At 39.3% G+C, this 72,089-nt stretch overlaps 1 pseudogene; it reads right to left on the minus strand.

The window, feature by feature from the left end:
- Positions 1-20,975: 20,975 nt before the first annotated feature.
- Positions 20,976-21,242, minus strand: LOC148028218 (uncharacterized; annotated as a pseudogene).
- Positions 21,243-72,089: the final 50,847 nt, after the last annotated feature.

Here is a 72,089-nt window from a genome sequence, read left to right on the forward strand (position 1 = left end):
TTTGGTGAAATGCAGGTTTCAGGAGGCCAGGAAACTTTAGAGGCAAGAGGAGCTCTAGAGAAAGAGGTGGATGGCAGAATAGAGGCTTTGGAAATTCTTCTATTGTTTGCCATTATTGTGGCAAAATAGGACATATTTCAGCCCATTGTTATGCTAAGAAGGATGATATTCACAATGGTAAATTGCAGCAAGGAAACTATGCATCATCTTGACGACAGAATGAAGACAAAAATGAGATTCTGTTAGTTATGATGCTGATGTATGGTATGTCAATTCAGGTCCATCTAGTCATATGGCTAGTCATTTTGAATGGTTTGGAGAGATGCAAGACTTACAAAACCCAGGTTATGTGCAGACGGGTGATGATTCTGAAATTCCTACAATGGATGCTGCTATGTATGCTAAAGGAAAAGGAGTAGTTGTAGATATTGAAATATGGCATAAACGTATTGGATATGCAAATGTGCAAAGGTTGAAATTAATGCAATCTAGAGGATTGGTTACACGGTTACCTTCATTTAGAGTTGTAGAATTGCATAAAGTCTCTGAAGCATGCCAGTTTGGTAAGTAGGCAAGACAACCCTTTTCACATGACAAAGAAGTGAGTAGAAAATAACTTGATGTAGTCCATAGAGATGTTTGGGGGCCTACACAGAATGTATCACTTGGTGGCAGCAAATACTTTGTCACATTTATTGATGACTGTTCAAGGAAGTTATGGGTATACTTCATGAAGAAAAAGAGTGATGTTTCTGAGCACTTCAAATCTTTAAGGTAATTGTTGAAACAAAAATATGCTTAAAAGTGAAGTGCTTGAGATTTGATGGAGGGGGAGAGTACCTCTCTAATGAGTTTAGGGGCTTCTTGAGGACTCATGGGATAAAGAGGCAATTTACTTGCAGGTATACCCCACAGCAAAATGGTGTGCAGAAAGAAAAAACATGCATATTGTAGAAGTTGCACGGGCATTAATGGCTGAGAAGAATATGCCCAAACATTTTTAGTTTGAGGCTATCCATACTATTGTCTACATTATGAACAGAACTCCCACAGCTGCAATTCATGGGATGACTCCTGAAGAATGCTTTACTGGTAAGAAGCCTGATGTATCACACTTGAAGGTATTTGGTTGTGTTGCATATGTTCATGTGCCAGATGAGCTATGGAAGAAGCTTGATCCAAAGGTAGAAAAATGTGTTTTTATTGGATACTCTTTAGAGCAGAAAGGGTATCGCTATTATAACCCTGTCACAGGGATGTTATCTTTGATGAGATGGGAAGTTGGTATACACTTGTTGATGATGTTTTGGATGACGATAATGATCAGGACAGCTATGTGTAGAAAGATAAACAAGAATCACGGATTCTTAATGGACCAATAACATCATCTGGTACTACACCTATAGTGAGCCCTTGGTCTGGGAGACTAAGGAGTAGCCCCACATCTTCAGGTGGATCTATAAGTGTTGCAGGGAAGGACAAAGGAAAGAAGAAAGTGGTGGGTTGTAATAATGCATCTACCAATCATTTGGGATTTGACAAAGATTCTAGTGGTTCAGAGAGTTTGGATGATGAGCTTGGTATTCCTTCAGTCAGGACACCAGGTGTACAGAGAGCTCATAGTAATGTAAAGGCTCCATTGAGTGATCCGGTGGTATGCAGATCTAGCACGGTCAGATACCCTGTTTAAAGATTTGGTTTTGAAGGTTATGTAGCTTACCATTATGCTTATATGGTGAAACTAGTTGAGGATGTTGAGCCCACTTGTTTTGAGGATGCTGTTGGTCATGTTCATTGGGATGCAACAATGGATGAGGAGATGGCTACATTAGAAGCCAATAAGACTTGGGATTTGGTACCCTTACCTAAGGGTAAGAAAGCTATTGGTTGTAAGTGGGTTTACAAAGTCAAGCATAATGTAGATGGTTTAGTTGGCATGTATAAGACTAGGCTAGTTGCAAAAGGCTATGCTCAAACATATGGCATAGATTATGAAGAGACATTCAGTCCAGTTGCTAGGATGGAAACTGTTAGGTGTATGATTGCCTTGGCAGTAGCCAAAGGTTGAAGTTTGCAAAAAATGGATGTTAAGAATGCCTTCTTGCATGGTGAATTGCAAGAAGAAGTGTATATGGAGTAGCCAGCAGGTTATGAGAATTTAGAGCATCCCACATATGTGTGCAGGTTAAAGAAGGTGCTCTATGGGCTAAAGCAAGCAGCTAGAGCATGGTCTGACAAGATTGGAGAGTATCTTGTAAATATTGGATTTTTTATTTCTGATGCTGATCACTCACTTTATGTGAGAAAGGGAGATGCAAGTTTGGTCATCATAGTCATCTATGTGGATGACTTGATTATTACAGGTGATAGTGACAATGGGATTGCTGAAGTTAAGGACTTCTTGAAGAAGAAGTTTGAGATGAAAGATTTGGGTGAGCTAAGATACTTTCTTGATATTGGGGTGATTAGATGTGATGATGGTATATGGCTATCCCAAAGGCAATATGTCTTGGATATGTTGTCCAAGTATGGTATGACAACATGTAAGTCTCTTTCAATTGTGAAGTTCAGTGCTGACATTGGGGATAAGATAGAAGACCCTACTATGTTCAGGAGGATAGTAGGGAGTTTGATTTACATGACTATCACAAGGCCAGACTTAAGCTATGTTATTGGCCTTGTCAGTCAGTTTATTGCAGATGCCTAGAAAGCCTCATTTAGATGCAGTTAGACATATATATAGGTATGTGAAGTCCACTTTACATTATGGACTTTTTTATGAGGCAGGTAAGGACATACGGGTCTTTGGATAGACAGATGCTGATTGGGCTGAGACAGAAGTTCTACTAGTGGATTCATGTTTTCCCTTGGTAGTGCAGTAGTTACATGGAGCAGCAAAAAGCAACCTACAGTTGCTTTATTGAGTACAGAGACTGAGTATAGATGTGCTGCTATGGCAGCATGTGAGGTGGTATGGCTGCAAAAGTTATTAGGTGATTTGGACGTGCAGTGAGATGGTCTAGTTGTCATTCATTGTGACAACATGAGCAGCATATAGCTAGCTAGAAATCCAGTGCTCCATGCTAGGACAAAGCACATTGAGGTGCACTACCACTTTGTGAGAGAGAATGTACTTGCAGGAGAGATTGACTTGGTATATGTACTTTGTGAGCTTCCTCTTGCATGTACAATGTGTGTTTGGCGCAGCAGCTCAAGCAAAGTCCCCCACCACGCGATTCTTGACATTTACTGGCAAGGAGCCCGATGTATCACACTTGAAGGTATTTGGATGTGTTGCATATGTTCATGTGCCAGATGAGCTATGGAAGAATCTTGATCCAAAGGCAGAAAAATGTATTTTTATTGGATACTCTTTAGAGCAGAAAGGGTATCACTGTTATAACCCTATTACAGGTGAGTTTAGAGTGAGCAAGGATGTTATCTTTGATGAGATGAGTAGTTGGTATACACCTAGTAGTGATGTATTAGATGATGATAATGATCAGGACCACTATGTGTAGAAAGAAAAACAAGAATCACAGAGTCTTAGTGGACCAAAAACATCATCTGGTACTATATGTATAGTGAGCCCTTGGTCTAGGAGACTAAGGAGTAGCCCCACATCTTCAGGTGGATCTATAAGTATTGCAAGGAAGGACAAAGGAAAGAAGAAAGTGCTGGATGGTAATGATGCATCTACCAGCCATTTGGGATTTGATGGAGATTCTAGTGGTTCAGAGAGTTTGGATGAGGAGCTTGGTATTCCTTCAGTCAGGACACTAGGTGTACAGAGAGCTCATAGTAATGTAAAGGCTCCATTGAGTGATCCGGTGGTATGCAAATCTAGCACGATCAGATATCCTGTTTAAAGATTTGGTTTTGAAGGTTATGCAGCTCACCATTATGCTTATATGGTGAAACTAGTTGAGGATGTTGAGCCCACTTGTTTTGAGGATGTTGTGGTCATGCTCATTGGGATGCAGCAATGGATGAGGAGATGGCTACATTAGAAGGCAATAAGACTTGGGATTTGGTACCCTTACCTAAGGATAAGAAAGCTATTGGCTATAAGTGGGTTTACAAAGTCAACCATAATGTAGATGGTTCAGTTAGTAGGTATAAAGCTAGGCTGGTTGTTGCAAAAGGCTATGCTCAAACATATGGTATAGATTATGAAGAGACATTCAATCCAATTGCTAGGATGGCAACTATTAGATGTGTAATTGCCTTGGCAGTAGCCAAAGGTTGGAGTTTGTAGCAAATGGAGGTTAAGAATGCCTTCTTGCATGGTGAATTGCAAGAAGAAGTGTATATGGAGCAGCCAGTAGGTTATGAGGATTTAGAGCATCCCGCATATGCGTGTAGGTTAAAGAAGTCGCTCTATGGGCTGAAGCAAGCACCTAGAGCATGGTCTGACAAGATGGGAGAGTATCTTGTCAATATTGGATTTTGTATTTCTGATGCTAATCACTCACTTTATGTGAGAAAGGGAGATGCAGGTTTGGTCATAATAGTCATCTATGTGGATGACTTGATTATTACAGGTGACAATGAGAATGGGATTGCTGAAGTTAAGGACTTCTTGAAGAAAAAGTTTGAGATGAAAGATTTGGGTGAGCTAAGATACTTTCTTGATATTGAGGTGATTAGATGTGATGATGGTATATGGCTATCCCAAAGGCAGTATGGCTTGGATATGTTATCCAAGTATGGTATGACATCATGTAAGCCTCTTTCAGTACCATTGGAGCAAAATGTGAAGTTGAGTGCCAACTTTGGGGATGATATAGAAGACCCTACTATGTTCAGGAGGATAGTAGGGAGTTTGATTTACATGACTATCACAAGGCCAGACTTGAGCTATGTTGTTGGCCTTGTTAGTCAATTTATGCAAATGCCTAGAAAGCCTCATTTGGATGCAACTAGACGTATATTGAGATATGTGAAGTCCACTTTACATTATGGACTTTTTTATGAGGCAGGTAAGGACGTACAGGTCTTTGGATACACAGATGTAGATTGGGCTGGTAGCATGTCAGACAGAAGTTCTACTAGTGAATACATGTTTTTCCTTGGATGTGCAGCAGTTACATGGAGCAACAAAAAGCAACCTACAATTGCTTTATCGAGTATAGAGGCTAAGTATAGAGGTGCTGCTTTGGTAGCATGTGAGGTGATATAGATGCAAAAGTTATTAGGTGATTTGAATGTACAGGGAGATGGTCCAGTTGTCATTCATTGTGACAACATGAGTAGCATACAGTTAGCTAGGAATCCAGTGTTCCATGTTAGGACAAAACACATTGAGGTGCTCTACCACTTTGTGAGAGAGAAGGTACTTGCAAGAGAGATTGACTTGGTATATGTCAACACACAGGATCAGATAGCTGACATTTTCACAAAGGCATTGGGTGCAGAGAAGCTTCGAAAGTTTCGATAATAAAATTTATTACCACCTCCATACCACCTCACATACAGAGAAGCTTCGCACTTCCTTAACCATTGTTGGGGGTGGCCAATCTTGTACATGGACCTTGGCAGGATCCACTAAAATGCCATCTGCCGATACTATGAATCCTAAATATTCAATGTACTTTTTGAAGAAGGCACATTTTTTCTTTTTAGCATACAATTTGTGGGCTCTCATTATTTCAAGAACTATTTGTAGATGTGGTCCGTGGTCTTCTTTTTAGCATACAGTTTGTGGGCTCTCATTGTTTCAAGAGCTATTTGTAGATGTGGTCCATGGTCTTCTTCATTCTTGGAATATGTTAAGATATCATCAAAGAAGACGAGGACAGAGTAATCAAGGTAGGGTCAAAAAATGTCTTTCATTAACCTATTGAAGGTGGCAGGAGCATTTATTAATCCAAATGACATCACAATAAACTTATAATGACTGTACATTGTGTTAAAAGTAGTTTTAGGATATCTTCCTCCCTAATTCTTATTTGATAATAACGATATTTGAAAAGTCGGTCAAGCCTCATCTATCTTGGGAATTAGGTATTTGTTGTCACCTAGTTTAATCCACGGTAATTGATACAAAGACGGAGTGTTCTATCTTTCTTTTTCTGAAATAGTATCGGGGCTCCCCATGGTGACATACTTGGCCGAATGTATCTGTGGTCTAATAGTTGTTTGAGTTGTTCTTTTAGCTCAATTTAGGAATTGACATTTGGTAGGGCCGTTCAATGAGGGTAGTGCCTGGAATGAGTTGAATTGCATGATCTGCTTCCCTTGTTGGTGGAAGCTCTGTTAGGTATTTTGGAAAAATATATGCATATTCTTTTCGCCAAGATGGTTGATCCTTGGATAAAGATCAAATGTTGAAAAAGGAACTTGCTTGACATTTTTTTTCTGTGTCAGTGATGACTAAGTTACGTGAAGGAACCCGTGTTTAATTGGTTAATTAAGGAAGCTATTTTTGCTTGTCAAACTAAATGTGGTAGGTAATTAGATAACTAAAGCAACCTGAGGAAAGTGCGATGGACATGACTCTGGGTCTGTCCTACGGAAGGGTGGTCCTAGTTGGCCGGGAACTTTTCTCAAAGGAATTGACAACGAGGTAACAATGACCTAGAATCTATAAAGTTAGAGTCTCGGTTTATGCTATTTTAGGGGAACGGAATGGGACTATGCCTTACGAGCAGAGAGGTCGAGCTTCACATCCCTCTCATTTCTCATTCTCCTTGAATCAAGTGAAATCCGCTTCGACCCTGATGTTTCTGCGCAAAGTAGTTTGTATGGGGCTTGACACTAGCTACCTCCTAGGAACTTGACCGTTAGGAAAACCTTGATTCAGGTCGGTCCTAAGTGGGAACGGCCAGAATGCTTCTGCTTCGTGGTAGACTCAGGAAGACCTAGATTGCAAACCCCGTGACATTCCTTGTGAGTGCGGGGCAGTGCTTTCTAGACTCTCTTCCCGATGGGCTGCCAAAATGTGTCCTACAAGTGGACAGGGGGGACACGTTACAGCTGCCAAAGAGCTAGTCTCCTGGGCCATGTCATCATGTAGGGGGGGAAAAGCTAGCAAGGGTAGAGACTCATCATTTGAGGGGGTGTATTGAGAATAACAAATGATGCTTGCCCATAGAGGCTAGATGTATGCTCTGAAGAGGTTAGAAGATAGACAAATGATGTATGCTCTAGGAAGAGATGTCCAAAATCCCATAAGCACGGTGAGGAACAGTGGTATTACCTAAACAATGCATGTACTTGGCTCTTATTTTAATGAATGGTACAATTAGTTTGAGTCACTCAAGATTGTATTTATGAGTTCGAGCTAATCTATCTTGGAACCTAATTCACTTAAGTTATAATTTCTCATTCTAATCATGTATCACGTGTTTGATTTGTATCCACCATAGCTCATCTAGTTCTAGGTCCATGATTCTCAACAGTATTCAAGGGCGGATTTAGCCCATTGCAAAATTTGGATACTTGCTATGAAGCATCCATCATAGGTGCATATTGTAGAAGTGTTACGAATTTGGAGTAGTAAGCTTCCAAGATTAGGCTTAACTGCTTTAGGTTAAAGAACTCTTCATCTTCTAGGCTTGATATGTGGGTGGAAGATATCTCCCATGCACAGTGTCCTTAATCTTGTCCCAAATGATAGTGGGTGTTACTGCATGGTCCTTGCCATGCTGGCTGAATGTTGGAGCGAGCACTGGTACCTCCTGTAGCCGACTCCAAGGACGTTCTTTGGTCCTTCACCACTGTTTCCACCAAAGACGGGCATCTTGTGTGAGTTTTAGTTTGGTGATCATGGCTTGATTTGACGGTGCAATCCCTGCAACAGTGAAATAGTCTTCCATAGATTCTATCCATGTTTCTGCTTCAGTTGGAATGTCCCTTCCTTTACCATCAAACTCCAGTGGCTTGTACTGCTTGAGAAGAAATTCCTTCTCTTGAGCTTCTACGATGTTGAGATTCGGGGTGACGTTCTTGGAAATTATGCAATTTTTATGATCAATTTTTTCTCCAACCATATTTTTAAAAAAATGATGTTTACTTGCTTATTCTACCTCATTAACTTAGGAAGGGAATTATGTACTACTTGGCCTTTTGATAATGATCACAGTTTACACTTCAAAAGAGAGTTTTAATTTTAATCAGAAAAAATTTTCAAACGAATAATATCTTCCCACTATTCCTGATTATCAAGGAGACAAATGATTGGAAAAAAATAATTCTTTAGATCAATAGGAAGGGAATACATTATTCGAGTGGTTGGGGAGCTCATATTATTCTTGGAAAAGGTTTTTCTACCACAATCTAGGCATGGCATTGAGATACATCCATCGCATAGTAATTAGAATTTTAGAAATAGATATCCAAAAATCTATATTTTAGGGGAAGATCAAGTAATCCATCTTTTTTGTAGTTGCGGCAACTGGAGCATCCTACAACCATGTCTCGATTAGCTTGTATAACCTTTGTAACCTCCTTATAGATGTACTAGTTTAATTTGACTTGTCGCCCTCTAGTGAACATGTTGGCCTCATAGAAGATATAAATATTGGCAACCTTAAGGGTTTCCATCCACCTTAGCCTCTTTAAATTATTTTGGAGGTAAGCAAGACGGTTTGTGTCAATGTAACAATACTCTCCTCCACTTAACATCCATCGTCTTTCGTAATAACTTGGAAAATCAAGAATCATTCCCAAGGTTTGTCTTTCTACCAGAAATCAAGAACATATATTAACAAGAGAAGATTTTCACTACTCAAGGGAGAGATATTTCATGCTGTAATTATAACCAATTTTATTTACTTGCATTGTGTCCTATATCAATGTGCTCTCTGATACCAATTGTAACATGCCCGTCAAGTGTTCCTTGGTGGTACATTCTTAGTAGCCCATGAAAACCTGTCCTAGAAAGTGCCGTTCAGGATTTTGATGAAAACCCTTAGAGTTTGTTAACTAGGCTCCTTGAGTGTACTCCGTAGTGGAAGTCTTTTTGGTCAAATAAACTACTAATGGTTGACTAGTGTTAGCGATTCAAGATTCCATCAATTATAATAGAAATTGCTGACTAAAATGGTCTCACATTGCGTTAGGTTCAAAGAAAATGGAAAATGAAGGGAACTATGGCCCTTTGATCCCTTCTGCCCATGGTTCTAAAGTGATGAAAGTCAGGCTTTCTAATCTCTAATGGTCCATTAAAAATGCAATTTTTATTCCTTCTTAGGAAAGCTCTCGGCTTATAGAGACCACCCAACCATAGGTTTGGATCTAGGGTCCATCCTCTCACTTCCCTCAAGAGAGTATTTTTAATCACCTACCACCTTAGGTTCAACATATAAAAATAGCTTCTTTGAATTATCTCTTGATACAAATTCGATACACGCCTTTAATTCATGACACAAAAACAAAGTAAAGAAATTTCTTCTTAATAGTTCCTTTAAGAAAAGTAACTTTTTACAACGTTTTCTATTCCAACTAGAATGATATCAACCTGAAGGTATTATTCTGTAGAAGTTCAATTCCTGAACTAGTATTGGAACTTCCAGGACACTATCTAGAAATTGAAGGATAGCGGGCAATTTGTAAGAGCCTAAGGACTTTATGACCAAAGTCCCCTGGTATCCTTACCTCCTCCTACCAACTAGAGTTCCCTATGACAAGACCTTTCATGTCATGTTTGGTCTATACTCAGTAATGTGAAACAAAAAAAGAAAACCCCTTGGAGTAGGTTTTATTCATGCTAGCCTTGGGGTGGTCTAGCACCATCAAGAACATTGCCTTAGTCGACGTTCTGTGCTCACTAGAATACTACCTTAGTTAGCGATCTATACTCAGTTATCCATCTTTTAGCCTAATGATTTTAGGAAATATTAGTACCTAACTTACAATCACAAACATCTTATTTTGAATGCATTATACATAAACTTTTAACAAATTTATTTCCAATACAAATTTTTTCTTTCTAAAAGTAATAATATCAAGGCAAAACATAGCATAAGTGGCAATACCTTCCAATAATATTCTCGGCATTCCTCTTTCTTGGGATCTAGTTCGGATTGAATCTAAACAAGAATTCTATTTTTGAGAACAACTCCCTTGATGGACTTTTCTCAATGGATTTTTGTGGATCCTTGCGCGTGATAAAAAAATATCTTAGTTAGTTTTATTACGAAAGGTATTCTTTTGACAATTTCATCTCAAGGTCTTTTATATACCAAGAATTAGAGTTCGTGTTTATCCATCAGAGGTTTTGTTATATCAATAAATAAAAAATATTAAGTCTCATAGTACCTTCCTTGCACTCGCTATGGTTCATCTTGTACAAACCCAAGTTACCCTTGGAATTTGCGGTTGGAAAATTCCTTTAAAAGATTATATGAAGGAAATGAATAAAATCCTATTTTTCGAATTTAGTTTTTGTTGCCAATTCATGGGATGATGGCCTACTAGTTCCCTCTATTATAAAAATATAGTACCTCGAGATCCGTGACGAGTGCTTGGTTGATGGTATTCATAGCTTCGTTTGTCATCCCCATACTCATCATTCTATTTGTAATGATTATATCCGCAACGTTATTGGTAGCTCCTGCCTTCCCAACCTTCATAACTTTCTTCTTCGGGGCCATGGTCTTTAATCACGAGATCGTAGAGGCAATTTTTGGGAAGAGAGCTTGGGGTTGTTGCAATTGGATTGATGGGAACTTGATTGATGGGGGTTTGGCGAACACTAGGAATTTAGGAAAATCGAGAAGAGTCTTGATTCCACAGGGAAGTAGGGTAGAAGGGATGGAGGATTCAATTTCAAGAGCTCGCGGAGTATCCTCATTGTCTCATGACAAGAATTCCCATCCTTGTACTTCTCTTGTCCCACTCCTTCTTGCTCTATAATCCTTAGAAGAGCCTCTCCTCTTTTGCTCAAGCTGCCCTCAAACGGCTCCTTATGTCTCGTATTTATAGCTAAATTGAAGAAAAAGGGTTGTGGCCAAGAAGAGGAGCTCTTTATGGAGGGTATCTTGGCAAATCAGCAATTTGGAAGCTTTCAAGATGCAATCTAACACTGGGGATTAGATTTTTGAGGTCCAGAGAGGCTACGAGAGATGCCATGACTGATTTGCATGGCTGCAGGATGATCTTGCTTCAATCCAAGTCTCTCATCGAACTGAGAAGAGGGGGAGATTGTCGAAGTTATCTATTGTAATATAGGAGGAGAATTCAGGCTTTTTCTTCAGCAATCTTGATCTCCAAATTTGGGAGCATGAGGAATCATTTTTTTTTTGGGATAAAAATAGGAGGGGGGGAGGCCGCGACGACTTGTTCATCATCATTTCCTTCTTTTTCTTCTTATTTCATTAAGCTTTAAAGCTTTAAACCTTGCCTTACTTTGCTAAGTTTTAAATGCATTTGATCAATTTTGACTTATGGCCCGTGACTCGCGTTTGCATGGTGACGTCCGAAAGGATGGCTACAATCCCAATCAACCCAAGAAAGTGTTGTGTTACGAACGTCGGACTATTTTGCTTGAGAATTTCTCTATTTGATGGTTTAGAATTCTTCAAGTCTAATTTGCGAGAAATCCGAAAAATTGAAAATAAAGTCAGAATATTACAACCACCTGCACCACAAAGATTTTTAAGTAGATGAGATATTTCATGAAAAATACTTTTTCAATAAAAGGTTGTAAGATTTACTAAAAGATAGAAAATTATTTTTGATTGAATATTCCAAAAGGTAGCTTCAATGGACTAGCTGGGTAAAGATGTTCTCAAACTTAAGGGACTTAATAGAGACATGAGTAGAAGCTAGGAACCATGTAATTTTTTATGATGAGTTAGTGGTTAAGGCATGTGAAAGGGGTCTGAATATTAATATCAATGTTGATTAATAGTTTGGCCATGATAGGCTCATGTCCATTGTATCTCACATTACAAAATGTGGGGAAATGAAGAATGATTGATTTGTTCTACCCAATGGAATGTGCAATTTGATGCTATATTATATATATATATATATATATATATACATACTTTGCTATTCACAATGTTTGGGATTCATTTGTTGTATGTGGCTTTCAATTGTTTGTTATGTCAAGTTATTGGTAAACAAGGCTAAAAAACTTGGTGATCATGCCATGATTTATTCCCATTCAATAGATGCAAGATGAAAATAAAGTGGATTTATTCTCTAAGAATGAAGAAATGTATTTGAATGTGCATTGTTATGCAATCATAAAGAGTCGGTTGCTATGGCAAGCAACACCGTGATTTGTCTCGCTCGGTGTAGGAAGCTGGGAGAAGACATGTTTTATTGAGAGAGTAAGCTCGAAAGACATGTTTAAGTGAGATAATTATTAAATATACCTTGTCACACTAACATAGGTATAAAAGGTATGAGACATGCAATTTTTTATATCTTTTTACCATAGTACAATTACTGTCTCTCATCTCACCTACTTGTAATCACTTTTCATGGCTTCTATTTCTTCTTTCCTATCTTTCTAGTCTTTCTCTCTCTTCTACTCTTCTTTCTCTAACATCTTAGCCCTTCCTTGACAAGTGGTATCAGATCATTGGTCTTTGATCCATTCCGTTCAATCTTTTCTTAGATTTATTCCACAAGCTTATTACTTCCTAGTTACTCAAGCATAGGGTGTTAGTTTGGGAAATGGATAAGTGCAATGACCAAGGAGACCAAGGACATCTGGTTATAGGTAACTAGAGTACTTGAAGAAAAAGTTGGAGGATCTTGGACAAAATGGAAAGTCATGCAGCCATACAAGCCATTTTAGAGGTAAAATGGTTAAAGATATGGAGAATAGAGTCAGTTTTGGTTAAAATTCTAGTTACTTTTCAAGGCACGCTTTGTCTTCATTCTCTCTTTTAAGCTTTTGGCTGAAGCTTTCATGGTGACTATCAATAAATCTCATCTCTTGCCTCTCAATGATCTTATCCTTTCTCTTAAGCTTGGCACATTGATTCCTTATCTTCTACTAATCATTATCATTACCAACGTTGAGGCATGACACCTAAGAAACAGTAGATCTAAGCCCAAAAATTGCACCACAAATTACATTGAATTCCTACTCTTCATCCCTAGCTCATCGCATCCATTGATCCCTTCTCCATTGCTTACTCACTTCTTGGACAAGTGTCCTATACCATTCTCAATAGAGGGATATACATATTTCAACCTTTAATCTTTCTTTTATTTATTGAAAACCCTAACACATAGTAGGGAAGAAATAGCCACATATCTAAAAGCTTTAATTTCTCCAATATTTGGATCTGCTCAACCTTCAAGACTTCTCTACTACCATTTGGGAGAAATATTGGCTTCAACATTGAAGACATTTCAAAGATTCCAGCACATTGAGCCTCTTGAAGCTCATAATGGAGTTATATTTTTTGGCTTTTGTTTAAAGGGATCAAATATTTGATATTCAAGTGTTCCAGTAGGCTCAGAGCATTGATTCTTCAAGTAGTTAATCTTGTTCAAGCATGTGTGGTATAAATTCTATGGATTATTGGAGCTTTATGATGGATTATGGAAATCTCTTCAACCATTGGACTGAAGCTTGATTCCAAGTGAATGAATCATCTCGTTCAACCTTGATCAAGGTATTTTATATGCTTAATCTCTAACATCTCTCAATATCCACTTGTTGAAAGCTTGTCCACTTATGGATGGGAGATTCTTGGTCAATTAATTCTTTGAAATTGATCAATAGATCAGAGATTAGTGTTTCTTCTCATTGATAAGAACTTTTTATTTGAAATTCAACATTCATTTCAATCCTATTTCATCATCATGAATGTCATTTACAATGTCTTGATGCATAACCTTGATCAGGGTTAAAATTAAGGGACCCATATGATTTTTAGTTTGTAGGTGGGTGGATGAATGTTTAGCTTATTACAATGGTAAAGAGTTTAGAAATTTGGGAAAATGTAACAAGAAAACCCTATTTTTAGCTACTTTTTGGTGATTTAAAAAAACTCTAAAAATAGCATTTGGACTAAAATGTGCCCCTAATTTTTACCTTGCCCCTAATTTGATTGTATGATTCTCTTTTCCCAAGAAAAAAAATTGTAAATGATAAGTACTTGTAATCAATGAATCACTAAATTGTGTTGGTAAGACCCTCAACTAGCCTCTATTTCTTAATTCCAATTTTCATAGATCAAATCTTGCATAACATTGAAGACTAAAAGAAAATTTTAGTTATGCATCTCATCCTTTTTTGCTTAATTAGAATTGTTCTACTATGTTGATATTCCTACCAAGGAAAAAGCTCAATGCCGAAGGAGATAGGGGGACAATAATGAGGTGAACCTCCCCCACTATTAAAGATCCTGAAGGGGTGTAACCAACCGACATAGGGGGAACTTTGCTCACCTCCCAATGATTCAAAGCTCATGTAGGGAGCCGATCATACCATTTTATCCCTCACCACATGTACTACCAGTGGAGTCATTGAGGATTTAAAGCTTTTAGCTAGATATCATTGATTGGGACTCCATTGATCAGTTACATGGATTATACAAGTTATCATAGGATTACTACAATAAAAATTTCAGCCATTATACTTCTTATAGTAGGGAAGAACTATATTCAGGTGTAGTAGGGTATTTAGACCTTCACTTTGGTTGGTTCTCAATCATCTACAAGTGTTACAAGTTATTCCAGATTGATTATAGGTCTTAGACAAAGCATTTCACTCAAACATTGAATTGGGACCACTTTTGAAATTTTTTTAACTTGGTTACAGGTATTGCAAAATAATTTAGAGAATTTTGAGGACTTGTATAGAATATTGTAGGTTGTATTCAACTTCTGTAGGTCATATACAATGTTTCATAGGGTTGGGAGACTTTATTTTTGACTTAAGAGAGGTGGATATACTAAAGCATTACTTTTACAAGGTACAATACTATTTTGTACAGTAATAAAATAATATTTTCAAAATGTTTTGCTTTTAAATTGCATTTGAGTGTTATAGATAATCCTTAATAGCTACTTATTGACTTTGTTTTCCATAAAAAAGTTATTGCTTCTTATATTGGAGTGAAAAGTTATAGCCATTTTTGTATCAAGGGGTCTACTCGAACTGCACTATACTAGTCAATAGAAATGGCTGGAAACAAGGGAGAGAACAAGCCTAATGATGATATTTAGTAACAAATTAAGGAAGAAGATGAGAAAATACCTGAGGCACATCATGATGATGAAGATTCTCAAGAATATGGTGCATATATTAGTCGTAATGCCACTGTTTGTAATATGAGACTAGGCATTCCATCAAAATTAGTTTCTAAATTGAATCAAGTGGTTGAACAGTTGATTTCAATCTAATATGAAAACCAATGGAGAAGTTTTTTCATTACACTAAATATTCATTGGACTAACTTAGTGCTCAAATCTCTTGTGTAGTACAAATGGCAAACAAAGAGAGTAGAGATAAATAGTCATTTCAGCCATCAAATAATAATCCTCAACGAGGTATCATTAGGAAGAATGGGATATCATACAACACGTATGAGATTGGATAGACTTCTTTTAAGGTTGATGAAACTATTTTAAGCATTCAATTGGTTGGCTCATAAGCCCTTTGCCTCTCTTGTCAACGGGGCTAGCAAGAGGTGTAGTAGTGGCCCCAATGGTAGCTTGAGTAGCCTGCACATTATCATGAGTACCTTGGGTGGCTTGTGTAGTATCCTTGTGAGCTTCAATGGCCTGAGCACTTCCTTCTGCACCCTCAATACTTGTACTTGCTTGCTTTTCTACAAAAATGGGCATGGCAAGTGAATCACAAGCACGAACCTCCTCCATGAACCCTACAAGCATGATTCAACCTTTAAACCCTCATGCATGAGCATAAAAAGTAATTCTACAAAAGCAACAAGGTGCTTTACATGGGTTAAAGTACTTATTCTTATGCAAATATTTCTCTTGCTTAGGGATAACTCCCATAAGGTAATCGAGCCACCAAGGACAAACATTTGCCTCCCATGCCGTCAAGTTCCTCTCACATAATGTTGGAGAATACATGGTATTCTCATCATGGATATCAATCCACTCTCTTGTAAATTCCAGAGCTACACCCAATGTCTTCTCTTCTACACATAGTAGTATCCATTTGCAACATTCTCGATCCAAATGACTCCATAATGATCAAAGCACTTACCATAAGAGAAGAAATGATTACTCCTCATGCAGAACAATCAAAATAAACCTATAAATCATGTGTTTGGATGAATACACAAGCTTTGGCATCTTCTTTGTAGTGTCTAAAGACTTCACTCCATCCATGAGACATACAAAAGCCTACAAACATTTTACAAAAAGTTAATATTGACACGTACATTAAGAAAATTTCAAAAAAGCAATATGGATGTATTGTGTTATGTCAACCTGCATGGCATGATTCTTCAAGGTAAGTTTGAAGAACTCCTCAAATGAGTCTGGCAGTTGTGGACCTTCTACTTGTATCCTTTGGATCTATAGCACGGCCTCCAAATGCAAATGATCCCAATATGTCTCTTTCTTTATGTAAACCCGAAAGAGCTTGTAATCACCAAAGTGAGGGTATTAGGGATCTTTAGACTTCATAAGACTCATAAGACTCATAAGATTCAGTAATATTTTTTTACTGCGTTGCACAACAACATGCATGAATAGAAAACATTGAAGAAAAAAGACAACACGCACGTGCTTTGTAAATACAAATTACCTTTCCGGAGAGATTTTTGAACTTGTAAGACAATACAACTTGTCTCTTGTGCTTTTGAGCATGTTCCCATCATCCCACCTTAGGCTAAATAACAACTTAAAGAAATCATCCCCATTTTGGGGATTGGCAATGCATAAGTACTTGTAACCCCTATCTTTGAGGTGCTCCTCTTCTGCTCTTATAGACTTATCTAATAGTTTCTTCCTCTCTGCCTCATCTATACCAAGAGCCTCAACCTTCGCAGTTTCTTTTGAGATAAATGCATGGAATTCATCTTGTCATGCAAAAACAAAAACAAAAATATAGCTAGAGATAGAAAAGCACATTCCATACAAGAGAGCTAGAGATAGAAAAGCACCTTCCATACAAGCTGATATATTAAATTGCAAGGAGAGTTATACCATGGAGCGGAACCATGATAATTCCTTCCCTCTATACTCATCTCAACCTCAGCCCACTTCCTCATGTCTGGACTCAATCTACCTAGAATGGATTCTTTGTTTGCAAGACCAAACTTTTGGAACATGTACACCTCATGAGCAATATTTAGAGTTACATGTGTCCTAGAAATACTATTGGAAACAAACATAATCAGAAATATGAGAATGTAATCATAAATATGACAATGAGAAGCATAGTTTAAGGAAGAATACTTATGCATTGGTGGTATCCAATGTGAGTAGTAGCTCTACTTCCTTCTCCATTAGCACCTCAATGAATTGACACCGTACACAAATATGAAATTGAGCATTGTCGGAGTACTCTATAATTGAAAATCAGATAATATAAGAATAGGATACATATATTCAGTGCCTACATGTATAATGGAAAAAGTATAAATGATTACTTTCTTTCTTTGATGCGTATCCACCATGGTTTTAGCCTATGGTTTCCATCCCAAACCAATAACTTCTTGCCACTAAGATCTTGCCATTCTCTCCCAAGAGCCATCTCAAACTCCTCATTTCTTTGATCCTAAATCGGACCCCAGTCATCTAGATTGTTGGCTATCATAGGTATGGTCTCCCCTTTAGGACCCACAATTGACACAGGGAAGTGTCCCATAGTCTCTAGATAACCAGTAGAATCAAAGGAAGGAATTAACCACTGAGCATCGTCTGTGGCAATTCCGAATGCCTCATGAGCCACCAATCTACAAAGAGGCATGACAGGATGCAACATCCTCTTCTTGACATAAAATTGGCTAAGTACATCCTTCATCAAGCCTAGAGAGACTTGCTTCCCCAGGTGCCTTGTGTGCTTTTGTTGTTTTCCATCCTCGACCTCCCCTTGAGCATTATCACTACTCATCTTTTCATTATTGTCTAGACCCTCATGGTGCACATTGGTATCTATAAACACAAATGTTAATAAACAACAATAAAAAACAATAGTAGCAAAGCAATTATATATATAATGATAAACAACAATGAGTGAAATAAGCAACTATGACATATAAATGAAATGAACATATAAGTGACTACATGTCTGCTCAGTAATCTTGTCAATGGTATTAGAGTCATCATCTACTTGTGCTTCATCGTCAATGAACACACATATTTTTGGACCACATCCTTTCTTCTTTGGAGGAGTGTCCAAAGGTCTCACACATGATTATGCTTCCTGGTCTATGATCCGCCTAGGAGCACATCCTAAATGTAGCTTCATGCTGACTTGACATTTACTATGATGTGAGACATTCCTTTCGCTTGCCAGGCACTCTTTTTGGTGCCATAATATGAAATCTGAGCATAAACCACAAATAAAATTAAAATTCGTGATGCCATTATGTATTACTTAATGTTATTGAAATCCTCTTTTAGCATAGTCACAAAGTGAGTGCATATAAAAAATCACACAACAATAGACATACACATACATTTTACTCCATAAGATTACCAATACTAAGCCTATTGGAAAAATATTGTATTGTATTATGTTCTAGGTTTCTCTCACACTTTCCCGGTGGCTCTAGCTACTAACTGTGTAACAAACCTTGATGGTTGGTTCTAGCAAGAAGTCAAAGAAATCTTTTGAATCCCCTTAAAAAGGTCAAAAGTCTTAGGGCAATGACTTGGATTTGGATACGAACCCGAAAGATGATAGAAATAGTGAGAGAAGGAAAATTTAGATGAGGATGATGGGAATAACCCCTAAGATAAAGGATAACATCAATAAATCATTAAATGGTACTTGCAAATCTACTATGAAGACCTTATAGTATTCCAAGTGTAATAGTTTAAGCCACTTGAGAGTAGATTGTGGCATGATATCTTGTGTGTGTATGCATGATTGAAAAGTAAATTGTAGTTTTTGACTAGTTTTAAACCCACTTGCTCAATGACACAAATAGAGAAGATAGAGGGATCGGTAGTAGCTGCCTAGACCTAGTCTAAGTCAAAGACTTAACTTTTCAAATATTGAGTGGAGATGCTTGTGAATTAGTTTTTTACTATTTTTTGTGGAAATTTTATGCTTCATCTTTTGAAATCCACTAGTGTATCAAACGGGGCAACTTATAGCCACTATGGAATTGATCAAAGTAGCTAGACATGAAGGGCACTACACACACTATGGTTGCCATTGCAATTTCTTGGACATCCAGTTGCCATCCCGTCCACTTGGGAGACTTGAACGATCATTGTGCATCTTGAATCATACATTAGATATCTCTTTGGGCCTCATAGTGATAGGAATTGTGTATAGTGCTTACACTTGCTCCACAAAGATAGAGGTTTCACTTTGAAAGTCTTGTGGTACATGCAATGGGAAAAACATAGGGAAAGAGGTCCTTTCTTTTGATTGGCTCTTTTTCACCTATTAGACGTGACTTTGATGAGCTCATTGTTGAGCACCAATATCACAACTATCTTGTGAGCATTGTTAAGCTCATCACCTCCATTAACACTACCAATTTGACCCACATAGAGGGGGTACTACTAAGTCGTTGTACTACTAGCATCTCCAACCTTCCAAGAGGACCAATCTTCAAACCATCAAAGGAAAAGTTAGCACTTACCTCAAGTTCCACTCTAAGGGATTAAATGGTCACATGCTCTTGGGCCTAGAAGTCATCTTGAGACTTGGCAATTGCATGGGTAGGTAGAGCTATACATCGCCACTTTTCTAGAAAAGGACTTAACCCATCCCAAATTGTCTATTCACCATCACCTTGACTTTTGGATGATGTTCTACCTCAATTTTCTCTTGATGCCACCCCTGAGTTGTGACGCTAAAAACTTTCATGCGGAATTCAACCAAATCTATGAAGAGGATTTTTAGACCTTATTGTTTGTTGAGAGGTGGGAGAGACCTTTTAGACTAGGTCATGGTTAATGGGCTATTAAGACCTTTATAGGCATTTGGATGTTGTAGCCCATTCAAATGGCCTAATAAGGCCCATGTAGCCTATTTGGAATTTCCAACCTTTTTATCTTGTTGACAATGTTGTTTTTTCCTAAGCTTTTCAAAAAGAATTTTTTTGCAAACTCTACCCATTTTTACAAATGAGCAACATATTCAAGACATTCGAGAAAGCGAGAGCAATGTGTAAGCTATTTATTGAAAGGAATTAGCCCAAAACCTAAGTGGATGGGCCCTTACACGAATAAAAGCATCCAATTGTGCCCCGCCATTGCATATAGCTTTGCCAAGTTTTGAGCAGCCCTCACAATATAGATCTCTAATCACTGACTCATTCACCATATCAATGATTGGATTAGTGGTCTCCCTCTCTAGCTTGATAAGCATCCCCCACTTTCACTTGGCCTTCTCTCTCTCTAATTATAGATTCTTAAATATCTTGCCCAAAGCAAAGATAATACATGATGAGTTTCTCCTATGAAAAGGTTTTTTTTATCATGGGAAAGTTGATTCTAATGAGCTTTAGGAAAAGGTTGTAATTGAAGCCATAAAATGCAAAGGCAACTCTACGATCACATGATATCTAAGGATCTAGAATGTAAGCGACTTCCGAGAAAAAATGTCTCTTGCATGACAAGCTTCATGCTTCCATATGAAACTATATCTATTCAACATGTTCTGAGGAATTTGATTTAAAGCTATAAGATTTCACATCTTGATCTCTCGAAAATTTAGCTTACTTTAATTCTGAGGCTTTATCAATATTGCAGTACCTGATGGGAGCTAAAGAAATGTATCAACACTTGAAATCTTCTTGAAAGCTTCTCTACTACTTCTGATGGACCACTACCCATGCACAAGCATGAAACTTCAATGCAAAAGTGCTCCACACCTCCAAACTAGGTAAATTCACTCACTTTCTAGTGTTCATCATAAGGGTGATGTTGTCTCCCTTCAATAAGATCCATCCTAATGGTTTTCGAGTCTTCTTCTTGACAGACACTTCCTCTACATCATCCAAAATGAGATTCATATATTCATCTAAGCTGATAATGCGCCCTTCAATCCTCAGATATTTTTGCTTGAAAAGCCAAATTTGGATGCAGGATTTACTTTGAAGGAATCGAAATATGAGAGTTATAGGCTTTGTCATAATTTGATGCACTTTGGTAGTTGCCATGGCTCCTAATTGAATGCCCTCAAGCTGAACCTTTATTAGGGTTGAATCGATGGGTAGTCTTAGTCAATCCATTGGTAGTCTGAGCCATAAGGATTAAAGGGAAATAATCTTACCCACTTAATTGACATTGCTTGAACTAGGTGCCATGACTGCTCTATGGTGTCTATTTTAACGTGCTTGTTGTAATGTCATAGCCTATTGTAACATGCCCTGACAGCTTTATGGTGCATTGAAAGCTGTATTTGCATTGAAAGATTACCTGATGAGAGGAAGGAGTTGAGCTCAATTCTGGTCTACATCCATGCAAACAATTTGGCTACTCTTGTAGCCAATTGAAGATGAACTTGGAGCTGCTTCTCCACGTTCTCTCACAAGAATGAAATAATCAAAATCCCTTGCCTTTCAAAAGTTGACCCACTAGATAATAAGGCCTTAGGGCCTACCCACACTTATGAGGACATTTGTGTCAGAAGACCCATTAAGGTTTCATTACCTACAATCAACCCTATGCCTCTCTCTTCTAAATTCATTTGATTTTCCATGGTGCTAGAAAATTTCTTGATTGTCCATCGTAAAAGCCATCAAGACCATTAAATTTGGCGATTCTCCAAATGCAAATAGAATTCATCCAAAATTGTCTAATGGAAAATTCATCAGCTAAGAGCTATAAGACTCCTTAGACCACTCTGTGAGTTGGCAAAAAGGGATGGCAAGGATAATATTAACCTCCCTACACCAATAAAGGTGGAAATGGAAGAGGTTGGAGACCTTAAGACACTAGAGTTAGGTTATGATTACGGGGATTTTAATGCCCCAGTGTTGATCCTGAAGGAAAGGACTAAATGCTCTCCTCCTTATAAGGATCTCCCAGTGTTTCATGGGCTGGTTAATGAGGATCCAATGGTGCATTTATGAGAATATGTCCTTACTTGCCTTGCAAGTGGGTTGAATGATATTCATCAGATGCTCATATTCTCAAGTACCCTGAAGAGAGAAGCTAGGAAATGGTACTAGAGTCTCCCAAGAGGGTCGATTGAATCCTTTGATGAGCTATGTGATAAATTTTTAGATGAATATGAGAAGGAGGTGCCTATGACCCAAGTTTTAGGGTAGCTGATATAGATTAGGCATGAGTCCTATCCTTTTGTTAAAGAATACGCTAGAGTCTTTGATGATCTTCTGAGGCTTTGGCCAAGAAGAGCTACTGCATTGCCAAGTGATGTGCTATGTGAGCTCTTTTTGAGTGGCTTAGACATTAACATGCAAATCCAAGTGGGAATGCGGAATCCTAAGTCGTTAAGGGAAGCAAAGATGTATGCCATTGATTATGAGGGACATATTCAAAGATGTTGGGACAAGTTTTGGATTTTTCCTCGCTTAGTACAAGTGCATCCTAGATTCCAACCATTTCTACAAGGAGATAGCTCGCTTGTTGATACCAAGGCAGCCTATGAGGGGAACCTTGGTAGCCAAAATCTCCAAGTAGAAAATGGCAATAGTAGGGATAATATACCCCATGGAGATAAAAATATTCCAAGCCCAGTAAGTTCCATCAAGGTTTGCAATGCTCCCATGGGAGGTAGTTGCGATGGCGGCATTGATAGGACCATCCGGCCTATGAGTATGAATAAGTGTGCTATGAGTGGTCCTAGTTGTGCTGCTAGTAAGGCTCTTGAGAAGCCATTTCAACTTAAAAGATGAATCATGCTTTCGAGTAGATGTTATTCCTTTTAGTAAAAGCATGGTTCTTATGGCTAAGTAGTTGCACAGTGGACAAAAGCAAGTATAGACCTCTTGTATGAAGAAGATGCATGATGCCAAAGGTCCACATGTACTAAATAGAAGTCATAAGGATGTGAGGACATCTGGCTATAGCAATAAATCCACATTGAGTCCATTGGACCAATGTGGGCAGTCGAGGTAGCCTAAGAATACAAGAAGGGATGTGAAATGGGTTTGGAAACCCAAGAATGTGGCTGGTGCATTAGATACAAGGTCAATAACACCATGCGGATATATTGTGATCAATTCCCATGTAGGTGTGATAAAAGACCATAATGATATGTCTAACAATATGCACTGCCCTAGGATACAGTCATGTGATGGGTCTCGGATTGAAACCCTACCTAATTTTGGTTGCAGCACTGACAAAACCCTACCTAATTGACAAAACCCAAATAGGGAAGGTTCGAATGAGTACCAAGTTGTGATTCTTTCTGCCGAAGGAGTCTTTAAGCTGCTTGAACGACCAGTTCATTTGGATGACAATAAATGTGGGACATGTGAGCCCAATGATGTCATTCACCTAGCCAATGGTATCCAAGGAAGGATAGGCCATATCAAGGTTCTATCAGTAGAAAGGCTTGGGTTATTGGATTTGGAAAGGCCTAAGCTCAAGCCTTGAGCTATGTGGCATGAGTAGCATGGGGCTAGCCGTCCTATTGTATGCTATCCCTGGTATCTTGGTTAGTTTGATACGTTGTGATGTATATGCCAAGGACACCATGTATTGTATGGATTAGAATGACCTATCTATTTTAGGCTAGGAAGGCTGGTTGCTTTGGATATTATGATTAGACTACATTAGGCCAAGAGGGCTCTATGTCCGTTTGGTGCAGGTACAGTTAATGGTTTTTTGTTTTAGTAATTGCATCGTACAAGTTGACGAAATCACTGGAGGGAGCCTTTGCTGTGAAGGAGCTTCTTGTGGCCATTCTAGGTGGTTTCGTCCCCTTTTCGAGTCTCTTCCCTTAAGAAAATAATAATATATGTGCGTATAAGGGTTAATTTCTTTTGTTTGTTAGGGACTAGCACTTGAGGCATGAAGTCCCAAGTTTAGGCTCTGTATGTCTGGGGGAGGTTTGAGTAGTCGTTGCCTCCTGCAAAGGCATTGTCAAGTACTGAAAGACCTATTTTGGACGAGAGTTCTAGTGACACTATTTTGCTGACCTGCTAGGCGGCCGTTCTAAGAGTTCCTATTAGTTGCGAGTTAGTTAGAGAAGCCTACTAAAATGATGATGAAAAGAGGCAAAACCCTTAATATTTGAAATACAATATATGAATATACGGAGGTGTGTAAAAAGGAGTTCTAACTCCTATAAAAATAGAAAAGGAAAGAAAGAAAAATCCTTGAGCTGTTGTTTATCGCCTTGTGAAGGCCTGGTAGGTTCCTAGGGATGAGACAAGACCTGGGGTTGATGCCTTGTCTTCCGAGGGGTGGCATCTAGCTAAACAACAAAGAATACAAGAAGGTTGGAGTGAAAATAAAAGTGAGTGGAATATATAAAAGGAAAATGAATAGTGTCGCCTTGTGAGGGCTTGGTAGGTTCTTGGTTGGGTACCGAGACGAGACCTGATGCCGATGCCCTATTCTCCTTAGGTCACTACGCTCAGCTCCCTCCTTTTTCCACACTCGAGTATGGAAAATAAGAGGCTAAAGAGCAATGTGCTAAAAGATAATATTTGTTGATCAGACTATAGGAGTTCTCGCCTAGTAGGAGCTCCTAGTTGAGTTGTCCTTAGTTAGGTAGGTAGTTTAGACCACCACTTAGGATGACCTCTTTGATCATTCTTTTTAGCTCGACTGTCTTGGAGCAGTTGGTTAGTGACTATTTTGGGTTTTCTATCAGATTATGCTGGACCTACTCCTCGTGGATTTTATGCCTTGGTTTTGACAGGGGGTAGGGTAAGAGATGTGATGTGTTTTGTTGTGTATTTATTTTTTATCAGCTTGATGCTCTTTGTGGTTGTGTTTATATGCAAATTCGTTCGTGGGATTCGATGGGTTGAGTCGCCCTATCCCGTGGTCGCCAATGAGAGTTGGGTTTAGGACCCGATTTGGACTCGTTCTTGAAGCGATTGAGCTCGTTTTTGGAGCCGAAAAGTGTCTGGGAGATGGTAAATAGCCAATTTTCATGAAAAATCAAACGGTGGCGGATGGCCAAGCTAGAGTTTTCCTAGATGCATTTCGACATTAGAAATCCAATGCAAGTCTCTGTTTGTCGATCGGAGGTTGTTTGACTCCCCATTTAATCCCTGCAAGGGTTGGTGTTATAAAGTAGCGACTTTTTATAGATTTCGACGTCACAAAGCCAACCGTCTAGTCGGATCACGAATCGGAGTCCGTTTGCACCCCAAACAGGCTGAAAACCCTTCCATAGTAGTGTAAAAGTGGTTTTTTTTAAACTGGACATTTTATAAATGAAATAAAATGAAACTCTAAATGAAGAAAACATGCAAAAACATGTCATGATGTAGGGAGGGGCGTTTTTTGATTGATGCCCCATTTTTTGGGGATGTATGTGCCTCTTGGATGCTCAATTATGTAGAGAGAGAAGGGGAGATCCCTTATTTATGCAAAGAGGGCAAGATTTTGATGGTAACCACATGCAATATGATGAAGGGAATGAAATTCTGATTTTTAGTCTTTCTCTCTCCTCCCTCTCTCTCTTGCATAGAGGCACTTCATGTGGCAAGAATCAAGAGGAGAATCGCGTGATGGATGCTTGTCTGGGAGGCACCGGATTGTTCCAAGAGGCTAAGGAGGCTGAAGGCTGAAAATCTATGCTGAAATCCATGGCTGGTTGGTCGATACACAGTCCCAATTAATTATTCAAAAAACCCGAAACATGCAAAAAGGTAGTATGCTCTATTTTATGAAAGAATTTTGCTTGTTTTTTATTGTTCATGGTCTAAATGGTGTGCATATGGGCTGAAATTTTATTTGAATGTTCCTTGCATTATTTTTGAGGGTTGCAATCACTATTATGTAGAACCCATATTGATTTACAACAACTATAAATTTTCAAAACCCGAAAAAAACACTAATTTTGATGGAAATTGATAGTTTCTTTGATTTTGAGTAGGAAAAAATGAGTGGACATGGGATCAAATAAGGAAAAATGTTGAGTTTTAGTTCAAATAATCAATCATTAAAAAAAATAGGAAATACCCATTTTCTATTAAAAATAAATAGGAAAAATAGAAGAAAATGAGAAAAAATGGATTTCTTGCGTTCGAAAAAAATGGAAAAATAAGATCTATGTATGTGAATGTTTGAGGGGCTGAAACATGAGGTTAAGCCTCAGTTTGGCCCTTGCCCTTTGTGTTAAAGTGCGTATTTATTACTTTTACATACAAAAAATGACATAAAAAACCCTCTACACCTATACATCACAGCAAAATTTAAACGGTGAGGGGGAGAGTGATGTTACACAATAGTTTAAATGTTGAAATAATAAAATGTCTAATTTTTCTCTTTATGCATAACATTTAGGATGCGGTTTATTTTGAAAATAATGGATCTAGCAACATGAGGGTTAGCCTTGGTGCTAGGTTCCTACAACGTAGCATTACATATTAGCGGAAATTCATTAAAAGGATTGTTTTTGCATGATACATAGGCTAATTTTATACCATAATTGGTTGTGCACAGTAAAGTATCCACCATTAGATGAATCATATACACATGGTATCTATTCTTGGTATGCATAGCAATTGGTTGAATGATAAATGACCCACGCTGGAGAGAGTAAGGCATCTAAGCTGTAGGTCCAGATGGTGGGTCCAAGGGGGCAAGTGAGGATTGGTACATTACTGGAACGATATAATATTGGTACCAAGAGCGAATTCTGTTTCATATGTGTTGTATGTGTTAGTGATGCATCGAGGGGCCAATCCCCAAGGTGTAGGAGGGTTCCACTGGGGCCGTAGCAATCAGCCGAGGGGTGCCTCCTATGTTGTTCTATGTGGTGAATTACACCAAAATGTGTAGGGTCTCCCTCTGAGGAGTCTGAGAAGATTAAGGGTTGGACTGCAAAACACGATACAAACGCAAAATGTACATACAATGGCAAGGCAATGTGTCTTGTAGGCACTCCTGACCGCGAGGCTGTGGGGTTGTCTTGTGCATGTCAGAGGTCCGGCTAGTGCCATAGCCAGTACCAGCCCATTTTAACTTTCCATCAACATCTCCTCTTATGCTTGGAAAAAGAACAAATTTGTCAAGATTGTGGGAGAGAAGGAAGGAGTCTCACTTGAAGCTTTCTTGCTTGCACAATGGGGGAATACACACAAGGGTGGAGGCTGAAAACAGTTTTCCTCTTCTTAGTTGTGTAAGCCAAAAGAACTCAAGTACAAAGAAATAGAAGAACCCTCTATATGGGTCTCAAACCAAACTCAACTAACTAAGGTGGCATACTAACTGAGCCACGAACTAGAGTAGATAAGGATAGCTATCATGTAGCTATTATTCATGGGCGGTGTACCAACCGCGTCTGCAACTGACAAGTCGGTGACATAAATACACAACGGTCACCCTGGCGTATCACGAGTGGAGCTCGATATCTCAACACTCCCCCTCGAGCTCTATCCCAATTCCTGTACACCAAGCAGGTCTCTGAACTTGCGCAGCTTCTCTGCGCCTAATGCCTTCGTGAATATGTCAGCTACCTGATCCTTTGTGCTGACATAAACTAGATCAATAAGACCTAGTAAAACCCTCTCTCGCACATAGTGATAATGCACCTCAATGTGCTTTGTTCTAGCATGATAGACTGGGTTATTTGCCAAGTGTATACTACTCATGTTGTCACAATAAATTACTATTGGTCCATCTGTAGACTGATGCATATCATAAAGTAGCTTATGCAACCAAGCTACCTCACATGCAGCCATTGCTGCACCCCTGTACTCAGCCTCTGTGCTCGACAAGGCAACTGTAGGCTGTTTCTTGCTGCTCCAAGTGACTGCAGCACTCCCAAAAGAGAACACATATCCATTGGTAGATCGTCTATCAGAAATACTACCAGCCCAATCAGCATCAGTGTATCCATGCAACTGTATCTGAACCCCAGTCTCATAAAATAGTCCATACTGCAATGTGGACTTCACATACCTGAGTATGCGTCTAGCCGCATCCAAATGTGGTTTCCTCGAAGCCTGCATAAACTGACTTACCAATCCAACAGCATAGCTCAAATCTGGCCTGGTAATAGTCATATAAATCAAACTTCCTACTATGCGTCTGTACATAGTAGGGTCTTCTAGAAGCTCACCTGCATCTGTGCTCAGCTTCACATTTTGCTCCAAAGGAACTGAAATAGGCTTACAGCCTGTCATCCCATATTTGGACAGCATGTCCAATCCATACTGCCTCTGCAAGAGTTGTATCCCACTTGGTGATCTAATCACCTCAATGCCCAAGAAATAACGCAGCTCTCCCAAATCCTTCATCTCAAACTTCTGCTTCAATAGCATTTTCACATGAAGGATATCTTCATCACTGTCACCTGTCATAATCAAATCATCAACATAAATGACAAGTAGCATAATACCTTTCTCTGTTTTTCTCACATAAAGTGAGAAATCTGCCTTGGAAATCTGAAAGCCAATAGTGACAAGATACTATCCTATCTTGTCAGACCATGCTCTAGGTGCTTGCTTCAAGCCATACAAGGCTTTCTTCAACCTGCAAACAAACTCAGGATGAACAGCATGCATATAACCTGGTGGCTGCTCCATATAGACCTCTTCTTGCAAATCACCATGCAAGAAGGCATTCTTTACATCCATCTGATGTAAAGACCATCCCTTTGATGCAGCCATAGCAATGACCGCTCTTACGGTTGCCATCCTTGCAACCGGACTGAATGTTTCTTCATAGTCAATACCATATGTTTGTGCATACCCCTTGACTACTAATCTTGCCTTGTATCTGTTCACAGAACCATCTGCATTGTGCTTCACCTTATAAACCCACTTACAGCCAATTGCATTTTTACCTTTAGGCAAAGGTACCAATTCCCATGTAGCATTTGCTTCCAAGGCATCCATTTCTTCATCCATGGCTTTCTCCCATTTTTCTTTTCCCATGGCTTACTCAAAAGAAGTGGGTTCTGGTTCCTGCATCACTTTGACCATATATGCATAGTGAATGGCTGTAAATCCATCATATTTCAGCCTATCCACAGGATACCTAGCTCTCGCAGACCTGCGCAAAGTAGGTTCACTCCCAGGTGCTCTCAAAACATCCCTGGTCTTCCTTACTCCATGTGTAACAATAGAAGGAATACCCAACTCATCATCAATGCTCTGTTCTTAGCCACTGGATTCACCATCCACATAAGAGTGACCTGCATTCACATCAAACATGGGCCGATCAACCTTCTCTTTTCCTTTTCGTGATACCTGCATACCACTATCTGCATTACTTTGAGAAGATTCTCCTGATCTCAATCTGCCTGTCCATGGCGAAGAATGTGAACCATTGCTAGAGGACGCTCCAGGTCCACTAATATTTTGTGACTGCTGCTGTGAATTCTGTGCAGCATTACCATTTTGTGCATCTACATCATCAATCACATTTACTGGTTTATACCAGCTACTCATCTCATCAAAAACAACATCTCTGCTCACTGTAAACTTACGAGTAGAAGGGTTATAGCATCTATACCCTTTTTGCTGCAGAGAGTAACCAATAAAGATGCACTTCTCAGCTTTTGGATCCAACTTGGATCTCAACTCATCTGGCACATGTACATAGGCAATGCAACAAAAAATTTTCAAATGAGAAATATCTGGTTTCCTACCAGTATACCTCTCCTCTGGAGTCATTCCATGTATTGCTGCAGTGGGAGTCCTGTTCATTATGTAGACTCCTATAGCAACTGCTTTAGCCCAATAAAAATCTGGCAAGTCTTTTTCATTGAGCATGGCATGAGATACCTCTCCAATATGCCTGTTTTTCCTTTCTGCAATTCCATTTTGTTGTGGGGTATGATTGCATGAATATTGCTGCTTTATGCCATGCTCCTGCAGGAACCTTGCAAACTCATTTGAGAGGTACTCTCCCCCTCCATCTGACCTTAGGCATTTTATCTGCAGGCCTGTTTCTTTTTCAACCATCGCTTTAAGAGTTTTGAAATGCCCAAAAACTTCACTTTTCTTTTTCATAAAATACACCCAAACTTTTCTGCTATAGTCATCAATAAAACTGACAAAATAATGACAGCCTCCAAGAGATGCAGCTTTAGTTGTCCACACATCAGAGTGGATTAATTCCAATGGCTTCTTACTCTCTTGAACATGTCTAGGAAATGGTTTCCTTGCCTGTTTTCCAAATTGACAGGCTTCACATACCTTATGCATTTCTGCAACCTTGAATTTCGGCAAACCTGCAACAATATTTTGGGCCTGCATTGATTTAAGTCGCTGTATATTAACATGACCAATGCGTTTATGCCAGATATCAATATCTGCAACTACACCGGTCCCATGTGCAAACATTGCTGCACTCAATTCAGACATGTCTGCATCCAATGTAAACATTCTGCCCTTCTTCTTTCCTTTTGCTATCAAGCGACCTTTATTTTTCATATCCTCAACAAAGCATCCATGAGGATTAAATCTGACCTGCAAGCCCTGCTCAACCATTTGACCAACAGAAACCAGATTCTTGGTGATATTCGGGACATGAAATACATCGGAGAGGTATTTCTTTTTCCCATCCTGCATAGACAAAGGAATTTTTCCAATCTGCACAATAGGATGTGCAGTATCATCACCAGTCTCCACAAATCCTGGTTTTTCCATTTTTCTTGCATCCTCCATCCATTCTGCATGACCTGTCATGTGGTTTGATGCACCTGAGTCAACATACCATACATCATTGCTTTCTTTTGCACTTGTCACAGAATTGTTCATGTGCTGCACCATAAACAAGTGCTCATTTCTGTCATCACCCTGTCTACTAAAAGATGCATAATTCCCTTGTTGCAGTTTTCCATTCATGATGTCATTCTGCTTTTTATAGCAGTCTTTAGCCATATGACCCATTTTACCACAGTAGTAGCATTCAACATTACTGTTTGCATTTTGGCCTCTTTGCCATCCACCACGACCTCTTTGGCTCCCCCTGCCTCTAGAGTTACCATGTCCTCCTCCATAGGACTGGTTTTCTTGAGTTTGCTGCATATTCTGATTTCTACCACGGCCTCCATATCGGCCTCCTCTACCTCTGCCTCTACCTCTTCCAACATTTGAGTAGAAGACAGCTTCTTTTGAAGTTCCTCCTGAAGAAGATGCACCACCATTTCTCTGTTCCTCAGAGATTAGAAGAGCAATCAACTCCTCAAAATCAGGAAATCTTTCACGAACTAAAATGGATGTCCGAAACTGCGCATAATCCTTTCCTAGACCATTCAAGGTCACAGAAACTAAATCATCATCTTCCACTGGTGACCCAATGGAAGCAAGTGCATCTGCAATCTTCTTCACCTTCATGTAGTAGTCGTTGATGCTCATATTTTCTCTTTGCACATTGTGCAACTCTTACTTGAGCTGCATTTTCCTGGCTTGCGTATTTGTGCTATACATTTTTGACAAAGTATCCCATGCCTCCTTTGGCGTACTTGCATCCTGAATATGCACAATCATAGAGTCTGAAATGCTGATAGACAGCCAATACATAACTTTCCTGGCTCTCTCATGCCATGCTTTAAATGCCTGCATTTGCTGTTGATTGGGAACATCAGGAAGAACTGGTTCTTCTTCATTTCCTACAACAAATTCCCAATATCCTTTTCCCATAAGGAAATTCGTCATTCTAAACTTCCATGCTTGGAAGTTGTTCTTGTCAAGCTTTTCAATGACAATCTGTGAAAGAGAATCAGATGCCATTACAGAAGACTGCAAAAAATTCTGTCACTGCAAAAACCACAGCTTCACCCTCACAAGGGAAAATCTGCAAAACTGGCGAAAGTGGTTTTTGACCACACAGTCACTTCCTAGTGACGATTTTGCATCAACAGGCAACAGGGATGATTCTGTAACTCCCAATGTCTCTGTGCACAAGCATACAATGCAATTTTTACAGTAACTATTCACCGACCTGTAGAACAGTGGCTGCACAGCATAAAACTGGGCCTTTTCCTGAGTGCGTGCAGAAAACTTCCGCCTCCAAAACAGGCCCCGAAATGGCCTCAAATAAAAAAAACAAGGTCGCCTAGGCCTAAAGCCCTCTCCCGCAGCATATATTGCCCTCTTGCTTTACCGCGAAGGGCGTCTCAACCTGAGACAATGCACTCCTGCACTTTTCGGCTGTGCTACCTGCAGAGATCTGCTCCCAAAACAGAAAATGAAAGCAACACTGCTCCTCTTACCAGAACACCGCGAGCTTGGCTTGCTTTCTTGAGCTCCTTACCACGAACAAGGCTCTGATACCATGTCAAGATTGTGGGAGAGAAGGAAGGAGTCTCACTTGAAGCTTTCTTGCTTGCACAATGGGGGAATACACACAAGGGTGGAGGTTGAAAACAGTTTTCCCCTTCTTAGTTGTGTAAGCCAAAAGAACTCAAGTACAAAGAAATAGAAGAACCCTCTATATGGGTCTCAAACCAAACTCAATTAACTAAGGTGACATACTAACTGAGCCACGAACTAGAGTAGATAAGGATAGCTATCATGTAGCTATTATTCATGGGTAGTGTACCAACCGCGTCTGCAACTGACAAGTTGGTGACATAAATACACAACGGTCACCCTGGCGTATCACGAGTGGAGCTCGATATCTCAACAAAATTAACAAAGAAAAGGCAATGTTGGGATGCCCTAAGTGTGATATAATCCATTTATATGATGATTGCCCAAGAAGACAGGCATCACCAAGTGGCTTTAACATTCCATCAGTTTCCTTGGGATTGTTTAGGATAGAGACTCTTGATGATGATGTGATGCCTATACCACTTAATGTAATGACCCATGCATAAGTGAAGCTACCCATATGGGGAAAAGTCGTACTTCTTGCTAGGGTAAATTTTATTTTTGCGAGCTTTCCTTTTCATTCTTTTGCAATCAATCCTTTTTTTAAAGCTTTTTTGTGCAATGTACCAAGGATTTAATATTTGCGAGCTTCTAGTTTCATGATTTTGTAAATGTTTAGTTTTCTTTTAGCTTTCAAAAATTAATGTTCCCACATGTAAACCTTTTGGTTAAGCTTTTGTCAAATAAATATAAATTGAACCATTAGAAACCCTCATTGAGTGGAGTAGGATTAATTTTTCAGTTAAATATCTTAACATTTTTGCAAATCTTAAGTTTGGTGAAATATTAAAAGAGTTTTTTGAATTTAAAAAACAAGTGTTTTTTAAAGCATACCAAGAGAGCCCACCATGCATAGTTAATAAGCAAAACCACATGGGAGGGAATGACCAAGAGTATTTATTATCTTTTAGAGTTTCTATACTAACAAAGAGAAATACGTACACACAAAACCATAGCTTTAGTAAAATTACTATGACAAGAGAAATATCTACAATATAGTGAGAAAGGCCTCAAATCACATGTCCAAAGATAATGGTATTATTCTAAAACTAGAGCATCTCTATGTAAAGAACTAGTCCATGTGCAATTTTTGAGAGGCACTATTAGTGTAGCAAGTCATCAATCTCCATGCAAAGGCAATGGTGACCATCCTTGGCACTAGTCTTTCCAAGGCCATCACATTGTGTAAACACATCCAATACATAATTGCATTGCTATGTCAAGGTGGCAAGTAACCACCTAATGAAAACACAACTTATTAAAATATATTCAATAAACTATTTCCTAACATTCCAAGTATATGAGACATCACCTATTAAAAAATAATGATCTCTTTGTATCACCCATAGCAGGAATCCCATGAATCTTCATAGGATAGACAGAGCCATCTAGCACATAGCTCTGATGACCTAGAAAGTGAATTGCATCAATGGCCTTACCAACCTCTTGGTTGTATGACCGTTTTCGTGTCGCTACGCGGACATTGTGTGAAAAACTCTAGAGTGCATCATCATTCAGCTTTCTTATTGATCTAGAGAGTTAATGCCATATTAGTCATTAGTATTAGTGTCCGTGGTTTAAAAATACTAGATTTTTGGACAAGTTTAATCTATTTTTATATGTAAGATATTATTTCTTGTAAATATCCAAAAGTTGTAGACAAATTCTAGAATAGGATGACATGTAAAAAAAAGCCAGTGGCTTTCAGCCACTTTTGGAGGATTTTATGCAAAAAGAAGGATGGGTGAAGTCGCGCAAGATGCATGAACACAGTTTATAGGCAACAAACAGCACTCCGAACTGGGAGAAGAAGAAGAAGTGATCTGGGAGTATTCTGGCCAGGTGTGCTGATATTTTACCCCCCTTTCAGAGTCAATGGATGCATCAAATTGGTGGTCTGAGTAGCAAAGCGAAAGTTATTGTTTTATGTATGTTTTTGGTCTATAAGAGATTTATCTTCTCAGGATGCAAAAATAAATTGATAGGCTTCACCTCTATGAGTACTCTTCTACATCTTCTATTTCTTTAAACCCCTTCTCTTTCGTCTATCCTCTCCCTGAATCTCCTTTCACCCTACTATCTCTTACCCCCATGGTAGACTTTCGATCCCAAATGCTCCGACACCACAATACTCCCTTACCTGCTCGATGCCACAATAAAATGGTGAGGTCCAACACTTGTTTTAACATTACAAAAATGAACTTGTGTATATGCAGCAACATAAAGAAACTCATAAAATTAGAGAATAAAAGTAAATAAGATTCTAGTGTAATGGTCCTGGTATAGGACTTACCTCCCCCCCAAATTAAATTTATTTTTGGAAAAAAAAGAATTAACCCCCTGGTTATGCCACCAACTGGTGGATGATGGCGTGAGGGGAGGGGGGCTGCCATTTCGACAGAGGTGGAAGGGAAGGGGGTTGCTGCTGTCGCATGGCAAAGGAGGTGGCAGGAGGGGGAACTGCTGCTACCGTGGGCGAAGGAGGTGGCAGGAGGGAGGGACTCTTGCATGCCTGGAAGGGCAGGGGGCTGCCACACATCTTGGAAATGGCAAGGGGGGGCTACACATGCCATGAGAAGAGGAGGGAGAGCCTCCATTACAAACTCCTCCCCCCCCTCCCCAATTACCTATAAAAACCACCAAGGGGATCGAAAGGCTTGGTGAGGGGGGGCACGACTTGCTGCTGCTCCATAGAGAAGAAGAGAGGAATAAGAAGGAGAGGGAGAGAGTGGGTAGAGAAGAAGAGGGGAATAAGAAGGAGAGGGAGAGAGTGGGTAGAGAAAAAGAGAGGAATAAGAAGAAGAGGGAGAGAGAGAGTAGAGAAGAAGAGAAGAATAAGAAGAAAGGGGGAGAGAGAGGAGAAGAAGAAGATAAGAAAAAGAAGGAGGGTAAGAAAAGAGAGAGAGAGATAGAGAGAGAAGGAAATTGTTTTTACTTCCCTCGTTGAAGAAATTGAAGCTCGCCATTTCTCTTTCCTTCCCCCCTTGGAGGAAAAGCCTCGGAGACTAGTCCCTTCTGTGAGGAACCATCTCTTCCACAATCTAGGTGCATAGTTGCGAAGCAAAGGCCAAATCATACGATGCCTCCCAAACGAAGTAAAGTCCAACCAAACACAAATCCTACCTCAACCGATGGATCCGTGGGGCAAGGAACTACATCACTTGGTAATCAGGTGCGTTCTATTCACCCTACCCCGATGGGGAGTCTTAAGGACATAGGTCGACTTCATTGGGAATGGAAAACTATTCAGCAAAAGTCTATCATAACTAACCACCGTTTAGTTTACATCATTTTATCATATTGGAAATCGTGTATTCATGCATGCAAAAGAAGAAGCCATGACCTTATTGATTATACACGTAATACTTCAGATTATGCACTAATTTTAGCATGCTTAACAAAATGGGTTGTTGAAACACTTATGCATATTCGTCAATTAAGCAAAAATTTTACTTTTTTTTCTTTGCATCACAAACTTGTGAAGTTGGAAAGGTAGGAGTGAGGGTTTGAATCAAGTACATGAAATTCTTGAATTGCTATGATAAGGTTTAAGTATATCTAGACAGTTGCAAGACCAAAACAAGTATCCGACTCCTATAAACTTTTAGAGGGAGTGTTCGTTTTTTTCCTTAGGACTGATAACTTCACGTCCTCCACCCTAGGAACACACACACACACACACACACACACACACACACACACACACACACAAGTCTCTATTTGTCTTTGGCATAAACACATCGAAATGAATTCCCAAAAGAAAAGGCTTGCTTTGCCCTATTGTATTGTTGTCTAGGAAAGCTATGCCTCTAAATTGCATGGCATCATGATCAGTCTAGTTGCGCTGCTAGGTATTCATCTTGAAGATAACTATCAACCGCACTTATGAAATACAAAAATTTATTCAAGAGCCATTCAATATTAAATGAACCCTATACGCATAAGGATAGTGTTCAACTCATCTTATTTAGGGTTTCAAAGAAACTAAGCCAATCTAGAGAAGAAGCTGAGAGCAAATGCAATCAATGACTTTGTCCCCACTCAAAGAAGTGAACAAAGCCTACATTGTTTTCACTGCAATGAACTCGGGCATTTCAAAAGGGAATGTCCCAAACTTGGCGAGGACCACCGTCAAGGGAAATTTGGAGACCAAGCTAGGGCTACCCATGGCCGCGGTCGTGCAACACTTGGAAGGGCAAAAACTTCCAATATTACCATTAAAGGATTAAATGAAGAAGAAGATCCGTGCATGGAAGCCGAGATTGAGAGGGCAACCGTTCATACCACCCTCCATAAGAAGGGGCCAAATCGCCAATTCTTGGTGATTCAAACACCATCAGACTACCAGGGTAAGGATTTCAAAACCCTGATTGACTATGGGAGCACTCATTCTTTCATCTCACTGACGTGTGCAAGAAGGTTTGGGATAGCCACTATAGCTGCACCTACTTTGCTTGTTGAACTAGAAAATGGGCGAGAAGTCACTTGCACTAGACAAATTGCTAAGGTGGAATTCCTACTCGAAAATGAGCCCACAACTATTAGGTTTAGAGTAATGAATCTAGGTGTCCATGAATGTATACTCGAGATGGATTGGCTAATCCCCAATGATGCTCACATTCATTGTGAAAAGGGCCAAGTCTCCTTTCGGAATCCTAAGGGTGAGCTAGTTACAACACAAGGTGAAGCAGGTAAACCAAAGATCCAACTAGCTAAGTCAACGCGAATAGTTCAAGGAATCCTAAGGGTGAGCTAGTTACAACATAAGGTGAAGCAGGTAAACCAAAGATCCAGCTAGCTAAGGCAATGCGAATAGTTCAAGGAATAAGGAAGGGGTTACATGTCTACCTGATCAAGCTAAACAAACCCAATCAGACAGAAGACACTAATGAAGAACCATCATGGCTAAAAGAATATGTGGATGTGTTCCAAGAGGAACTGACTGAATTACCACCACTTAGGGAAGTGGATCATGAGATTAAACTACTCCCAAGAGCTGCTCCAGTTGCGAAAAGGCCCTACAAGATGTCCATTCATGAGGCCATTGAGTTAAAGGAACAACTCAAACAACTACTAGACCAAGGGTACATATGCCCTAGCAATTCTCCTTGGGGAGCTCTAGTCTTGTTCCAAAAGAAGAAGGATGGTACACTTCGTCTTTGCATTGATTATAGAGGCCTGAACTAAGTAACCATAAAAAATAAATACCCCATTCCAAGGATAGATGAGTTACTCAATCGACTGCAGGGAGCAAAAATCTTCTCCAAAATTGATTTAAGGTCAGAGATTCGGGTCAAGGATGAGGATATTCCAAAGACGGCATTCAATATCAGATATGGTCATTTCGAATTCACAGTAATGTCTTTTGGATTGACTAATGCCCCCACCACCTTTAATAGGTTAATGCAGGACATTTTTAGACCACACCTTGATGATTTCGTACTCGTCTTCTTTGATGATACCTTGGTTTATTCTAAGAAGGAGGTAGATCATGAGTCCCAAATTCGCATTGTCCTTGAGACCATGAGGTCTCACAAGCTCTATGCTAAGAAGAAAAAGCGTGCCTTCTTAAAAAGGTAGATTAAATATCTCGAATTTATTGTGTCTAATGAAGGATCTCTATAGACCCTACCAAGGTTAAGGATGTCCAAGAGTGGTCTCCACCAACTATTATTAAAGAAGTGCGTAGCTTTCTTGGATTAACAGGTTGATACATGTTAATCCATTAAGGACTATACACCCCTCACTAATTTGCTGAAGAAACAAGTTGCCATAATGTGGACACCCTTTGAACAAGCAAGTTTTGATCAACTCAAGCATAGCCTGGTGATGGCACCAATTCTGAAGCTCCCTGACTTAAGCATGGAGTTTGAAGTTGTCACGGATGCTAGCACACTTGCACTGGGATGTGTACTAATGCAAGAAGGTCATCTTGTAGCTTATTCCTCGCGAAAGCTAAACTCTCATGAGAGGAATTATGCCACCCATGACCTGGAACTGCTAGCAGTGATTCAGGCCCTCAAAATTTGGTGACATTACTTGCTTGGTAACAAGTTTTCTTTGATCAGAGACCATAAGAGCCTTAAATAGATCTTCACCCAGACCGACCTCAATATGAGGCAACGTCGTTGGATTGAAGTTCTACAGGAGTATGATTTTGAGATCAGGTATCGACCCGACAAAGAGAATGTGGTCGCAGATGCTCTAAGTTGCAAGGCATTCCTCAACTCTCTTATCATGGAGGAACCCTCAATGGCTGAATCTTTGGCAACTATGGTGTCAATGCCTAGCAACCCTATTCTTGAACTAGCAAAGGAGGAAGCTAGCCATGATCCGAAATATCTGGTGATAATAGAGGAAATTTTGGGGAAGGACCAAAACCCAAAACTTAAGCTCAAATATCAAGAATTCTCCGTCAATGAGGGGCTTGTCTATTTTGGGACAAGATTGTGCATACCCTGTAGCAGGAAACTGAAATAGAGAATACTTTGGGAAGCACATGACTCCCCCTTTTCAAGCCATCCTGGATATGTCAAAACCCTCAATACAGTTAGAAAAAGCTACCATTGGGGAAGGCTTAAGGGAGACGTGCTTAAATACATCACGAAATGTTTGTCTTGCCAGCACATCAAGGCGGAGCATGTCAAGATGCATGGGAAGTTGCAACCTCTCAACATCCCCCGAATGAAGTGGGAATTTATCAGCATGGATTTTGTTGTTGGGTTACCCTCAGTGCAAGGGGGCTACAACTCAATTATGGTTATAGTAGATATTCTCACCAAGGTTGCACACCTCATTCTAGTCAAAACAAATTATAAAGATTCAGATATTGCCAGACTGTTCATCAAGAAGATATTCAGGCTCCATGGGTTTCCCAGAAGGATCGTTAGTGACCTCGACTCCCTCTTCACGTCTCACTTCTGGAGAGGGATATTTGGGGCCATTGGGAATCAACTCTATTTTAGCACAGCCTATCATCCTCAAACTGATGGCCAAATAGAGAGGGTCAATCAAATTATTAAAGACATCCTTAGAACTTATTGATGTCGCGAACCCAAGAAATGGATTCAATATCTACCATTAGTAGAGTTCACCTATAATGCTTCCTACCATCAAAGCATCCAAATGACACCTTTTCAAGCATTATATGGGCATGATTGCTGCACCTCATTGAACTTGTTAGATCCTACCTTAAGAGTAGAAGCTTCTAAGGAAATTCTTGAGGAAATGGATGAGTAGGTTAAGACCATCAAACAAGACATTAGAGCCGCCAAGGATAGGCACAAAGCCTATGAAGATCTAAATAGACAAGAGTGACTCTTCAATGAGGGAGACATGGTTTTTATTCATGTACGGTCCAAGAGGAGTTCCATGTCATTGGGGGAATTTAAAAAATTGAGTCCAAGGTATTGTGGACCCTATAGGATCCTCAAATGCCTTGGGCCCATTGACTACAAACTCCAACTCCCTGAGATTGTAAAGGTTCACAATGTATTTCATGTTATCCTGCTAAAGAAATATGTACCAAATCCTAGCCATATACTCGATGATCAACAAGTTGTAATGCCAAGCTAAGGAGTCCTTGAGATCTGGCCATCTAGAATCCTAGACATTCAAGAAAATAGATTGAGGAGTAGAATCTTCAAGGAGTACCTCATTCACAGTGGAAGGACTTTCCAGAAGAAGATATCACATGGATTGATGAGAGTACTCTCAACCAACAATACCCCCAATTCCTTTCGAGATAAGGATATCTCAATCCCCTTAAGGGGGGAAGAATGTAACGGTCCTACTATAGGACTCCCCTCCCCCTCCTAAATGATTTTTTTTGGGGAAAAAAAAAGAATTAACCCCCCGGTTATGCTCCCAATTGGCAGACGGCATGAGGGGAGGGGGGATGTCATGTCGACGGAGGTGGAAGGGTAGGGGGCTGCTGCCGCATGGCGAAGGAGGTTACAAGAGGGAGGGACCACTGCATGCCTGGAAGGGCAGGGGGACTACCACACATCTTGGAGATGGCAAGGAGGGGGGCTACCACATGCCATGAGAAGAGGAGGGAGAGCCTCCATTACAAAATCCTCCCCTCCCCCCCCCCCCCCCCCCCCCCCAATTGCCTATAAAAACCACTAGGGGGATAGGAAGACTAGGTGAGGGGGGGGGCACGACTTGCTGTTACACCATAGAGAAGAAGAGTGGAATAAGAAGGAGAGGGAGAGAGTGAGTAGAGAAGAAGAGGGGAATAAGAAGGAGAGGGAGAGAGTGAGTAGAGAAGAAGAGGGGAATAAGAAGGAGAGGGAGAGTGTGGGTAGAGAAGAAGAGGGGAATAAGAATGAGAGGGAGAAAGCGAGTAGAGAAGAACAGGGGAATAAGAAGAAGAGAGAGCGAGAGAGTAGAGAAGAAGAGAAGAATAAGAAGAAGGGGGGAGATAGAGGAGAAGAAGAAGAGAAGAAAAAGAAGGAGGGTAAGAAAAGAGCAAGAGAGTTAGAGAGAGAGAAGGAAATTGTTTTTTCTTCCCTCGTTGAAGAAATCTGAGCTTGCCATTTCTCTTTCCTTTCCCCCCCTTGGAGGAAAAGCCTCGCAGACTAGTCCCTTCCACGAGAAACCGTCTCTTCCGCAATCTAGGTGCATAGCTGCAAAGAAAAGGCCAAATCATACGATGCCTCACAAACGAAGTAAGCTCCAACCAAACACAAATCCTGCCTCAACCGATGGAGCCATGGGGCAAGGAACCACGTCACTTGGTAATTAGGTGCATTCTATTCACCCGACCCTAATGGGGATTCCTAAGGACATAGGCCGGCTTCATTAGGAATCCCACCTCAACCGATGGATCCATGGGGCAAGGAACCACATCACTTGGTAATTAGGTGCGTTCTATCCACCCGACCCTAATGGGATTCTTAAGGACATAGGCCGGCTTCATTAGGAATGGAAAACTATTTGGCAAAAGTCTATCATAACTAACCACCATCTAGTTTACATCATTTTATCATATTGGAAATCGTGTATTCATGCACGCAAAAGAAGAAGCCATGACCTTATTGATTATGCATGTAATACTTCAAATTATGCACTAATGTTAGCATGCTTTAAAAAATGGGTTGTTGAAACACACATGCATATTCGTCAATTAAGCAAAAATCGTACTTTTTTCTTTGCATCACAAACTTGTGAAATTGGAAAGGTAGGAGTGAGGGTTTGAATCAAGTACATGAAATTCCTGAATTGCTACGATAACTCATTTTTTTCCCTTAGGACTGATAACTTCATGTCCTCCATCCTAGGAATATATATATATATATAAGTCTCTTTTTGTGTTTGGCATAAACGCATCGAAATGAATTCCCAAAAGCACAGGCCTGCTTTGCAACATTGTATTGTCTAGGAAAGCTACGCCTCTAAATTGTGTGGCATCATGATCAGTCTAGTTACACTGCCAGGGATTCATCTTGAAGATAACTATCAACCGCACTTATGAAATACAAAAATTTGTTCAAGAGCTGTTCAATATTAAATGAACCCTATACGCGCACAAGGATAGGGTTCAACTCAACTTATTTAGGGTTTCAAAGAAACTAAGCCAATCTGGGGTTACTTCATAGGGGGACGAAATGAAGAGATTCCCTACCCTTCGGAGGATATTGGAAATTACCACTAAGGCATGAAGGACAATGCTTGGGTCAAGAGAGGGACCCCACCTTAGCAGATGTCTTGACCTCTCACCTAGACCTTTGTTTGTGCTTGTAAATTTAGGAACACTATTTCTAAATTTAAAGATTGTGTAACCCCAAACTCATAAATAAGTATAGTGAATCAGGTGGAACTTTTGGAGGGCGTGCCAAACCACCCCCAGTTGGCCACCAACCCTAGCCAAGGGGGCTCTAAATAGCCATGACGGGAACATGGACCGAACCCGCCATAAGAGGTCTCTCCGCGGATTGGTTTGAACATAGGAGGACCCTCCGGGCCCTACTCAAATGATCAGCGTGACTTGGAATAAATTTTTGAGGGGCCCTTGTTACTAGTGCAAGGCGAAAACTTGGCGGAATTAAAGCGCATCCTTACAAATTGTGAATATTGTCCCTTTTGAACTAGACTTGTAATTCTGATATTTTGTTAATATTAAGTACTCCCAGGGAAATTGTTCAAATTTTTTTTTGTGTCAATGCCATAAGATTATGTAAACGAACCCTGTCCCCTAAAAAGGTTTAATTAAGGGAGTTGTTTTTACATGTCACACTTAAAAGTGATAGGTTCAATTAGACAATTAAAGTATGCCAAGTGAGAGAAGTGGGAGGGTGGAACCCCTGACGGGTCTGTCCTATGGCAGGGTGGTCCCAGAGAACTAGGAGGCTTCTCACAAGGTTTTATTGACGATCGATGCTTAGAAATCGTTAGGTTAGAACCCCGATTCATGCCGTTTTAGGGGACCAAAATGGGACTATGCCCTATTGACAGAGAGGTGGAGTGCCACATCCCTCTCGTTTCCCAATCTCTTTGAACCAAGTGCGACATGGGTCTGCTTCATTTGGGTATCTTTGCATAAAGTAGGATGTCCAAAACCCGATGCTAGAATGCTGTCAGGAGACCTTGGCCACTAGGGACTCAAGTTTTAGGTCGATCCTAGTGGGTTCGGCCACAAACATTCCATTGCGAGGCGGACTCGAGAAACCCTAGGCGACAAACCCCGTGACATTCCATGAGAGTGCCAGCGGGCGGCTTCGCTTAGACTCGTCTCTCGATGGACTACTAAAAACGTGTTTGGATAGCCAATAGGTGGGCATGTTACATCTACGTTCTTACTGTCTCTCAACTAATAGGATGTTTATAGCCTTTTGTAATGCAAAAAAGAGTCCATGTGTGATAAAGACAAGGCCTACCCTTGTGGCATTTGCAATGAACTCTCCAATGTGCTTTGCTAAGCACATAGTAATCAAGAATCCTTTGACTACCAATCACTCATATGCCAAGTCCATGGTTCCGATCATCAAGTTCTTTGTAAAGACATTCCACTTTAGTATAGGCATGCTCTCTATACATATCAAAACATGATGAGTTGCAAACTTCAAAAGTGGCATGCAATAGATATTATATGCCTAGCATATGACACATGACATAACTCACCCACTAACTCTCAATCCAATGCATCTGCTAGTAGACTCGTGGTGGTAAAGTCTACAAATATCAATTGTACAACCTTGTGATGTGGTGCCCCATCCATATTCAATTAGTACTCACAAGCACTATGTGTAATGTGCCATCTTTCCTAATTAGTATGCCCAATTAATGACTCAACCACAAAGGATGAGGTTGGAGCACTACATTTTTTTTATGACTCAACTGGATGTGTTTGCATGGGCTTAGGAGTCTCACTATCTAGATCCATCAACTTCTTGGCTTTGCAAATAAAAATAGAAATATCATTCAACTAACTCAAAAAAACCATAATCAAAGACAACATCAATACAAAGATGGAAGATTAGGCAAGGGGTAAGATACAAAAGTTCAGATATTTATTACCTAGCATGTCTTGCAAATTTTCAAAAGGAACTGCACAACTTGTATCTTGGTTGGTTTGTGTAGCAGGTGCAACATGTGCATTAACTATTTCAAGCTAAGATGGGTTGGGAACATTGTCAAACTATGTATCTATAGTGGAAGCCTTGCTATGCTCAACCATGAATCCTGGAAGAACAATATCTTTTGTAAAATAAAAAAGTCAATGCCCTAGAAGAGCAAGATATGAATCATTTGTTTAGTAATGCAATGTAAGAACCACCTATATCCACGATGTAGCAACCACAAGTTTCAATCTTTTTTTGTGTTTCATGTTCTAGCAATGCTTGACCCTTGATTTTTACAGTTTCTCTAGAAATGAATGCATTAAACTCTTCTTGAATTCAACTAGCACTTGATTATGAAAATGTAAATATGACAAAAATGATGAAGATCTTGAAAACAATGAATTGTACAAAACTAGATACATACTCATTTTATTTGGAGCATTTCTTCCAAAAAATAAGCTCACCTCTTCAAGAGGTTCTTATTGCAAATTAAGGGTATCAATGAACTTATAATTATACATAAATGATTTAAAAAACACAAACATGACAAACATAAAAAACATTATAAAAATGCATCGATTTTAAAGAAAATTAGAGAGAGGTTCCTTTCTATTTGGAGAATTTTTTTAAAAAAATATCTCTTCAAGAGGCTTCCACATGGAATTTAAAGTCAACATTATTAATGTGCAAAGGAGTGGGTTGTGATGAATACCTTCTGAACAAGCTAAGATATTAGAATACACTATGTGTCATACCATGGTGGAGTGTAGTAGTAGAATCTCATCTCAATGCAAATCTCCACCTTAACCTACTTTCATTGTTCAAGTGTGAGGCTAGCCAAGATGCTCTCTTTGTTGGCAATTTCAAACTTTTAAAACATGTAAACATGCCCAATGTTTGGGGTAACATCTGCTCTTGTAATTCTACATTGCAAGCAGGGAATTATTCAAGAAACCAAATAACAGAGATCTTGCACAACAAATTGAGGAATAAGAAGAGCACTAATGCATTATTTGTATCCAAGGCTAGAAGGAGCTCTACCTCTTTTTATTTATCTACCTCGATAAACTGACAACGCATGGATACATGGTACTCAAGAGAGTTGGCATACACTATATATCATGGGAAAGCATCAAGATTATATGATATCCCAAATAATAGAATACTTATGTGAAAGAAATCAACTATAAAATAAAAACTCAACATTCTTAATTTGGTTTATCCATGTACTATTCCACACTAAAAACTTCTTTCCTTTCAAGCCTTCCCACTCCTTGCCCAATGACTTCTCAAACTGTAGGTGACTTTGTCTCCATATTGGGCTCCATTCTTCCAAGTTCTGAGTTGTGACAAGCATTGTAATCCCACCAAGTCGCCTTGCCACACTAAGACCAACAAATCCACTTTAAGGCCAATGTTATTCTAGTTATCTAGGGAAGGACGGATCCACTTTGAGGCAAAATTTCAAAGGTGGTTTGCAATGGCATACCAAGCTAGGGTGGTACTTCAATCATTCTTATTTGAAAGGAAGGGATTCGAAATCTCTTTTAACCTTGTCTTGGCCTTTGTGGGTTTCATTGTTGAACAAAGATAGATCTTAGGTATGGAATGAGATAGATATAAAATAAATTTGGTCCATGCAATATCTTGGTCACCAAATTTATCCCTTAGGAAATATTTCTCCATAAGTCTTGGTTTGAGTAAAATGGCCATCACTCCTTGATTGGCTATAGGTGAAACCTATGCTTTAGCAAATGCATTAGGTAGATTCATATATATTCTTAGGGTTGCAAATATATTTCTACCACGTGAAAAAAAGGCCTCTATCTACCTACTATTTGTGTTGTAAAGACATTTGCATTAGCCTCTAGTATTAGGTAGAGACATTATGTGGAGTTTTATCTTCAATTTTGTTGCCAAAATTGGATGATATGAATATAGATCATGTAATTGAGCAAGGAATTGATGAAATATATCCATTGTGTTTGGAATAAGAGATCTATAAGTTGAGATATTGAGTGTAACCATGAGGGATGAATAGGATAAGTTGAGACAATGATGGCTTGAAAGGAGAAGTTATATTTGGAGTAATGCACAATGAATCAAAAAAAGAGTGAGAGATATAAGGACATGAGAAACATTTTGATTTGCAAAGGAAATTGTAGCACGAAGACCTCGGTGATGAGTTAATATGTAGCAAGACATGGTTATGCAAGGGTAATTGTAGCATGAAGTCTTTGTGATGATGAGTGCTTTTGTAGCAATACATGGATGTGCAAGGGAAATTGTAGCATGAAGACCTTTGGGATGAATGCTTGTGTAGCAAGACATGGGTGATACTCTATGAAATTTTTAAGGCTTCATCTCTTGGGAGACGAGTACCTAGCTATTTTTAACAACATGCATATAGCTTCATACTAATTTTGTATTAATGTGGAGATTGATGCTACAAGCTTTGGTTGGTTTCTCATGTGAAATCATGGAAACTTTTAGAGGAGAGGAGTGTGAAGTGATGATACAAGGCTATGTGAAAAGGATTAGAAGTACATTGTTATTTTTGAACGAAGATAGATAGGTAAAGAGATAGTGTAAAAAGTAAAGACACTTGGTTGTGATGGTTGTATAACTAATATAGCTAAGAACACTCTATCACATCTAAGAGATGATTAGGAGATTATAACTTATGAGATACACCATGTCCTTTATCCTTTATGCCAAACAAACCCTTTCTAGTCAATCTATTTGGGATGGCCAGCCATTCCATCATAGAAAGAGCTAGAAATCTTCAGTAATCATGCAAGGTGTTACTTTAGCCCTACAAGATGATACTTTGGTCACACCATAAGAGAACCTTTCATTGGAAAAAATATATCTCCTCCCATCTCTTTGAGTTGTTTGAGAGCATCCTTCATATGATTTGGGTTGGTGGTGGATCCATGAAAGACCAATTTAATTGGTTATGGGGTTTCCCCCCCTAGTATGATGTGTTAATGGAGCCTTGATAGCTTCTAGTGAACCTTAGTATGTAGAGAAAAAGAGGGGTGATAGCCCCCCCATCATTTGCATGATGCTATCAAGGCTCCATTATGCATGCGGACAATGGGGGGACTACTACCTCCCCTTCTTCTTTGAGTGTGGAGGCTTGGGTCCATGTAGTAGTGACGTTGAGATATGTAGCAAAACCCTAGACCAGTAGTAGTCAAGATCTTAGCTTGGAGAAATTGCACACCACCATTGCGAGCTTCCCCATGACATGCATGCGTATGGGCAACCCTACTACTTTATGAACACATTGAATATTGCATATTATTGTGTGCATTACGTTGGTGTGTATGGATCATTAAACTATTGATGCTATTGGCTTTACATTGATGTTCAAGGATCATAGCCATTATTTCTTGGTATCATGAAATGTAGTCTTGATGCTGCTTCTTGGTCTTAAAATAGAATAGAATATATAAAGGACAAGGGCAATGAAGGAGAGGGAGGCAGGTGATTGTGTGCACAAACTGAGGGCTGTACGCTGTCCACAAAAGCATTCAAGCCTCTGTGTGTGTGTGTGTGTGTGTGTGTGTGTGTGTGTGTGTGTGTGTGTGTGTGTGTGTGTGTGTGTGTGTGTGCGTGCGTGCGTGTGTGCGTGCATGCGTGCGTGCGTGCGTGGGTGCGGTGTGTGTGTGGGTGCGTGCGTGGGTGCGGTGTGTGTGTGTGTGTGTGTGTGTGTGTGTGTGTGTGTGTGTGTGTGTGTGTGTGTGTGTGTGTGTGTGTGTGTGTGTGTGTGTGTGTGTGTGTGTGTGTGTGTGTGTGTGTGTGTGTGTGTGTGTGTGTGTGTGTGTGTGTGTGTGTGTGTGTGTGTGTGTGTGTGTGTGTGTGTGTGTGTGTGTGTGTGTGTGTGTGTGTGTGTGTGTGTGTGTGTGTGTGTGTGTGTGTGTGTGTGTGTGTGTGTGTGTGTGTGTGTGTGTGTGTGTGTGTGTGTGTGTGTGTGTGTGTGTGTGTGTGTGTGTGTGTGTTTTTGTGATGTACTGTCTTGTCACCTTTTCACGTGTTTTCCCTGAAGTCCCAAATCATACACATGGATCCTTCACCAACCACTTGCATAGTGAACAAGCACATATCGTGTATGACTTCACTAAGATCATGCACACCACCACTATGCAACTCCCTTGTGATCTACACGTGTGTTGACGACTGTACTACTTTGCACAAATGATGACTTGTGACCTCACTACTTCACTGTCCTACAACCTTGCTGCTTCACTATCCTACAACCTTGGATTCTATATTAGCACTTGATACCTTATAAGATCTAGCACTCTATAAGTAATTATGCTAGTTATAGTTGAATTAATTGATCCTCAATATTAAATCAAAATTTATCCACTGCAGCTAATTCCATACTGGCACTCTCTAAGTAATTATGCTAGCTATAGTTGAATTAATCGAGCCTCAATATTTGATCAAAATTGATCCACTGCTTCTGATTCCATACCAACATAAATGAATATTATTTGAGATTGAATCTATGCAAGCGCTAGCTTCCTACCACTATGCTAATTATGAACCAAAAGCTCTAGAGTACTCATGTAGCCCTGCATGTACCATTGAAGGCGTGGGTTGCTTTGAGATTAATGGCTATAGGAGGATTGTAGTAGGGGTATGAGGATAACTATATTATGAGGAAAAAGCTTCAAGGATTAATGGCTAAATATTGATTAGCTAGTTCCTAGCTATACTTCATGTAGATTGTAATGTGCCCTTCATTAGCCTTGAGCTTACTGAAATGATACTATATTAATAATCTAAGCAACACATAAAATAAATAATTCAAACAGCCAAGGTGGGAAATTTAGCCTCCTTTGAGGTAGCGTTTCTCTAGCCCCTAGGTATCTAGGTAATGATTATGGAACTAGAAGCACTGGCATGACCACCAAGGGCACTAGCATGACCACCAGGATTGGTAGCTATGAATGGCAAGTGGCAACCTCTTTGCTAGCATCAACAATCCCCCCTTGAGGCTTTTCCTAACGGGATATAATACCCAAAATTTTGTGCATGTTGTTATCATCCATCCATAGAATTTATTTCCTATGAGCTCTATCAATTGTAAGGACATAGTAGAAGATTTAAGATATAAGACAATGGGAAAGCAAAGGCATAATAGGTTCAAGCTTGTGTGCATTGTGTCATATATAATTAGGTGTTTTATGAATTGTTACATGATATAAAGAGGAGAAATTATAGTATGGCATGGTGTTTGAGTGAGAAACTTGGTGATATAGCTAGACACTCGAGCCCATGAGGTTAGAATGGTACCATAATATATAAATGGGTACTATAGCTAGACATTGGGTCCCTAGCTTAAAATGCTAGCATAATATCCATGATATGTGATACATCTAGATATTAGAGGCCCTAGATTAGAGTGTTATCATAATGTTACATAACACATAGAGGACACATTGTATGATATTGTGATCGAGTGAGAAACTTGGTGATACAGCTAGACATTGAAGCACCTAGGCTAGAATATTGCTAGCATAACATGCATGAGAGGTGATATAGGTAGACATTGGAGGATCCATGATAGAAAGCAAGCATAATGTACATGATTTTGGCAATTAGGGACACTTGGGATGCTAGGATAAGGCACATAATTTTGGTAATTTGAGACACTAGAGGCCTAAAAAGGATGTTGAAATACATGGGATCCATAGATGTGGAATATAATTAAATAAGTAATAAAATTTAAATAAAATTCAAATGAAATTGACAACAAAACTAATACTATTGATTCACTCTAATCAATCATTGTAACTAAATTCATTGCATACAATGATAATGATAATCAAGAAAAGCCACACTATTACATGTTAGTTGTTGGAAGAGAGGGAGAGAGACAGAGTGGAGTAGAAGATGAGCCTCAGCTCATTGTTGTTCTTCTTCCATTATTCTTCCATCATAAAAACTAAAAGAGACTTACACACATAAGTATGAATAACCAAGACTAATTGTGGTTAAGTCATTGAATAACCAAGACTAATTGTGGTTAAGTCACTGACTACACCAAGTTATTGAATGTCACACATGTGTACAGCTGTATCCAGCTAATATCGATCACACACATAAAGATAGACTAACTGAAGAGTAATGGGAGCTTGATATTCTAGCACTCCAAACCATTTGATAAACTCCAAGTAGCTGTATGAAATATATGAACTTTTCTTTACTAAGAGACTTGGTAAATATATCTGCTACCTGGTCTTCAGTCTTCACATGAAGTCAATCTGCCCTATAAGAACCATTTATTTGATGAAATGGTAGTGAACCTCAATATGTTTGGACCTAGCATGGTAGACATGATTTCTAGCCAACATAACACTACTACAGTTATCACAATGCAATCTCACCCTGCTTTCCAGATGTATTCCCAAATCTTTCAGCAGTTTCATTAACCAAACTGCTTCGCAAGCCGCTAAGGCAGCTCCTCTGTACTCAGCTTCTGTACTAGACAATGCAATAGTAGGCTGTTTCTTACTCTGCCAACTAATGATATTATTTCCCAATCCAAATGCATAACCACTGGTTGACCTCGTGTCATAGGCACAACCAACCCAATCAGCATTAGTAAACCCTGTCAAGTCAAGGCATTTTCCATATGCATAAAATAGCCCATAACATGTAGTACCCTTTACATATCTCATGATCCTCCTGATTGTATCTAAATGTGGTTTTGCGAGGCTTTTGCATGAATTGACTAATCAACCCACTACATAGCATAAGTCAAGGCAGGTAATAGTCAAGTATATCAAGCTGCCCACCATCTATTGATACATGGTCACATTCTCTGTCATTCCCAACATCAATCTATAGCTTGACATTCTGATCAAGAGGTGTCTCCATAGGCTTGCATTTAGCCATGCCATACTTCTGTAACATTTCATGTGCATACTGCTTCTGTAGCAGCCATATATCTTGAGGTGTAGTGTAAGGTGCCCGCCCATTGGCTATCCAGGCATGCTTTTAGCGGTCTATCGAGAAACGAATCTAAGCGTCGCTGCCTGGCACTCCCATGGAATGTTCCAAGTTTTTTCGCCTAGTGTTTCCCGAATCTACCTCGCAACGAAACGTTTACGGCTGAACCCACTAAGATCGACCTGAAATTTGGGCTCCTAATGGCCAAGGTCTCCTAACAGCATTCTAGCATCGGATCTTGGACATCCTACTTTACGCAAAGATACCCAAGCCGAAGCAGACCCATGCCGCACTTGGTTCAAAGAGAATAGGAAACGAGAGGGATGCATTGCTCAACCTCTCTGCCCGTAGGGCATAGTCCCATTCTGGTCCTCTAAAACGGCATGAATCAAGTTCTAGCCTAATAATATCTAAAGGTCGAATGATGGTAAAAATCTTGTGAGAAGCCTCCTAGTTCTCTGGGACCACCCTACCGTAGGACAAACCCATCGGGCATTTTGCCCACCCGCTGCCCTTAATACCTTTAGTTTTCTAATTAGGTCCTACCACATTTATGTGTGACACTTAAAGCCAGCTTCATTAATTAAGCCTTTTAGGGAACAAGGTTTGTTTGCATAACTTATTGCATCGACACGAAAACAAAGCAAAGCAATATATTGACAAGCAAGTTCAAACAAGTTCCTTAACTTATCTTCAAGTTAATCTTTGTCTCCCGCCCATACGGGAGAAATTATGTATCCCTTCTGTCCAACAGAAGTATCTCTTCTGCCCTGCAAAAGTAACTGGTCCAAATCACATGGCACCACAAATTCAATCCTTTATCTAGAATAGGATCTCCCAACATACCAAGACTTTGGGGGCCACGGATGTCTTCAACTCCATTCTAGACCTACCAAGGGGTATCCAGAGCTCCAATTGACCCGCAAGCTATCTAGGAGCAAAACATCATTCCCGTGGTTGGCCTTTTCATCACTCGACCTTCAGCCCATGAATCAAGCAGTGCCCTCTTTGGGTTAATCCGCGGTGCGATCATGGAGGTGATCCACCCATGCAAAATATCCTTCCTTAATTAAATCTTTTAAGAATCAAGCACAAACAAGGCATGCAGTCCTAATATCATTTTCTAGGAAAACATTCCTTTATCCCCATGGCAACTTGTCATCACAGACCCTTGCCATGCATTTACCATAAATCACGAGCACTTGAATAATCATCCAAACAACAAACCGACAACCAATTGAATGTAAAAGCATTTAGGATGTTGTTCGATCAACTAACAAAACCAATTGCATTCTTTCCAAACAATGCAAGAATAGACGATATAACATTTCCATTGCATATTTGCTCTTCCCCTTGGGACCTAAGAGCGATACTATGCAAAATGTTTCTTAACACTTCCTTCCTTTGGCTAAGGAAAATGTTAAGGGTTCAAACACTATGCATGACATAAGTTCTATAGGTCACTTACATTGATTGATAACCCAACCCTGAATTGGATTGGCAAAATTCATTGTTATTCGATGGATCTCAAGACATCTTAGTTTTAACCCTTATGATTAATTTCTTGTACTAGCTCTTAGTCAAGTCATGAGGCAAATAGGAAATTATCCTCATATATCAAAACATGTTATAGGCATAACCTGTAAATACTTGATAAGATAAGTGCAAGATGATCTCAACTAATTAGACTCTAATAGGCCTTGCATTGAGCTAGAATCTAGTTCTTCTCAATATTTGGGCTTTAAGCTAAGTAGTTTTGAAGTATCTAAACTTTAAACTAATACTTTTCTTTCATGACTCTTAATGTCATATTCTTTTAGCAATTATGCTATTTATAACCCTTGGCTATGCTTTAATCTAGCACTTATATGCACAATCTTTTAATGGTGTTCTTTTGACGACTATGCCATTCATAACCCTTGACTAATTCTTCGTTGTAATTGCTCTATCAAAGAATAAGCCATATGCAACTAGGTGCAATTATCTTCCCTTGATACATGCACTTTGCAAGCTCGATCTTTTGAATATGTGAGATGAAATGACCTATACTCATGCATTATAGTATGGGGCCTAATGTATGTGATACGAGAATCAAAACAAGCATCTATCAATTTGGAAATACATTACTTACGACCGGTACTGCATTTGGATTGACAGTGATGCCTTCGCCTGAAGCTACGTTGTTGGTAATGGGATTTCCATCTGCATGTGACATTCTTCGCTTGGGGGCCATCATGCGCAAGTAGACTCAAGGGATTAAGAAGGTGGAATAGATTCGAGATAGGAGAGCATAAGGGAAGCTGGCTAAGTCGAGGATTGGAATAGAGGGAATTGAGCTAACTCTCTCCCTTGTAGCCTCTCGGGGTAACTCTTCTCTCTCTCTCTCTCTCTCTCTCTCTCTCTCTCTCTCTCTCTCTCTCTCTCTCTCTCTCTCTCTCTCTCTCTCTCTCTCTCTCTCTCTCGCTCTTCCTCACAATATCTTGGAGGGGTATCCTTCTCTCTACCTCTCTCTCGCAGCCTCTTGGGATCTCCTTATGCTCCCTTGTGCCTCCCCATGCCTCATATTTACAGTGGATTAGAGAAGAGGGATTCTGGTGGCTGAGAAGTGGAGCTCTTTGTGAAGGGGGACATTAGAAAGATCAGTGATCTGATGCTCAGACCATAAATATGATGGTTCCATTGGCTCCGAAAGGGGGGTAAAACTCCAAGACACTTGATTAGAAAGCTCTTAATTTACTCCTTTTCTCTGTTCGGAATGTTGTTTTTTGTCTATAGACTGCGATTGCGGTGCATGTGATTTCGCAAATCCCTCTCTTTATTTTTTTCTTTTGATAAAATCTCCAAATCTAACTAAAACATAACTTGCCTTTTCTTTTAAATGACATCCAAATCTAGAAATCTCCATATCTTTTTTTTAAAGGATAATATCCAAAATATACTAGTTTTACCCAAAATCTAATATTTTTGGACCATCCAAACTATACACTTTAATACTAGTGATTAATATAGCTCATAAGTCTCATTCACGTTGTAACTTACGTGAAGAGGGTGGCTACAGTCCTTATCAATCCGAGAAAAATATCGGATTTACGACTCTCGATTTTTCTAAATAAAATATTTTTAATTAAATAAAAATTATTAGTTATTAATGTTAGTTAGTTCTAATCTTAGTTAGTCTTTAGTTAGTGGCATTCTAGTTTCTATCCCTTTCCGCTAGAATTAACCTTACTAACTTATTAATTGACTAACTAACTTTCAAACTAACCAACTAACTTTTAATTGCATGGAAATATTACACGTAGAGACTAATAAGGCAACTACATGGCACACCCCTTTTCAGCTAGTGTATGGTACTGAAGCCATCTTCCCTATTGAGCAGGAATTGCCCTCTTTGAGAGTGGCAGTTAAAGAACACTTGGGAGATGATGAGTCACTACAATGCCGCCTCCTACACTTGGAATGTTGGGATGAGATTCGGCGGATGGCCCTACAATGTATGGAAACTACTCAAGCATGACGCAAGGCCTATCATGACAGTTTCATCAAGCATAAGGAGTTCAAAGAAGGTGATCTTGTCCTGGCCTATGATTCGAGATTTGGCAAGTTTCCTGGTAAGCTTCAACAACGGTGGATGGACCCATACAAGGTACTTGATGTCAACCCTAATGGCTCTATTCAGGTGCAGACCGTTGATGCCTCTGATGATCCTTTTCTGATCAATGGCTATCGTTTGAAGAAGTACTTCCCTCCCTGGGGATCTTGACAATCACAGTCGACTCACCCTTCCTCTTTTGGGTGTCTCATTGTCATTCTCTTCGTGCTTCTGATAGCCCTTATGATCTTCCTCATGAGGTAATCTCGTTCTGTTAGCCCCTCACATATACCTCTCAACCCTACCTTGTTCTCTTCTCGTCTGATCCACCTACGGTGGTGAGGTTGGTCCTGACACATGGTATTTCTACCATTCTCTTTATTAAGAAAGAAAAGCAAAGAAAAAGAAAGAAATAAAGAAAGAAAGAAAAACTGTTATGGGAGAAAATGAAGAAATTCCCTGTCATAATAGGCCTCGTTCCAAGAAAAGGTGGTAACACCCCACAGTTCAAGATAGCTGACTCACTAGCAGCAACAAGTAATTTAAAGCCACCTCCCTTGGTGCAATGTCTCTGCAATATCAGTGTGTCTGCCCTTCTTAATAACAGACGACCTTTCTTACAAATCATTGAAGTACCAGACTTGTTGGGGCTGCCTCCCTGGGTATGCCTAGTCTTCAATATCCTGATGACAACAACAGCTGATACGATCTTCATCACCAACCCCTTGAGTGATGCGAGCTTTCATCCTAACAGGATGGGGACGTGAGTACGGGCTGCCCTCTATATCTATCAGTGAGCATGAGACAGAGGGTGGGCTAAGTGACCATTCGTTTTTCCCTTCAAATCAAATAAGAGGCGAGATGTGTGAATGGAGTGTTACACGCATGGGTTGGGCTTCTCAATGCACAACGCACGATCTGTTCCTGTGCATTGTACCATAAGGCTCCCTAGTCTTCCTTCCTACACTGTATGTTGGCACATGGTGGGATGCATTGTTGCACCATTAAATGCGCACAAGGTATACAATCTCTACACAAAGTGAAGGTGAGGATTGCATCAATGGGTTTTCGGAATGGGTTGCTCTCCTGTAATTATCAACAGAGTGTGAGACACAGGGTGGGCTGAGTGTGATTAGTGTTTCTCCTCAATCCATTCTGAGAGGTGAGATTGATGGACGTTATGACCATTGGAGTTAGGTACGTTTCGGTTTCTCTATACACACACAGGACGGGTCTTTGCCATCAGCACATGACACGTCACCCTATTCTGTGCACTGCACTACAAGGCTCCATGGCCTTCCTCCTTGCACCAATGCCAGATGGGTGGAACGCATGAATGCACCATCGATTGCGCACATTGGCATACTCCCTCCAAATTAGTTTTCTCTTGTTCAATTTCACACCAAGCATGAGTTATGGGATTTCATGGTTATTCATTGAGCGATGTGCGTCATGGGGTGAGCGACTGTTCTATCATCCTCTTGAGTACCCGTGAGTTGAGTGACTATCCTTCATCACCGACACCTACTCCAACGGGCTTTATCAACCAGCTACCTCCACGCTTTTGTAGCAGTGACGGTTCCTTCGACCATACGCGAAACGGGCTAAGTTTTTCTAACCCTATCCTTATGATTGCAAGTGTATGTTATGTTTTACATGTGGGAATGCCAGAGTCCAATCGGTTGATGAGTCCTAAGCTGTGTTGCTACATCTAACCCTATCCGTTAAGGTTTTAAGTGTGGGAATACGTTCCTGCGCATCCATGATGCATACCCCCTGCATATGCCTCACTTTAATCTTGCATGTATGCCATGATCCAATTTTACCCTAATGGGTCCCTTCCCCACTCACCCGTCCCTGTTCAACCCACCCTTGGGGCTGTTCCTTCTCTTTTTCCCTAATGTTTTTTCATGTGAACGCATTCTACGTTCACCGAAACCCACATCTCACCTTACAGCCCTATTCATCCCTTTGACCTGACCATTTTTCCTTTTTACCAACCCCTGTCCGGCCGACATTTCTTGAGTTATTAATTTTTAAAGCATTTCTTGTAAATTGGATGATTTTCCATGTGAACGCACCTTTATTGCTTTTGAACAACAATCTGACGTGATAGCCCTATCCTTCATCTTCCCCCTGTCATTTTTCCTTTTTTCTCCCTGCCCTTCCGATGCACGGTTCATCCGATATTAATTTTTGCACGTTTTCGGGCTATTTTTGTGCATATTTTTAACATTTTTCCATATGAACAGGTCCTATTTTCACCGAAATTCCAGTTTCATTTGACTGCAATGTCCCACCAGCCTTTCCCCAAATTTTTTCTTTTTTCTCCTCCCTATTTCAATTGCTGTATTTTTTTAAATTAATTTTAAATATATTTTTGGTTCTGTTTTTTATATTTTTCGCATGTGAACCCCTTCTAACTCCACCGGAAGTGAGTTTTAACATAACAACCCTGTGCATCCCCTTCCCACTGACATTTTCCCTTTTTATTGCCCTTCATTTCACTACTCAGTTCTTTTCGTGTTCATCTTTGAGCCCATTTTCGGGTCGTTTTTTGGGTTTTTTCCATGTGAATGCATCCTCTTTCGATCAGAACTGTGTATTGACGTGATAGAGTTCTCGGGCACGTTATTTGGCACATTTTTCCTTCTTTCCGCTCTATAATCCGACGAGTGGATTTTCCCATATTAATCCCCGTATGTATTTTTGGAGCCTTTTTTGTGTTTTTCCCATGTACACACCTTGATTTTGCCCCAGTACCCATGTCACAGTCTTCTGTCATCTTCCCCTCGTCTCCCGGCATATTTTTTCTTTTTACGGTCTTTCGATCCGGTGTATGGGTTGGGTTTTATTAAATTTTCTTCCTCTTGACGTGTGGCCGCGTCTCTCATGTCGCATGTGAACGTACATGTTTTTGGTTTTAAGCACCTCGGGACGCCCCCGTGGCCTCTGTGCCTCGTGTGTCACCATCCCCGCTCCGTCTGATCCTGTCGATGCAAATTTTTTTACTCCCGTCCTGCGCATGCGCGCGAGACGAGGGTACACTCACTTTTTAATGGATCTCACAAAACACAAAAAAAACCCCCAAAAAAAAAACACTCACATACAAAACAAAACGAAAAGAAAAAACAGAACAAAACAAAAACAAACAAAAAAAAAAACCAAAAAAGAAAAAACAAGAACAAAACAACCCAAGATAAAAAAAAAACCCAAAAAAGAAGACAAAAAGAAAAATACAAAAAAACAAAACAACCAAATAATAAAAAACAAAAAAAAACACAAACAAAAAGGAAAACAACAAAAAGAAATAAACAAAAAAAAACAAAAAACAAAAAACAAAGAAAAATAAAAAAGAAAAAAAAACCAAAAAAAGACAAAACCAAAAAAGAAAAAAAAACAAACACACGAAAAAAATAAAAAAAACACACACACACAAAAGAACCAATCAATTTACAAAAATAAAACAAAAAAAATGAAAAAAACACCCAAAAAAAGAAGACGAAAAAAAAAACAAAAGTGAAAAAAAACAACCACTTACCTATCAACCGTCGCGGGGTCTCCCTTCGCCCGTGCCTTCCTCCTGCGCCCTCGCTCGCGCCGTCATCCTTCTCCCTCTCTCCTCGCTCGTCGTCATCCACTTCCTCCCCTTCCGTCGCGCCCTCTCTCCTGCGCCCTCCCTCCTCGCTCACACCGTCGTCCTCCTCCCTCCCTCCTCGCCGCCGCCGGCGTCCTCTTCCTCCCCTTCTGTCGCGCCCTCCCTCCTGCGCCCTCCCTCCTCGCCCTCCCGTCGTCCTCCTCTTCCTCACCTCCTGCCGCCCGTGGCGCCGCCACCGCCATTGCCCTCTTCCTCCCCCTCCGCCCGCTGCTCCTCCTCCTCCTCCTCCTCCTCCTCCTTCCCTTACCCTAACCACCACCCCTCTCACCTACCCCACCCCCCTTAACCTAACCTCCCCTCCCACACCTAACCAAACCCCCCAACCCCTACTCTAACTCCCCTTCCCACCCATAGCTAGTTTCTCCCACCCTAACCCCCCTTCACACCCCTACCCCATTACCCCCCTTCTAGCCCCCGTTCCCACCACCTCCACCCGCAGTCCCACACCTCCACACCCAAGCAACCCAAAAAAAAAAGTCTTTAACCCAGTACACCACTGCCCCCCACACACCGGCTCCTTTTCTGCTTGGTGGTCCCTTGCGCTCGTGTGTTCGCGCGGACGTCGAGGAGTGCCTGTGCGTATGTGAGCTGCCAACAGGTGTTCCCACGCGAGGACGCGCATTTGGTCTTATTTGTGTGGTGGTGCATATCGTCCCTGACCACACACAGCCCGAGTATCTCCTTTGATTTTCCACAAACCCGCAAAAAATGCCTAAAAACACTTAAAAACATTAAAATTTTCATAAAAATCAATTAAAAAACAAAAAAATTACTTTAAAAATCCTTACTAATTGGGTAATTTCTTAGTTTATCTTGCTGATTATAATACAGAGAATTAATTGCAAAAACATTAACAATATATAAAATTCTTTTTGAAATTCACTACAAATTGAGAAAAAATCATTAAAATCCCTAAAAATCAAAATCAAAATTTGAAAAATTACAAAAATTTTCATCAATACATTTGACTACTTTTGGAATATTTATAAGCTTTTGGAATATTTTATAAGCTGAAAAAGTCTTGACACATGATCACCCTATTATTTTCGGATCCCAATGATAAACTTTTAACCTAAATTTATAGAAAATTCATTTTAAATGCCAAAAATAGGCTGCAATTTTTTTTTTAAAAATCCATTGTTGAAGCCTGATGGTTCCATTCTCACTTAGGTTTGATTGATATCCTAATAAATCAAATATACATTCAAAAAATATAATAATAATAATGCAAACAAATAAAAAGGGAAAAAAGCACACCTAAATTACAATTTAGAAAAAATATATCCCCGAAACACTAATCAACATTAGCTAAACCAAATGTGATCCCACTAATATCGTCTTGACATTTCTTTTGTTTTTTTAAATAATAAAGTGTTTTATTTTTTTCAATAAGTGGTTTTTGCTTTTTTGTTGGATTCCTTGCATTTGGGACTACTCCATGCGCTCTCAGTCTCTTGCATACACACCCCTACCAGGTATCTATCTTTTGTGCTTCATTTATTTTTTGTCATCCCTTAACCACGGTTAATTGTTAAAATGAACTTTATTCACCCTCTTTTCCAGGTGCACTCGCATCAAACACATATTTTTCTAATAAATTAAAATCAACCCGCTGTTCACTTTGCATACGCTACATGTGCTTCAGAGACACCTTAATTTTAAATAAAAATGAACCAACCATCACAAAAATGCACGCGCTGAAAAAGAAGAGTGCTTCAGACACATTAAATTTTTAATCAATGAATATGCATTTAGAGACCTGAGTTTGGGTATCGAAGTCCGGCCTTCATTAAAAGCATTGTTTCACATTAATAAATTGTAACTAACAATTTAAAAATGAATCACCGTTTTCTTATTAAGGTTTACAATCTAATAAAATTTCAACAAATGTTAATAATTTATTAAAATGAACCCTTCACTAAAACCATTCCCCTCACTGCACTTTTTTCCCTTTTTAATAAATATGCTTCGTGAAATGAGCACGTGCAGTCCTTTAAGCTGACATTGTTTATTAAAGTTCTGGTTATGTCCTGATTAGGTTATTGAGGTATTATGGTTTGATTGCATGATACGATTACGGGTGTAGTATGTAGTTTTATTTTCTGCCTGATACGGGGTCTTGGGTGCTGTTTGTTACCTAGCATGAAGCTTTCAGTCGCATATGTGTAGGGGTCATGTTGAAAGTTTTCTAGGATGTGGGTTGTTTGGGGTGGTTAGTTTGTTAGTTACGTCTGTGTGTGCTTATTTTGATCGATTTATTTTTTATAAATATTTTATTGTTTTGCAGGCATTCACTGTGATTGTCTATGTATGTGTTGTATGTGTATATTCCATCTGAATGGCGCTTCAAGCTCCTCCTCCTGTTCAATATGTCCCATTGATCAGTAGGGATTATTCTTCCCTACTGACTTTTGAGCCTATTGCAAAAGCAGGCCTTGCATCTTTTGTGGCTGCTTCACTCCCTCTGATTCCAGACGATCCAGTCCTTTGTGATGAGTTTCTTGCATCATACAGTAAGAAATCGGGCTTGGTTCATGGTACTTCCATGGTCTTGACACCTAGAGGGTTAGGAAAGACTTTGTCTCTTCCTTACAAAGAAGAACCCTTTGTCACAGCCAGATAGTTATTTTCAAATGAAGATATCCTCAAGTTATTGCAGAAGCAGACTAAAGAGGTCCTCGATGTCAAGAAGGTGATCAACACTTCAGGAGTGTCTTTCTCAATGATCACTGATCCTCTCTGGAAGCTAGTCTGCCAATTTCTCCAGGACAGGTTCATGCCTGCCAAGACACCATCTCACTACTTGTCCAAGGAGCTCTTCACAGCTTCCAAGATGGTTTTAAAAGGGGTTTCCATTGATTGAAGTACTTACCTTCTTACGAAGATGGACCAGCATTTTGTCAAAGTGACTAGAGGGAATGTTACCAATGTAACCTATGGTTCATATTTATATGCTTTCTTGACATATTCAGGCCTTAAGAAGGGTGTGTTACCTCCTCCTTCATCTGATCGAGTTCCTCCCCCTCCACCTTCAGAAGATTCAAAACCCATTGATATAGAGGATATTGACTCCCCTCCTCCATTGGTCATTCAGCGAAAGCACTTGAAGCGTGTAGCAGAAAAAATTCCACTAGTCATTTCTTCAGTGTCAGTTTCTACCACCTCTGACCTCCCTGCCTACCTCACATGCAACAACTTATTCATGGCATATCGAGAGGGTTCTTTGGAAATATCAGTTCCTTCATTGAATAGTTTAGTATCAGGGCATGCCATTCCTTTCCTTTGTAACGACATCTAGAGTTCTATTGAACTCTCAGTGATAGCTTGTGTTCAATAGTTATATACTTCTTTCTATGAAGAATTGATGCAATCCAAAGACCAGATGCAAGGCAACCACAGAGTTAGCCTCTGCTAAAGACACTCTTGCCGATCTGTTTAAGCAGATGGAGCAGCAAACACAAATGATTGAGACCCAAAGAGAAGAAATATATTCTTTTGAAAACTCAGTTAGCAGAACCTCAATCAGAGGTCACTAGAGTTTCGAAAGAGAAAGAGAAAATGTCCAAAGAAACTCAAGAGTTTAAGACTCATTTGGATACGAAACTGTCAGCTTTGCAAATTGCACACAATATAGTGGAATCCCAAGCTTCCCAGATGAAACAGTTGAAGGACCAATTGGTGTAGTCATGGTCCATTCCTCCAAGTCCTAGTGTCCCCATGATTCCTTCTATATCTCAACAGGACTTGGCAGTTCTCTAGAGACATGCCGCATTATGTCTGTTGTTTCAAGATAAAGTGGGAAGATTGCAGTCCAGGATGGATTTATTATGGTCTACATTTGAGCAATTTCAGGAGTATGTTCCTCCCGACCATTCCTTTTTTGTCCACTATCAGCAGCTTCAGAAGTTGGCCTTCTATATTAAGCTCTCAACGATGGATCTCCATCTTCCAAAGGATGGTTGGAGTGGGGCTTGGTCTTCTGATTTGCTAACATAAGTCGTACTTATGGTCTTTGAAGATTTTGTGACAACAGATACCATGTTGATGTCTTATATGTATCTACAAGGTGATTTATTAATTTCAGATGATGTCAATCTAGCTTGGTATATGGAGGATGTGGTCTTACAAGCTGCCTTATATGTCAACCATTTGGAGTTGAGGATAGATGACATGTTCCAGTGCTATTCTTCTAAAGTGGCTACTTGCCCAGACACTTTATGGCATTCAATGATTGCTTCTGTAGTCCTAAACCAACGCCAGAATACAGCTTCTACTCATGTGCAGAGTACTAACCAACTGAGGGTGGATCTCCTCCCTTATCTTTCCAAGAACCATCCATTTGATTCATCCTTCTTTGATCCCTACCATCGACGATCTGTGTTAGGTCCCTTTGTTCCTAGCTTATTGTATTATCAATAAATGGCCCATCGCTATGATGCTTATTTTTCTCTTTATCAATCCAACTCAACAGCTATCTTACCTCTCCTTTTCCAACCTCAGGGTTTTCCTCAAATTCCAATATTTATCTATTGTTCTTTCATTGAAGATCGAGTCTTTTCCCCTTCTCCGCCATGTCCTTCTCCATCTATCCATATACCTTCTACTTTTCCTGCTTATCAATTGACACCTTTTCTAACTGATTCGCTTAAATTTTCAACTACTCCTTCTTTAGCTTATTCCTCATTTTATGATTTTGCCTACCTATCTCTTCATCCTCTTTTACTCATTCCTCTTCCATCTCCTGCCACTTCTATTTCTCAACTCCCTCAATTGGTTAGTGGGTACGAAGGATTTGATCAATAGATTCCGAGAAGAAGAGGATAGAGCTCAACTAATTCCAGGGGACTGGACAACTGCTAGTCAAGCATACCAAAATTACCTCCATTTTTCTCAACAATATTCACAATCTCTAGATCCTTCAGTGAGATTGACATCCCATTTTACTTGGTACCTAGCATATATGCATAGGCATTCCCATAACGATCAAAAGGCCATTCCAAAGCTTTGTATGAATGCCAATGTGAACATTGATTCCCAATAGTTGGATGTCTTATATTTTCATGCCCTTTGTCTACCTAGCAGATACCTTGTTTTGCTAGAATAGATGTGTTGCCTTCAATTCTTTCAGAATCCTCCAAAATCTTTTGTAGATGAGTCTTTATCCTTGGATCACTTTCGTAATCATCAAGCTTTCAAGAGGGATCATCTTCACTGATACCCCTGAATGTATCTTCTATACTTCTTAATGAGATTTTTTTTTGGAGGTGCCATTCACATGGTTGTGTTTGTGTTTGTGCTATAATAATTTGTATGTGATGAGTTCGTGCTAGTTGAATAATTTGTTCGAGAGCTCTCTTTTAAACTATTGATGGTGATGGTGGATGGCAAGCCTATGATGCAACGCTAAATAACCTCTTATATCCTTTACAAATTTGTCATGACTTTTTATTGTTTGTCAGATGTGTTAATGAATAACGAAGTTTTCCTTTAGTAGTATTCTTTTCTAGATAGAGGTGATAAGTTGTGGGGTCGTGGTTTAGGGTGATTATTGAAGATGCTAAAGAAGATCAAATTGAGCTCTTTACTGAACTTATATTCTTCTTTTCCTTAGGTTGCGAGGACGCTTCTTTTCTAAGTGTGGGGATATGTTGAGAGTGGAAAAAGACTGAATTTTTGACTGATTTTTGTTGTTTTTTAGGCTTGAATGATTGATACTGATGGATTTTGAGTGATGTATGGTTGTTAATGGAAGTGTTTGAGAGTGTTTTGGATGATATTGATTATTTTTTGGAAGTTCATGATGATTCTTAGTAGAAATATGAGGCTCTGTGATGTTCTAATAGGTTCTGTTGAGGTTCTGATTGGTTTTGATACCTTCTGTACAGCTTCTGTTTTGTTCTGATTTTCTTCTGTATGAAGCATATATTGATGATTGATGAAGGTTGAAATAGTTTCAAGGTTTATTGAATAGTTTTTGATAGTTTGGAATGGTTTTAGTATGAGTTATGAGGTTCTGATGTTCTTTGATGACCCTCTATAGACCTTCTGTAGAGCCTCTGTCTCTGCTCTATTTCTATTCTATTCTATTCTGTAGATCTTCTCTAAGTGTTCTGTAGAATGAATGTGTGACTTTTCAGTGGTAATACTCTATGCTACCATTTGTCTCTTGATTTTCATAAAGGATATTTCTTGTAGCACATATCCACATTTCTACAGTAATAGTACCAATTGGTTTTCATTATGCGCTCTAGCTTAGTTGGATTCCATATATTAATAGATGATGATGTCTCATTGGTATCTTGCAATTCTTTAACATACTCTAACTGCTCTCTTCCGAAATTGGAAATTCCAAATTGGTCTTGAAGACAATTAGACTCCTCATCAATAATCCCAACTCTTTCTCAGCATCCTTTGCCTTATTGAAACAAAAATAAAGGAATTCCCTTGCATCAATAAACTTGTCATCTACAATTTTAGTGTCCACTTTAAGTAACTCTTCATTGTATTCATTTTTTACATCAACTATACCATTTACAACATCATAAGCCTTTACAATTATTGCTAAACAATAATCCTCCCTAAGATTAAAGAGCCTTTGCATGTCTAATACTAATATGTATTCCTTGTCCTTAATAGGAAAAGTTGAAAGAGAAGGAACAATATAGAAAGAAGGAGAGTTAGACATAGTATCTACATTTGCATGGCTTTCTTCAATAATGGTCTCAACTTTGAATTGGGTGATAAGCATACTATTGTATATAGGGTTACCTATACAAGATGACCATGTATCCTTGAAGTACTTGAGGAACGATGCTTCCTCTTGTATTTTTCATAGAACTTTGATAGTAGAGTTTAAGCCTCATCTATCCTAGCATTCTCATGTGAATTACGTGTACCTTGCATGTTTATAATGTTTCAAAGTGCTCTTAACATATGAGCACAAACTTGAAAATCATCCACCTTAATATGCACAAGGTTTTTTGTCAACTTCTCACATGCCATATACATAGATATATAGAAACATTAAAAACCTTCATGTGAAAATGCATACGGATAAAATCTCTTTGTGGTTAACCATGATGGGGAAAGACAATAAATGTAATTGTAGAGAGAAACCTTAGTGAACAGCATTGATTTCTACTTGAGCATCATCCACCATAAAAGAATTTGGTTCCCATGAATTGTTATAGTCTAAGAATTGATTTTTTAATGTAGCTAGCCATGATGCAATTGATGTGGTTGGAGCCCCAAGAGAGACACCAAGGAAAAGGGGTTTCTACTATAAGAAAATCTATCTTTTATCATCAACAAGATTTTGTTTCATTCTTTAGAGAACCACAACAAGGAAAAGAATACCACAAGCAATAAATCTTCACGCAGCATCATAGAAACAATCTCTCACGGCTTTAACTTCAACAAAATTGATCATACTCTTCATATTATTCATAGAATTCATCAACCAAAAAAGAGAACACAAAAGAAACACCACTTTGAATGGAAATAAAATCACATAGTATTCATCTTCATTTTCTTCATAGTTTTCTCTCACAATCTCTCATATGTAGATACATTGTTTTACATAGAATTGGCTATATCTGACTCTCTCTTTCTCTCCCAATCAATAGTACATCATCTCCTCACTAAAATACTCAATAATCGCTCATAATAATCCTTATTTGGTTTTGTATGCCCCTTCCAAAAGGTGTGTCTAATATGAAAGGTCACCAGAGCCACTATAGTGACTCTTCATAGCTCATCACTGTCACTTCACTCTAGTCTTCTCTTGAGTCTTCAGTAGCTACTTCTTCCACTTCCTTGAACTCTTTTGAACTTACATTCACCTCTTTCCAAGACTTGAAACCTTTCCCAAATTCACACATACATTCCATAGAACACTTATAGAGGCATACAGAACAGAACATGAATAGGAAGAACAGAGACTCTACAGAAGCTCAATAGAGGGTTACAGAAGGTCAATAGAAAACATTAGAACCACATAAATCATACTAAACCATTCCAAACTATCAAAAACCATTCAATGAGATTTCAAACATTCTCAACTTCCATCAATAATTACTCCATGCTTCATATAGAAGAAAATCAAAACAAAACATAAGCTATCAAAACCTCAATAGAACCTATTAGAACATCACAGAGCCTCATATCTCTACTGGAAATCTTCATGAGTTTCAACCATTCAGACCTCAAAAACAACAAAAATCAACCAAAAAACCAATTCATTTCAACATTCAATAGTGGTACAAGAAGAGGACATAATGGTCCATGCCACAGGCACTCCATTGTGAAAGCGATTAAATAAAAAAATTGTATACAAATGGAATTGAATAGAGAAGCTAAAAAATAAAAAACTTAGGGATAATGTAATTACAAAATTAAGGCTAAGAAAGAATAAGAAATATAGTACCGTATAGTTATTAGTGCCAAATGTTGCATGCATTGAGCAAGCTATTATGACCACACTTATTGAGAATTTGAAGTTGCCATGTTGTTTGGATACCAAGTATCAAAGGATTATCTCCAATCACCACAAGGTTGATAAAAGAAGATACTACCAAGATTGGCTAAAGCCTAGTTATGGACACTTTTCGTAGACAAGAATAAGGATATGTGACTCAAGAGGGGAGAGTAATTTGTGCTTTAAATATCAGTTATGTGGCCCTGTGATTGGACAATTCTTGGTCACCATTTTTTTCCCTCACACAAGAGTAGATTAAGTAAGAATTTCTTGCTAAAAAGCTTGAAAATTCAAATTCTAATAGCATTGCTTCCTCTATTTTGGATAGTGTACATTTCATCAGGAGCTCCAAAATGGTGATAGATGCATGATATATCACATATCTTTATGTTAAAAAAGAGTATTAGTGTGTGATATGACATTTATGTAATGAACTATAATGTCAATGTCATTTATAGAAAATATCCAAGGTTGTTTCAAAAATCTTGAAAAATTAGTTTCAATTGCAAAAGCAGTAGTATGTGATATGATAGTTATGTAATGAACTATAATGTCAATGCCATTTATAGAAAATATCCAAGGTTGTTTCAAAAAGCTCGACAAATCAGCTTCAGTTGCAAAAGCATGAAATCAAAAGCTTGTAAAAAATTTTAATCTATAATAATTTGTTGTATTCAATGTTCCACAGTCCTATCATCCTCGTCCTTGCAGGCTAGGAAGCATTGCTAATTTTCTTAGCAAGAGGAAGTGTTCAAATGCAAATGCAGTCATTCCATACCTCTATTGAAAATTCATAAATTCTGACAAGCAAAAGATGTAAGGTTATGTATAGTAGTTCAAATCTCTCTTAACCATGATTTTTTCCATTTTTTATAAGCATACCAAAAATAGCAAGATCCACATAGTGTTCTCAGGTGCTTAGGACAACACTGCCATGAATAAGATCCACCTCAACATGTTTGAGGATTTGGTGTTAGGAGACCTAAAGGATGTAGACATGAATCCTTATACAAGAAGCACCACCTCAACATGTTTGAGGATTTGGTGTTAGGAGACCTAAAGGATGTAGACATGAATAAGTTCCACCTCAACATGTTTGAGGATTTGGTGTTAGGAGACCTAAAGGATGTAGACATGAATCCTTATACAAGAAGCACCATCCATGTAGCAATGGAGCCCCAAGAGAGACACCTGAGAAAAAGGGATTCTATTGCAAGAAAATCTATCTTGTAACATCAACAAGCTTTTATTTCATTCTTTTGATGACCAAAACAAGGAAAACATCAAATCTTCATGCAGCATCATAATAGATATCTCCCACGAATTTGATAGAATCAACCATAATCTTCAATTTCTTCATAGAATCTATTAATAGAACAATGAACATAAAAGAATACACCATTTTTGAATGGAAATCAATCACATAGTATTCATTTTCAATGTCTTCATAGTTTTCTCTCTCAATCTCTCATATAAAGATACATTATTTTGATAGAATTGGCTATCTCTGACTCTCTCTCTCTCTCTCTCTCTCTCTCTCTCTCTCTCTCTCTCTCTATCAATAATACATCATCTCCTCACTACAATACTCAATAATGACTCTCAATAATCCTTCTTAGGTCGTGGATATACCTCCCAAGAGGTAGGTCTGTGTCGAAGAGACACCAGAGCCACTACAATAACCCTTCATATCTCGCTCCTGTCTTTGTCACTCTAGTCTTCTCTTCAGTCTTCAGCAGCTGCTTTTCCATTTGTTTTAGCTCTTTTGAACTTAGATTCATCCTTTTCAAAATTTAGAAAACTTTCCCAAAGTCACACATACATTCCACATAACACTTACAGAAGATCTACAAAATAGAACAGAACAGGAACAGAGCAGAGTCAGAATAGAGACAGAGGCTCTACAAAAGATTTACAGAGGGTTACAAAAGGTCATTAGAGAACATCAAATCCTCATAACTCATACTAAAACCATTCCAAACTATGAAAAACTATTCAATAAGCTTTCAAAAGATTTCATGCTTCATACAAAAGAAAATCAGAACAAAACAGAAGCTATACAAAAGGTATCAGAACCAATTAGAACCTCAACAAAACCTACCAGAACATAATAGAGCTTCATACTTCCACTAAAAATCATCATGAACTTCCAAAACATAATCAATATCATCCAAATTACTCTCAAACACTTCCATTAACAACCATGCATCACTCTAAATCCATCAAAAATCAACTATTCAAACCTCAAAAACAACAAAAATCAATAAAAATTTTAGCCTTTTTCCACTCTCAACATATCCCCACACTTAGAAAGGAAGCATCCTTGCAACCTAAGGAAAAGAAGAATGTAAGTTCAGTAAAGAGCTCAATTTGATCTTCTTTAGTATCTTCAATAATCACCCCAAACCACGACCCCAACGTATCACCTGTATATCTAGAAAACACTACAACGAAATGAAAACATCCTTTTGGATATTATCTCCATTTTTTTAAAAAAAGTTAGCAAATACAAAGTCATAAATGGTATAAGAGTTTTCTTTGAATCAACATCATCTTCTACTAGCTTGTAGTCCAATGTCTTCTTCATCAATCCATCTTCAACTTCAGCTCCATCCAACAAAGATAAACAATATATACATACCACATACACAACTCACACAAACACAACACCAGGTAATCTAAATGGCACATGCCCCCAAAAAATGGAGAGCACAGAAAAAGATTTTCATTTAAGAAAAAGAATTGATACATCCAAAAAGAACTCCACTGCTAAGCAGGATGCATACACTTCTTCTTAAACTGCATGCTAGACTTGAGACACTCCAGAGTTTTATTCTCATCTACAAAATGCAAAGGCACATTTTGAAGGAACTGTATACAACACATCCTTTTCAGCAAAATAAGAAACCTGGTAGGAAAAGCTTGTGCGAAGTAATATAGGATATCCATCTGAGCAGCAGTCACATCCACATTCAGATTGATGATCAAATGGGGGATACACTTGCAAGTGTTCAGATTAGACTGCTGATGCATAAAAGCAAGGTACCAGCAAAAATGAGCTGCAAGACGTACAGAGGTATCCTCAGAATGAGCATGCACTCGAGCAAAATGAAGGTAAGAGTTCGAACATGCTGTAGAGATATCCCTAGGACCCTGGAATGAAAGGCCAGTTCCTGTCATAGAATCATGTAGTGTCCATTGTCGTCGACGAAGTATGTCACTATCATACCCAGGTGTATCCAGCACTGATTGAGGAGGAAGGTTAATGTAATTGAAAGGAGAGGGGAATGGAATAAGAGGAGAGCATTGTAAAGGAGGATAGGATAGATCATAAAAAGAAGGGAAATGAAGAGATAAGGAAGATGGAAGAGATGGAAAATTCAGCAAAAACTTATGAAGGGAATTTGCTGAGAAAACTAAAGGAACAGGAGAAACTACAAGAGGAGGTTCGGAAGGGGTAGGTGATAATGTCGAATCGGCAATGAAAGGACAAAAAGTAAAAACAGGAATGTGAGGGAAATTAGAAGGAGTAAAAGACAACAGAGGAATAGTGTCAGGGTTGGAAGTGAGGAGGGAAATTAGAAGGAGTAAAAGACAACAGAGGAATAGTGTCAAGGTTGGAAGTGAGGAGGGAAATATATAACGGAAAATGATAAGACATAAGAGAATAAGACAAAAGATCAGTGGGATCTAACGGATAAAAAGAACAACGAGAAGCAAGATCTTGGAAAAAAGAATCAGTGAATAATGGATGATCAGTAATATGATGCAACAGTTGAGTTTGCAAAGGCTAGATATCAGATTTGTGGAATACACCCCTAAGACGATGAGGTTCTAAAGCAACATCTTCCAAAGGTAGATGCCAAGCATGTCCTCTACACCGAGACATCTGCTCATGATAATGCTTCAAACTATTTGCTAACAGGAGCTCAACTGAGTGCACATACATCACTGCTTGTAAGATCACATCTCCCACATAAAAATTCAAATCCTCCTCATCAGAAATCTGCAAATGCCCCGTAAGATCAGGGTAGTAGCTTCAGTCATTTGTTTGTAAATATCTGCTAGGGCGGCTTTCTTAGATGCTAGATCCTCCAAAGCCTTACTCAATTGACTAGTCAGGGATTCCACTTTGTCTTGCAAGGAAGTATACATCCCTGTGTAAATGGACTGAAGACAAGTCATCAGTGAAGTCTCCAATATAGCTTGGATACCAGAAACTAGTTGAGGAAGCAAAGGTCCAGCTAACATTGTTTGTAAGGAAGTAGGGATTTGTTTATCCAATTGCCCATCCCTTTGTGCTGCAAATAGATTAGGACATGACAAGAATGAAGGAAGGGAACTGGCAGAAACAGGAGGAATGGAGTCCTGTGTAGGAGAATCAGAAATTGAAATAGAAATAGGACTAAGGGGCCCTTTAGTACGTATTCTTTTACTGTGAGAGAACCTGGCCGGGGGCTCATTCTCCGAATCAGAATTGGGCTGTAATGGAGGAGGAATTGGAACAGAAGGTGGAGGCTACTTTGGAAGAGGAGCAGGATCAGGAATTGGGACACCACCAGGAGGAGGTCCAAGGGAGATAATCTTCTGAAGAAAAACACTATAGGAGACATTACTACCTTGACCTTTCCGAACTCTCTGAAAATGATGATCCATGTTTGTGAGCATGAATGTTGCCCAATTGAAATTGGCTTCCTCTAGGATTCTAACAGAAGCAGTGAGTAGCTCCTTGGAGAGACATTTGGAAGTAGGCTTCCCTGACATGAACCTGTCTTGTAGAAACTAGTGGCAAAGTTGTTTCCATATTGGAGAGGAGATATGAGCTACAGAAACCCCAGAACTAATGATAACTTTGTTGGAGACCAAAGAAGTAGAGGTTTCTTTCTGCATGAGAGAAAGGATCTCCTTAGCTGTTAATAATTGATTTCCACTAGGGATGAAAGACGCTAAGAGAGGCAAACACAACACATAACTGATATTGGCGGTGGATAAGCAAAAGCGTTGGTTATAAACCAAGCCAGACTGGTTCTTGTAGGATGCCAGGAAGGAGTAGCAAGTTGTGTTGTCCACTAGCGAAAACTTCAAAGTCACAAAAGGACGAAGACTAGCACGATGAATGCAATCCGCCTCCAGGAGAAGAGCATAGTCATGCATTGGCAACGTCACATGTTGGATGACAATAGGAGGAATAGAGGTAGATGCCATTCAGACTACAACAAAAAACCCACACATACAACCAAGGAAAAAGACGAAAATTTTCCTGCAAAAC

This window comes from Lygodium microphyllum, chromosome 12 (genome assembly GCF_053477565.2).
Source record: "Lygodium microphyllum isolate KBCC chromosome 12, Lygodium_microphyllum_v1.1.10, whole genome shotgun sequence".
Classification (NCBI taxonomy): Eukaryota; Viridiplantae; Streptophyta; class Polypodiopsida; order Schizaeales; family Lygodiaceae; genus Lygodium; species Lygodium microphyllum.